Source organism: Lactuca virosa, chromosome 9 (assembly GCF_052849685.1).
Source record: "Lactuca virosa cultivar CGN04683 chromosome 9, Lactuca_virosa_CGN04683_v6, whole genome shotgun sequence".
Classification (NCBI taxonomy): domain Eukaryota; kingdom Viridiplantae; phylum Streptophyta; class Magnoliopsida; order Asterales; family Asteraceae; genus Lactuca; species Lactuca virosa.
Genome location: NC_136434.1, coordinates 67213071 through 67285159, shown reverse-complemented (window position 1 = coordinate 67285159; position 72089 = coordinate 67213071). Strand labels below are relative to the sequence as shown.

The 72089-nt window shown below is 37.9% G+C and overlaps 2 protein-coding genes and 1 long non-coding RNA gene across 4 annotated transcripts; 1 reads left to right on the top strand and 2 right to left on the bottom strand.

The window, feature by feature from the left end:
- Positions 1-23499: 23499 nt before the first annotated feature.
- LOC145139914 (uncharacterized) lies at positions 23500-32289 on the bottom strand. 2 transcript variants are annotated; one of them, XR_013722032.1, is made up of 3 exons: positions 31871-32278; positions 30255-30340; positions 23500-23680 (listed from the first exon to the last, which is right to left on the bottom strand). It is a non-coding gene; the product is annotated as an uncharacterized LOC145139914 (long non-coding RNA). The 2 variants fall into 2 exon arrangements; XR_013722033.1 differs by lacking the exon at positions 30255-30340 and having other exon boundaries at positions 31871-32289.
- PETE1 (plastocyanin 1) lies at positions 29008-29762 on the bottom strand. Its single transcript, XM_079073577.1, has one exon. It carries the CDS (start codon positions 29573-29575, stop codon positions 29072-29074), a length of 504 nt encoding a protein of 167 aa, XP_078929703.1. The 5' UTR covers positions 29576-29762; the 3' UTR covers positions 29008-29071.
- A 14651-nt stretch (positions 32290-46940) lies between the features above and the next one.
- Positions 46941-49129, top strand: CDSP32 (chloroplastic drought-induced stress protein of 32 kD). The gene is made up of 2 exons (XM_079070774.1): positions 46941-47620; positions 48695-49129. The coding sequence occupies exons 1-2, from the start codon at positions 47054-47056 to the stop codon at positions 49037-49039; spliced, it is 912 nt and encodes a 303-aa protein (XP_078926900.1). The 5' UTR covers positions 46941-47053; the 3' UTR covers positions 49040-49129.
- The last annotated feature ends 22960 nt before the right edge of the window (positions 49130-72089 follow it).

Here is a 72089-nt window from a genome sequence, read left to right as displayed (position 1 = left end):
GTTATCGTCACTTTATGTCCCTAAAACAACTATCACAAGGGACCTAGTCTAAGGATTTTCATCGGGGTGGACACTACTGCGAAGGGGTTTCCTTCACAATAAATGTCCTAAAGGCAACCATGAGGGGGATAGAGTACAGCGGTGAACACATCGTTCACAAACACCTACAGGTTATGAGCCTGCCAACGTTCCACTGGACTGTCTAGAAAGAGTATGTGGTCGTCATCCATACTCTGCTAGATGACTAGATCAACAACAACATCGAGGCCTCTCATCATTTTATTTCATCGCACACCAACTGTCTACCCATGTTCTACCTGTTGGGTCAAAAATATGGTTTATACTTTGCTTTTCTAGTTGATTGTAATTTTCTGTAATATTATATGTGTTTACGGTCAGGTTTACGCCCAGGTAGTGTTTACGGCCGTAAACAGGTTTACGACCGTAAACTCTATTTACGGCCTAATGGGTGTTTACGACCGTAAACTCCGTTTACGGCCGTAAACCCAAGGCCGGCCCAGTCGAGTATATATAGGGGTGAGGGGTGTGAGGAATAGATTGATGAACACATAGACTAGGAGAGCTTAAGTGTGTGAAACTCAAGGTGTTCTAGAGAGAGAAAGAGAGAGAAAAAAGAGTGTATGTTAGTGTGTGTGAATCTTGTATACGGATCTTCATTCATAATCAATACATACAAGATTCATCATATTCTTCTTCTCCTTCTCTTCAATTTGATATGACATCATCCGTTTGATTGGGATTCCGCACCATCAAACGGATCTGATTGATACACAAGCAGATTAGGGACTTACAATTGGTATCAGAGCTTGGATTGTATCACTCATTTTTGTCGGATCTGGAGCTTATTTGATCTTATTTTTGAAGGATTCTTGCGTTTTTGGATAGATCGTGGCAAAATAAAGGGGGTTTCTTCTTCGCGTTTTTCCTAAAAACGAGTTTTTGATCGAGTTTTAGAGCAAAAAGGGGCAAAAACGCTGTTTTTTGTCAAGAACAGCGATTTCCGAAGTGTTTACAGTCGGCGGCGGCTGCGGCTAGCGTTTTCCGGAGTTTACGGCCGTAAACGTGTTTACGGTCGGCGGCTTGCGGCTCGGAGTACTCGGCTCGGCGGTTTACGGCTCGAATCGTCTGCGGCTCGGCTCGGAATACGGCTTGGTGGATCGCGGCTTGGAGGACGGATCGGCTCGGCTCGGCAGCATCAGTGGACTTCAGGCGCGCTTCAATAAAGCTTCAATAAAAAGGGACGCGAAGTTTGGCGTGCCGGGGATCGAACCCGGGACTTCTAGGTCATTGCCACAGCGCGCTTAGCCAACTCGACCAACCGATCATTTGTTTCAATCCCTCGAAATTTTAAACTTAACCTCTCCCCGTCGCTTCCATATTTCGCAATTTGTCATTTTTAACCCAAAAATTCAAAAATTTTATTTTTAAAATCCATTTTCAACCAAAAATTTTAGTTTTTAAATTTTGACTTTTATTTTTGACTTTTTACTTAAAGTTTGACCTTTGACTTTAAACTTTGACCTTCTTGTTTGACTTTTAAATTTTCAAATTTAGCTTTTCGGTTTGACTTTTAAGTTTGACTTTTCAAGTTTGACTTTTGAGTTTGACTTTTTAAATTTGACTTTTAAGGTTGACTTTTGAGGTTTATAGTCAAAGGGAATTTTTAAATTTAAGTTTGACTTTTAAGTTCTAGTTGTGCTTTTAATAGTTTTTGAAGTTTACGAGGGAATTGAAGACATGAAAGAGAGTCGTCAGGAGATGTTGAGATAAAATTTCAACATGTTCGATTATATCCCTGGAGAAACCCTGGAAGCTCAGTTGCAGCGTTTTACCACACTCACTACTGAGATGAATATAGCTGGGATCTTCTTGACCAAATCTGAGATAAACAAAAAGCTATTGAATGCACTTCCGAAATCATGGGATATGAACGTGGCTGACATCAAGAAGACAAAAGATCTCAATCGTCTTAGTCTTGCTGCTCTAATTGAAGAACTTGACGCTTTGAATTGTCGAAAAACAATGAGTTCCACAAACCTTCCGGTCAATGAAGTTTCTTGTTCTCAATCATGTGAAGTTTCATGTTCTCAATCATGTGAAGCCACGATTAAACTTCTTCGTGAACATAATGATTTATTAAAAAGAGAAGTTGAGGACCTGAGATATGAAGGTTATCAACTCAGGAAAGGACAGAAACCCCTAAAGGCCCAGTTAGAAACAAAAATAAAGGACTTTAGGAAGCTTCAGGAAGAATTCAGCAACAAGTGTGAAAATTATGACTATATTAAGAGACAACTTGATGCTGTAACCGAAGAACTTGACGCCTTGAAAATTAAGTGTGGAAAAACTGATGTTAGTTTCAAAAATTATACTGCGTCAAGTAAGACAGTCGACTCCTTATTTGAAACCCAATTAAAATTCAAAGATAATCAAAACAAGGGTCTAGGGTATGATAGTGTTCCTCCACCTTTCAATCATAACTACACATCCATCCCTTCGACACAGGAAGAAATTGACAGGGAGGCACATCTTCAATATGGCAAACCAGCTGGTTTTGTATCAGGAGGCATTATTAATGTTGATAATCCTGATGCTCCTGATGTTTATGTTACATGTGCAGGTAAAGTAGTAGAGGATGAGAACAAGGAGAACACCATTGAACAAACCAACATCTCCTTGAACTCTGAATCGGTTGCTTCGAACTCAGTTGCTTCTGATCAACCTGCTGTTCAGAAATACAGGCCACCAATTCCAGTGAAACAGAGTGCCTGTTGTAATTGTGTGTGTGGGAAAAGCAAGAAACAAGGCAAGGATACGCCACCAGGGGCAGGAAGAAACAATTTCCCAGTGAAGAAAAGGACTTGCTTTCACTGTGGAACACCTGGACACATTGCCAGACATTGTCCAAATAGCGCATACGTTCCCTACTATGCACAAGGCTGGCAGAACGCACCAAGAGGGAGATACTTCAAAAGAAACCCCTCAAGGTCACGTTCAAACCATGATGACTGGAACGCGCAGAAGGTCAAGAATCAAACCCACAAGGCCAAGAATCCAACTCCCAAGGGAAATAAGGGAATGCCGGCCAAGAAGCCAAATCCAAGAGATGCTCCCGTGAAGTCAAAATCAAAGTCATCTCAACGGCCGACATCAAGATCAAAAGCAAGTACTGAGCCACCCATCGGATCGGAAAAGAAATGGGTTAAACCCAACTACAAATGGGTTCCAAAGGCTCACTCTCCCAAATCAACTAATGACTCTAATATTTCTTCATCTTCTGTTTGTGATAAACAGGATATGTCATGGGAGAGAGTACCGTGCAAGGATGATAAAGGTCGACCCAGTTTCAAAATGGACTGGGTTCCAAAGACCAACTAATCCCGCTCTGTGTTGGAGCAGCTATGGAGGCATATCATCAGACTTCGGTTTGTTGGTAGTGGCTGTTCCAGGCACATGATAGGAGGCATCTCTCAACTGTACAACATTCAGATCTTTGTTTGAGAGTATGTGTCCTTTGCGGGAAAGGAAGAAAAGAAGGGATCACACATGGGGTTAGTGCTTAATGACATGAAGAATTTTCGGATCTGTTATGAGACTACGCGTGCTGTTCTCAGACCTTCTGGATGCAAATTCAATCAGTGACTTACGGTTTGAGTTTTCTTCTTTATACTCATGAGTTTTTCGTAAGCTGATTCGCTTTAAAGACTAATTTTTTTTGGATAGTTTAAATTTGTGCATTTACTTTCTTTTCTCTCCTATGCACAAATTTAGGGGGAGAAATAAAAACAAAACAAAAAAAATTAGAAAGTTTTAAAAAAAATCCAAAAACATTAGAAAATCAGAAAATCCAAAAATATGGTGGTTAATGAAATGAGTTTGAGTGAGATGTTTTGGGAAGTGATATTATCAAGTGATAACAGGCAATCTGAGTCTGCGTAACGTACCCAAAGTTGAAGGGTCTATGCTCTGGGTTTGATGCGCTGGTAGGCACGAAAGATTCTAAAGGGACTTGATTAGGCAGAGTTGAACTTAAGAGATTCTTAGACTTGACAAATCTTAACCTAGTTACATTTAGCCTGACAATACGACGCTTGGATAGGTTGAGCAGGGAGATATATATATGGGAATCTACTCGTCACATTAAATGAACCCGTACTTGGAACCGTGGACTAACTTTTCCTCGATGTGCGGATTCTGTCCTTAATTCCGGTATTGATGGGGTGACTGGTGAATTCCGATGAATTAGGTCTGTAGAAAATTGTTTTCTTTCTCTATCTATCTGTTAGTCATATGTTACCTCCTCTGCGTGACTCAAAATCCGACCTGGACTGTAACATATGCAATTCTATTTCTCTGCATCTTCTATCTGTGTAATTCTTTCTGTCTGTTAGCCATATACTGTCTCCTTTGCGTGACTCATAATCCGACCTGGTACACAGTATATGCACCATTCTACTTCTCAATCCCTCTAAAACTTCAGCTAGTCATATGTTTCACCCTCTGCGAGATTGGAAGAGATCCGACATGGGTGTATAGCATATGCATTCTAAATCTATCTTCTATCTTAATGATTGTCTGCTCACCCGATGTAAGGAGTATTCTGGAAGTCCCTGATTACTGGAGCATATCAGGAAGCGGGAACCATGTTCTAGTACAATTAACAATTGAATACTTACAGATTGTCTGTAGATCTCGCTGCTCAATTTAGGTGGACAACAATATCTTTGGTCGTCGTCAGCTAAATGGTCCTTAAGGAATATTATCTAGGAACTTAGGATCACATTGTCTTGTCACTTATAGTATGTCCTAATTTTGTCACAATTTCTCGTGTTTAAGTGGACCACAATATCAGCGATTGACCAGATCTATTCATGAAGGGAGAGGTACTGATAAACGGATAAAGGCTGTCTAAAAACTTTGATCCCAAATCACTCTTAAAGTTAAATATCATTTTTATTTTTGTTAAATTTGTTCATAGTTTCTTCTAATTTAAATATTATGGGAGAATTAAAAATTTTAAAAACCCAACAAAAATCAGAAAATTAAAAATCCAAAAATAGTGTTATTTATGTTTTATTTCTTGTTTAAGAAATTCAAAAATCCAAAAATATTTTTGTTTCTGTGCTAAGTTTTCTTTTAGTTTTGTTTTGTCTTGAAAAGTGATTTCAGGTATAGATAAGACTCATGGAGTTTGTGTCGAAGATTTCTGAGCCAAGGCTTCATCCGTGATCATCGAAGAATTCTCATTCGAAGGAGCAAGAAATGAAGATTATTCTTTCGACATTCAATCTTTCAACCCCAGAAGCAAGGTGAAGCTGCACTTGAAGATTAGATGACGGATTGCATTGAAGCCTCCTCAATCAGTCTGCTGCTAACTTGAACATGCTGAAGTGATCCAGAAGATTTGTTCTCTCTGACGTTCTCTGAAGATTCTCAAGCTGAAAGCGCTATCTTTCAAGAATCTTATCAAGAAGCCTCCTCACCCAACGTACGTTCAAAGCCAAATTCTGAAGAAAAGCCCAACTGCTCAAGATGAAGTCATTCATTGAAGATTCATATGTTCGTCTTGAAGTCATGAAGAATTTGAAGATTAAAGTTGAAGCCAAAGCTCCCAATGAAGATTATCAAGAAAGCCAGCTACTTTTTAGGGGGAGCTTGTTGGGTCATTTGAGAAAAGAAAAGAAAGCTATAAACCAAGGGGGAGATTGTTGGGTCAAAAATATGGTTTATACTTTGCTTTTCTAGTTGATTGTAATTTTCTGTAATATTATATGTGTTTACGGTCAGGTTTACGCCCAGGTAGTGTTTACGGCCGTAAACAGGTTTACGACCGTAAACTCTATTTACGGCCTAATGGGTGTTTACGACCGTAAACTCCGTTTACGGCCGTAAACCCAAGGCCGGCCCAGTCGAGTATATATAGGGGTGAGGGGTGTGAGGAATAGATTGATGAACACATAGACTAGGAGAGCTTAAGTGTGTGAAACTCAAGGTGTTCTAGAGAGAGAAAGAGAGAGAAAAAAGAGTGTATGTTAGTGTGTGTGAATCTTGTATACGGATCTTCATTCATAATCAATACATACAAGATTCATCATATTCTTCTTCTCCTTCTCTTCAATTTGATCTGACATCATCCGTTTGATTGGGATTCCGCACCATCAAACGGATCTGATTGATACACAAGCAGATTAGGGACTTACACTACCCAACATATTAGTTGATAAAATATATACATTTATGTACAGCTTAAAACTGTACAAAACATCCATTCAACAACTAGTTCAAATAAACAAATAATATATAAACACATAGCACGTATTTTATAAAGAATACTTCATATCTATGTGTTAGAAGAAAACGAATATACACTCACTTGATAAGACGATGATCGGACAGCACCTCGTCTCTTAAAACAATCGTTTCCGATAAAACCGGGATGCTTTTCTTGAAAACCGGGCTTCTCGCGGGCAGAGTTTCGACTCGAAAACTTTACTTCTCGGGATCTTCGAGGCTTCGGGACTTGCTTCGGGTCTCGGGAATGATACCGGGGCTTCGGGGGTATTTCTTGCACGTAAAACGAGGAAATATGGGAGAGAGAGAGAAAAATTTTGTCAAAAAAGATCGGCAGCCTCGACCTCCTATTTATAGCAGCGAGACCTCGGACTACGCTGGGCGTACCGAGGCCCTACGCTGGGCGTACTTCGGATAAGGTGCCATGTGGCGAGCTTCAGATGGGGCGACGTGGCCTCTTCTGGACAGAGGAAAGCAGCTGTACGCGGGGCGTAACTACTTCCGACGCGGAGCGTACCTCGCTGTCGACATGTACGCTGGGCGTACCTCGCATCCCTAGGCTCCCTTCGGATAAGCTTTGGTATGCGTGCCTCGAACTTCAACAATTCATAACTTTCGCATACGAGCTCCGTTTTTGACGTTCTTTATATCCACGCGTAGGTGAGACTATGATCTACAATTTTCATTTTGACTTCGTCGGCAAATTTTGACTTTATTTTTATTATATTATTTTTAGTAGGCCGGGACAGGAAAACTCCGTTATAAAATCATAACTTCTTCATCCGACGTCTGTTTTCATCTGTCTTTTCACCGTTGGACTACTATCGACGAGATCTTCGATTCTCGTTTAGATTGTTTCGGCCAATTATCACTCGATCTCAATTTCGAGATTTGGGCTGCATACTGCTAAGTCGAAACTTCAAAAGATCATAACTTCCTCATACGAAGTCAGATTTAGACGTTCTTTTTATGCACGCTCTCGGTTTAACGAACTCTACGACTTCCGTTTAGATCACTAAGGCTAAATATCACTCTAACGTAAATTCACTATTTACGTCACGCAGTGTCGCGCCGGTTCTGTCGCGAAACTTCGACAGGTCATAACTTCTTCGTTATAACTCGGATTTCGACATTCTTTATATATTCGGAAACCTCGTCACGACCACTACGCCTTCATGTATCAATATCGGGTTTATCTAACATTTCATTTTGATGCTTATTTTTATCCTTAATTCATTTAAGTCACACAATTAAGCACAAAACACATAATACTCAAATAATACATCTTTATTATTTCAAGACGGGTTACAAAGGTTAACCTAGACTATTACATCATCATTAATGCCTATCCTAGAAACACGGACGTTACAAGAATTATATCAACATGGTCCATTCATTACTATACTTCCAACTATCCATAAGGAACCAATCCTTAGCGAACCTTAGATTGTTATGAATTTCTCCCGTGAACTTCCTAAAATAACACACATGGAAAGTGTTATGAATTCCATTCAGTTCTTCGGGTAGTTATAGCTTGTATGCTTGATTCCCAATCCTCTGAAGAACTTTAAACGGTCCAATAAACCTTGGACTTAACTTTCCCCTTTTACCAAATCTTATAAGTCCCTTCCACGACGAGACTTTAAGCAAAACCGGATCTCCAACTTCAAAAGTCATCGGTCGTCTTTTCTTGTCAGCATAGCTCTTTTGACGATCTTGAGCTGCTAACATTCTCTCCTTAATTATTTTCAACTTTTCAGCAGTTTGATGGACTATCTCCGGTCCCATAAACTGCTTTTCCCCAGCCTCAAGACAACAAGACGGCGTACGCCACTTCTGTCCATACAAAGCTTGATAAGGTGCCATCTTTATGCTCGAGTGGAAACTATTATTGTAGGAAAATTCTACCAAAGGTAAATGTTCATCCCAGTTACCTTGGAATTCCAGGGTACATGCTCTCAGCATATCTTCAAGCGTTTGTATCGTTCTTTCGCTCTGACCATCAGTCTGTGGATGGTAAGCTGTACTTAAACACAACTTGGTACCCAATTCCTCTTGTAGACTTCTCCAAAACCTTGAGGTGAAACGGCTGTCACGATCTGATACAATTGTTAACGGAACACCGTGAAGCCTCACTATTTCCTTCACGTAAGAATTCACAAGCTTATCCATAGACCATTTCTCATTGGCTGCTATGAAGTGCACACTCTTAGTGAAGCGATCAACGACCACCCAAATCATGTCGTGACCATTCTTTGTTCTGGGCAGTTTAGTGACAAAATCCATAGCAATGTCTTCCCATTTACCCATAGGCACAGTTAAAGGTTCTAAACTCCCGTATGGTTTCTGATGTTGTGCCTTGACCCTCGCACATGTGACATACTCCGCCACATACTTCTCAATGTCAAGCTTCATCGTCGGCCACCAGTAATAGGGTTTTAGGTCCCTATACATTTTAGTGCTATCATCGGGATGAATTGAGTACATGGTTTTGTGAGCTTCTTCCATCAGAAGATCTTTTATTCCTCCTGACGTAGGTACCCAAATACGATCTTGGAATACCTTCAGTCCGTGATTGTTTATACCCAACACTAACATTTTGCCCAGACGTTCTTCCTTTCGGTCATTCTTCTCAGAAGCTTCTTCTTGAGCTTTCTTTATACTCTCCACAATTGTCGAGACAACTTCTATTCTCAACGCTCTTGGCCTTTTTCTTTCAAGATTGTCTTTCCGACTGAGAGCATCAGCAACAACATTGGCTTTACCGGGGTGGTAAAGTATCTCACAGTCGTAGTCCTTAAGTAATTCTAGCCAATGTCTTTGCCTCATATTCAATTCTTTCTGATTAAAGAGATATTGGAGACTCTTATGATCAGTGAAAAGTTTGCAATTCGAGCCATAGAGGTAATGCCTCCATATCTTTAGAGCAAATATTACCGCTGCCAACTCCAAATCATGAGTGGGGTAGTTCTTTTCATGCTCTTTCAGCTGTCGAGATGCATATGCTATCACCTTTTCTCTTTGGGTCAACACACAACCCAATCCAACACCAGATGCATCGCTATAGACAGCGAAGTCTTCAACTCCATCGGGTAGAGAAAGAATCGGTGCCTCACATAGCTTCTTCTTTAGCAACTCAAATGCTTCTTTGTGCTTATCACTCCAAGCATAAGTAGCTTCTTTGTGAGTCAAAGCTGTTAATGGAGTAGCGATCGAAGAAAAGCCTTGGATAAACCTTCGGTAATATCCGGCTAATCCTAAAAAAGCTTCGGATCTCCGTGGGACTTTTTGGTTGTTCCCACATCATCACAGCTTCAATTTTGCTGGATCAACCATTATTCCTTCTTGGTTGACCACGTGAACCAAGAATTGGACTTCTCGAATCCAAAAATCACATTTGGAGAACTTAGCATACAGCTTCTCCTTCTTCAAGACTTCTAACACTTCTCGCAAGTGTCTGCCATGCTCCTCTTGGCTTTTCGAATAAATCAGAATGTCATCTATGAACACTATCATAGATTTATCAAGGAACGGATTGCAAACTCTGTTCATTAAATCCATGAATGCTGCTGGAGCATTGGTTAGTCCAAACGACATAACCAAAAACTCGTAGTGTCCATATCGTGTTCTGAATGTAGTCTTCTCGATATCCTGCTCTCTCACCTTCAGCTGATGATATCCTGACCTTAGGTCGATCTTTGAAAAATAACTTGAACCTTGTAGTTGATCGAATAGGTCATCAATCCTCAGCAATGGATATCTATTCTTTATTGTTGCCTTATTCAGCTCTCTGTAATCAATGCACATTCTCATACTCCCATCCTTTTTCTTCACGAATAACACCGGAGCTCCCCAGGGTGATGAACTAGGTCTAATGAAACCTTTGTCCAATAACTCCTGAAGTTGCATCATCAGCTCCTTCATCTCTGTTGGTGCTAATCGGTAAGGTGCTTTTGCTATTGGCGTCGTTCCTGGTAACAAGTCAATACAGAATTCCACTTGTCGATCAGAAGGTAATCCAGGAAGATCTTCGGGAAATACTTCCGGATACCCACACACCACAGGAATGCTCTTCATCTCCTTTTTCTCCTTTTTTGCGTCAATCACGAATGCCAAATATGATGTACATCCTTTGACCAAACACTTTCTGGCTTTCATTAGAGAAATGATTCCAGAATTTACCCTGCGTTTGTCCCCATACACCATAAATGACTCCTTCCCTGGCGGGTTTACTTTTACTATCTTCTTCCGGCACAATATTTCGGCATTATTGGCGCTAAGCCAATCCATTCCCAACACGATGTCGAAACCATTTAGTTCGATAGGCAATAATTCCTCGTGGAACTTATTCCCATTCAAGTCAATTAAGATGTGTTTCATACGATGGCTAACAGGTACAAACTTGCCACTAGCAACTTCGTCTAATAAAACATTATCTAGTCTATCAATAGGAAAAGCTAGTTTTCTACCAAATTCATGCGAAATAAAGGAGTAGTTGGATCCAGAATCAAATAAAATTTGGGCAGGCAATTCGTTTACGAGAAAAGTACCTGAAGCGACATCAACTTCTTCTTTAGCAGCTTCCAGTGTCATCTGAAAGGCTCTCGCCTTCGGCTTTGGTGGAATGTTGGGTTTTGCTGCCTCCTTCTTTTTCGGACAATCTCTCGAGATGTGCCCCTCCTCACCACACCCGTAGCAAACTTTCTTGGTAAGGGTGCATTCGTTGGCATAGTGCCCTGGCTTTCCACATTTGAAGCATGTGGTTTCCCCGTCACATTTCCCATGATTCTTTTTCTTGCATTTGTCGCACCATTTCGCTTCGCCTCCCCCACCTCCTCTCGAACCAGATTTCGAGAATTTATTTTTCTTGTTGGACCCTGAAGGCCCATCAAACTTCCTCTTCTCACCAACCTCTGATCCCTCCAGACCCTTCTCCCTGATCTGGGTCTCAACATTTCTAGCAGCCCAGATGGCGACTTTCAATGTGGTTGCTTGCTTAACCATTGGACCATAGTCCGCTGGTATTCCGAGGGAAAACTTGTTAACCTTAGAGAGTTCTGTTGGAACTAGGTATGAAATAAGCTTCATCTTTTCTATGAAACTTGCAGCGTATTCAGTAACGCTCATTTTTCCCTTCTTCAAATTCTGAAACTCATTATTGATTTCCAGAAGGTCCTGCTCTGAGCAGTATTGCAATTTGAGTTGCACCACAAAGTCTTCCCAAGACATTCTGCTCGCTTCTCCCTTGGGCATAGAGTCAGCTAACAGCTTCCACCAACTCAACACACCATATTTTAACAAAGGGATCGCAAGAGCGGTCTTCTACCTGTTGCTGCATTCGCAACTTTCAAACATTGTCTCCATTTCGGAGATCCAGTCAATAACATGCACCGGCGTCGGGCTTCCGGATAGACATGGTGGCTTAGATGCCATAAAATCCTTGTATTTACATCCTCTTCCAGGTGGGTTGGCTTGACCAACAGTCCCACTGAAGTTTCCTCCTTACGACTGCCCTTCACTTAATTCGGGTTGAACAATCGGCATCGAAGGTTCTTCACGATTCTGTTGAAGCAGACATCTAGTTTCTTCCATTTGACGATCCAACATCGTCTGAATCATCAATTGTACACCAGCCATTGTCATTGGCTCGGGTGCTGCTGCTACAACAGGTATTTGTTCGATTATAGGTGGTTGATTCCTATTTTCTTTCACGTTTCCGGATAGACATGGTGGCTTAGATGCCATAAAATCCTTGTATTTACATCCTCTTCCAGGTGGGTTGGCTTGACCAACAGTCCCACTGAAGTTTCCTCCTTACGACTGCCCTTCACTTAATTCGGGTTGAACAATCGGCATCGAAGGTTCTTCACGATTCTGTTGAAGCAGACATCTAGTTTCTTCCATTTGACGATCCAACATCGTCTGAATCATCAATTGTACACCAGCCATTGTCATTGGCTCGGGTGCTGCTGCTACAACAGGTATTTGTTCGATTATAGGTGGTTGATTCCTATTTTCTTTCACGTTTCCAACTCCGCTTCTTGTTCTTGCCATTCTTGATCTATACACCGAATAAGGTGAATTTTGATCATCAATAAAACACGATAGATAATCAAATCATCCTTATCACTCCGAAACGTTTACATGCTAGTTCTAATACCGTCGTCATACGCTTAGAATTCTAAACACATAAGGTCTCCAGATCCGGTTGGCAACAAACCATAGATCGGAACAAATAATATCATATATGGCAAACGTATAACATTTAGCACATAAAAGCATTTTAGGCAACTTTCCTAAAATAAACTAGTGCTTATGTCTAAAATACAGCAGACACTCACCCCACAATCTTCACTTAGCATTCTAAGTTTAAGTCTAGAAATCCTACAAATTCCTAGTTCGCTTAAACTAATGCTCTGATACCAACTGTGACATCCCCAAAATCACAGCCAGAAAAGACCGATTTAATTTATGCTTTTAAATAAAATCAGAGTAATCATTTGATTAAAAGAGTTGTGGAATTTGTTTCCAAAACAAAATATGATAAGAATTTATCAAATCATTTCATAAAGAAATGTATTTTCATTATATAACAAAACCTCGGGATGTCATGTTCCGATACAGACCAAAAGCATAAACAATACAAAATAGACCTTACAACAGTTACATATAACTACTGGTCTATAATCCAAAAATATCTTGACAATGTCATCCAACTTATGCTCTCGTGCCACTACCTGTAATACAGAGAAAAACTGAGTGTGGTCAGGCTTGGGAGCCTGGTGAGCATATAGGGTTTTCAACCCACAATAAATAATTATATTTAGTTCATCAACCAACAATAACCCGATTACCCATTCCCGTTATCCTCACTTTATGTCCCTAAAACAACTATAAAAAGAGACCTAGTATAAGGATTTTCATCGGGGTGGACATTACTGCGAAGGGGTTTCCTTCACAATAAATGTCCTAAAGGCAACCATGAGGGGGATAGAGTACACCGGTGAACACATCGTTCACAAACACCTACAGGTTATGAGCCTGCTAGCGTTCCACTGGACTATCCAGAAAGTGTCCGTGGTCGTCATCCATACTCTGCTAGATGACTAGATCAACAACAACATCGAGGCCTCTCGTCATTTTATTTCATCACCCACCAACTGTCTACCCATGTTCTACCCAACATATTAGTAGATCAAATATATACATTTATATACAGCTTAAAACCTGTACAGAACATCCATTCAACAACTAGTTCAAATAAACAAATAATATATAAACACATAGCACGTATTTTATAAAGAATACTTCATATCTATGTGTTAGAAGAAAACGAATATACACTCACTTGATAAGACGATGATCGGACAGCACCTCGTCTCTTAAAACAATCGTTTCCGATAAAACCGAGATGATTTTCTTGAAAACGGGGCTTCTAGCGGGCAGAGTTTCGGCTCGGAAACTTTACTTCTCGGGATCTTTGAGGCTTCGGGACTTGCTTAGGGTCTCGGGAATGATACCGGGGCTTCGGGGGTATTTCTTGCACGTAAAACGAGGAAATATGGGAGAGAGAGAAGAATTTTGGAAAAAAAGATCGGCAGCCTCGGCCTCCTATTTATAGCAGCGAGACCTCGGACTACGCTGGGCGTACCGAGGCCCTACGTTGGGCGTACTTCGGATAAGGTGCCAGCTGGCGAGCTTCGGATGGGGCGACGTGGCCTCTTCTGGACCGAGGAAAGCAGCTGTATGCGGGGCGTAACTTCTTCCGACGCGAAGCATACCTCGCTGTCAACATGTACGCTGGGCGTACCTCCTTGTACGCTGGGCGTACCTCGCATCCCTAGGGTCCCTTCGGATAAGCTTTAGTATGCGTGCCTCGAACTTCAAAAATTCATAACTTTCGCATACAAGCTCCGTTTTCGACGTTCTTTATATCCACGCGTAGGTGAGACTGTGATCTACAACTTTCATTTAGACTCCGTCGGCAAATTTTGACTTTATTTTTATTTTATTATTTTTAGTAGGTCGGGACAGGAAAACTCTGTTATAAAATCATAACTTCTTCATCCGACGTCCGTTTTCGTATGTCTTTTCACCGTTGGACTACTATCGACGAGATCTTCGATTCTCGTTTAGATTGTTTCGGCCAATTATCACTCGATCTCAATTTCGAGATTTGGGCTGCATACTGCTAAGTCGAAACTTCGAAAAATCATAACTTCCTCATACGAAGTCAGATTTAGACGTTCTTTTTATGCACGCTCTCGGTTTAACGAACTCTACGACTTCCGTTTATATCACTAAGGCTAAATATCACTCTAACGTAAATTCACTATTTACGTCACGCAGTGTCGCGCCGGTTCTGTCGCGAAACTTCGACAGGTCATAACTTCTTCGTTATAACTCGGATTTCGGCATTCTTTATATATTCGGAAACCTCGTCACGACCACTACGCCTTCATGTATCAATATCGGGTTTATCTAACATTTCATTTTGACGCTTATTTTTATCCTTAATTCATTTAAGTCACACAATTAAGCACAAAACACATAATACTCAAATAATACATCTTTATTATTTCAAGACGGGTTACAAAGGTTAACCTAGACTATTACATCATCATTAATGCCTAGCCTAGAAACACGGGCGTTACAAGAATTATATCAACATGGTCCATTCATTACTATACTTCCAACTATCCATAAACAACCAATCCTTAGTGAACCTTAGATTGTCATTGACAGTTGTTTAACCACTTTAGTCATATTTAGTTCTAGTCCTTTTTCCCTCTTAATGTCCCACGCATTTGGAAAATTAGAACACATGAATATTATAGCATATGAAATCGATCCTCTACCCGAAGCATATGGGATACGATTCATAATGTCTTACATAAAGACATGATACTTGACCAGTCTTTTGCTATAATATTTTCATATATAAAATTTCCAATGTTGAAGCATTTCAACATGGTATTCATTGAATTCCTTGACTAAATTTGATTAAAATCTCAATCTAAGCTTTTAGAATTGAAATGAAGTACAAGTTCCTCTCCCTTAATTATAGCAAAACAGCTTTTCAACCCTGCAACTTTGCGAGTTGAAAACTTTATTTTCTATAATTAACATTGCTAACTTGCAACAATTACCATAATAATTATGCCCTGTGACATCCCCAATTTCTCAGCCAGAAAAGACCGATTTGTTTATGCTTTGTTTTATAAATCAGAGTAATCCTTTAAAGAAAACGGTTGCGGAATTTGTTCCCAAACAAGATATGATAAAACTTTATCAAAACATTTCTCAAAGAGAATGTACTTTTCATTAAATAATAAAATCTCGGGATGTCATGTTCCGATACAGACCAAAAGCATAAACAGTATAAAATAGACCTTACAACAGTTATTTATAACTACTGATCTATAATCCAAAATCCCTCGTCATCGTCCAACTATGCTCTTTTTCCACTACCTGTAATACAGAAAAACTGAGTGAGTCAGGCTTGGGAGCCTGGTGAGCATATAGGGTTTTCAACCCACAATAATATAATTATTATATTTAATCATCAAACAATCAACCCAATTACCCATCCCCATTATCTTCTTTATTTCTTAAGGTTTTACCCTAAGAATCAACTATCCTTCATTCATTCATTCCTAAGGATTGACCTAAGGAGTTGACACAAAATCCATTGCTACATAAGGCGCATCTACCAACTTTATCCTTTAAGCGCCTCGGCCAGGATTACGACATTCACTATTAGGTGCCACTGCCTGGATTACGACATACACTATTAGGCGCCACTGCCTGGATTACGACATACACTATTAGGCGCATCTGCCAACATTATCCTTTAAGCGCATCTGCCAGGATTACGACATTCTCTATTTGGCGCATCTGCCGACCTTATCCTATAAGCGCATCTGCCAGGATTATCCTATAAGCGCATCTGCTAGTATTATGACATTCTCTATTTGGCGCATCTGCCGACCTTATCCTATAAGCGCATCTGCCAGGATTTTCCTATAAGCGCATCTGCTAGTATTATGACATTTACTATTTAGCGCATCTGCTAAGATTATCTATAACATCTTGCATACCACATCACTTATCTACCCATGTTTTACCCGACATATTCGTAGATATAAATTACATATATGGTTTAGTTCATTTAAAAACCTGTATAAAACATTCATTCCACCAACCATCTCAAGTAAACAAACAACGTATAAACACATAGCACGTATTTCATAGCAAATACTTCATATCTATGCGGTAGAAGAAAGTAACTACACACTCACCTGATCAGAAGATGATCGGGCAGCACTATGGCTCTAAGAGTAGTATTTCTTCGGTGAAACTAGAAGATCTTCACACACCGGGCTTCTCGCAAGCAGAGCTTCCGCTCGGAAACTCTTTTCTTCTCAGGATCTTCGGGCTTCGGGACTTGCTTCGGGTCTCGGGATGATACCGGGGCTTCGGGGGGTTAAAATAGGGCTTAGAGAGGGTATCGGGAGTGGGAGAGAAGAGATAGAGCAACCAAAATCGGCTGACCCTCGATTTCTATTTATAGGGTCATTTTTCAGCTCTCACGTCGTGAATTTTAAGTTCTCACGTCGTGAATTCAATAGTCATCAGGTGCGTCATCGCCACTTGCGTCTGTCAGGCTTCAGAAGTCATAAATACTGAGTTCACGTCGTGAACACTGTATTCACGTTGTGAACTCTGACAGTTTTGGGGTTTCGCGCCCCGAACTTCAGAAATTCATAACTTTCGCATAAGAACTCCGTTTTCGACGTTCTTTATATCCACGCGTAGGTGAGATTATGCTCTACAACTCTCGTTTAGACTTCGTCGGCTAATTTTGAATTTATTTTTAATATATTTTATTATATTATTTTTAGTAGGCCGGGACAGGAAAACTCCGTTAGAAATCCATAACTTCTTCGTCTGACGTCCGTTTTCGTATGTATTTTTTACCGTTGGACTACTATCGATGATATCTTCGATTCTCGTTTAGATCGTTTCGGCTAGAAATCAGTCGATCTCATATTCGAACTTCGGGCTGCATACTGCTAATGCTGAAACTTCGAAAAATCATAACTTCCTCATACGAAGTCAGATTTAGACGTTCTTTTTATGCACGCTCTCGGTTTAACGTATTCTACGACTTTCATTTAGATCGAAAAGGCTAAATATCGCTCTAACGTAAATTCACTATTTACGTCGCGCTGTGTCGTGTCGGTTCTGTCGCGAAACTTCGACAGGTCATAACTTCTTCGTTATAACTCGGATTTCGGCGTTCTTTATATGTACGGAATCCTTGTAACATATACTATAACTTAGTTAAGATTAATCCTTCTAAATAATCTTCCATCAAAAAGTCATTTTTGATGCTTGTCGTCTCTAAATTGACTAGCCCGGATCTACGGGTGTTACATGCCCCCACTAGCATACCAATTATTTTGTTGCTTGCATAACATTTATGCTTCCACTAGCTGTGACATAAATCCAGAAATTAGCTGGACTTCTAAAAATCAATACTTTATTGACTTTCTTACAAAAGTCAAATTTTTGACACGAGATGCTTCGATAAGCCTTTACCTAAGCTCACACACCTTTTAATAGAAAGCTCATATGTGTGTCTAAACAATTTTAGAACTTACAGCAATAAGTCTCAAATGTTTAAACCTTTTGCCATTTCTTAATATTCGAACTATGAAGAGGGATTTCGTAGTCATAATCGAAATTGAGAATGCAAATATCACAACTGCTAACTCTTTAAAATCTACTTAGTGAAAGCGTTTCCTCACAATCATTTTCATGAATTGGAGAGAAACCTTATGACACTTAGATTTTACGGTGTATGTGTTCATATCCATGTGAATTTTTCATAACCATAATCACAAGACAAGGTTCGTGACAAATCCAAACTCATATGGACTGAACTTGTTCAATCTTAATTTCTTGCCACCAGGTAGCACAAGGGCCTGCCATTGCTTCCAGGTTGTTATGCAAAAAATTGAGAACTCATAGAACTCACATGCATAGTCAACTTTAACTGGAATGGCCACATAAACAAGAATATGTCAACACGATAGGTTACAAACCTCAAGTCGTGTGCTAGTGATTAACAATAAGTTTACTCTTGATTAGTTCTTGAAACTTTTCAAGACCTTTAAGACTCCCATTGACCTCTTGACATATAAGTTTCTTTTTGTCAAGAAACATTACTTGAAAAACAAATATTCAAGAGTTAGTGCGGTTTCTTATCAAGACAAACACTTCACACAATTGGTCTTAGTTGGTCTTTGTTTTATCCAAAACATCACAACTTACCAATTTCAAATGTACAAGAGTAGAAAACATTTTACTCTACATTTGCTAATATGCCACTCAATATACAATCTTGGAATATGACTCTAAGATTTGATTTGGAACGAAGTATGATTCATCTTAATTGATTTAACCATTTCAACAATTTCTGATTCCCCCTCTTAGCCTAACAAATGCACTAAGGCGTCCTTAGAGGATCAAATTATGATATGGTTTTCATAATCATTAAGATGATCATAAAACACGATACTCAAGTACTCTCCTATCTTTTCAGATTGGAGAAACTTTTATCTTTCTGCCGACTTTGATTATTCTTCTTCGTTCTGCTATACATTGAGACTTTTTCAATGACTCAGAATTATACTTAATCTTGTAAGCATAACCATATTTACCAATTTTAGTAAACCATAACGAATAGTCTTATCGTTCTTTGTGGTGGACCTGACCAGCGCACAACCAAGTGTACCCGATCCCCTAGTCCTTCACATGACTTACATATACATGTGAACAAGGAATTAGTCTTAATTTCCCAAAGATGAAAGTTCTCATTCATCACATAATACAAGTTGCATGATTCCAAGTTTCTATCCAACTGAAACTTGGGTGATAATAATATTTCCTTGTTTGGTAAATTTAGACACTATCACAAACAAAAGAATCAAATCCATGTTGCTAAAAAAATACAAACATCAATTTTCCACAAATGCCATTGTAAGGAGATATAAGATAAGATAAAATCAAAAATTTTATTTATTTATATAATTGCGGAAAAACTTTTCCTTACAACGCAATTACAAATGAAAACTATATTATTACAATTTTCTAAGCAATTTATCATAACACCTAAGCAACAGCTCATAAATCTGGTCATCGAACCATGCGATTGAAATCCATCTCTTCGCGATCAGACTCAGTATGCTTTTTCTTTAAGCTTCCTTTCTTTTCTTCGATCCTACAAAACATCAAAATGTAATCTTATCACATCATGTATTAAGAATCTACAAATAGGAACTTAATAGAGTTAGATAGTGGTTTTACCTGAAGTAGAGTCAAACCTTTTTGACTTTACCTTCTCTTAGATCTTTCAGGTATTCAGGGTAGGTTCGCTTCCAATGTCCCTTCAAATGGCAGTAGAAACAAGTGGATTCTTTGGCATTTGCACATGGAACTATCTCAGAACTGGCTTTTCTCTTATGGTTAAATCTTTTGACCATAGCCAATTACCTTCCCATAGGAGAAGGGATCTTTTCTGGACTATCTATGCCATTGCCTATGTCCATGGAAGCTTGGGAAGTAGATCTTCCAATCAAATTTGCTTGATCATTGCGCCAAATCATTGTTGATTCAACAGCAATAAGCAAATAGGTAAGATCAATAAGGGTCATGTCGCGGTCTGTCATATAGTAGTCTTTAACAAACTGACTATACGACTCGGGAAGTGACTGAAGAACCAAGTCAACAGCCAACTTCCTTGAGAAAACGACACCCAACATTCCCAGCTTGTCAATGTGTAACTTCATATCCAAGACATGTGCACACATAGACCTTCCATCTTGGTGTTTACTAGCCAATAGGGCTTGAGTGACCTTGAACTTTTCAAGTCTTCGAACTTTTGGGTCAGGGAGAATAATTAGAGGAGATGGAGGAAGTGAAGTATGATATTGTGGAATATCATCTTCATTTGGAAAGCTTTTTCCAAAAGATTTGGGAAGACCATAGTTGTTTGAACTAGACATCTACAAGGGAGAAATTCAAGTTAGTTGATTTAAGTCCTTAATATAACACCCAAAACGAAATATTAAGGCTAGGACCCAACACAATATTTTACAATTGCGAAAAGGGATGCCGTAATCCAATTGTAAAATATTTGAAGGTAGGTAAATGACGATTTACCAATTTCCACCATGAAAAACGAAATAAATTATTAAGTTTTAATTGGTTTGAAATTCCTAGATCTTTGAGATTCATTGAACTTCTCAAAGGCATGTTTAAATCTCGATTGTGCCCTTCAAGTTTGTGAGTGGGATGCCGAGGATCACAAACAAGGTGTGAATAACCATGCAAATTAGCTTGGTACACCCAATGTTACAAATCACCTAATCAAGGTGCCGGTTAACCACACACGCTCCATTGATCTATGATTAACATCAGGCTACCCTTTGCCACGCACTGCCAGTCCCAGATTAGTGTGTCGGTTAACCACACACGCTCAACTAACAACTTAACAGGGTGCAAAGTGCAATTTCATGGATTAGCACCATTTTCATATTTTTCCTAAAGTAACTAAGATTGGGAATTTAATAAAAGTTTAGTTACTTTATATTTATTTTTATCATTATACTTTTAATGAGGGAGAATTAATTTCCTATCCTACCCGTTCGGCTAACGACCCTCCACCAATCAAGAAAGCGGTGGGTGAGAGTGGACACCCATTAAACTGCCATTATATAGGCAGTAACCTTATAACCCCCTTATAGACCGGCTTCGTGAATGAGGCCTACTAACGATAAGACTGACTTGTCTTATACATATATATATATATATATATATATATATATATATATATATATAAGTATTAACTTTTAATATTATAAAGTATAAGGGTTAAATTTTAAACTTTTAAAATTCTAAGGTTTGGAATTTAAATGTTTCAAAAGTGAGACTTTACAAATTCCAAAACTTGAGGGCAAGTTTTGAAACTTGTCAAAACTTTTCATATCCATAACTTATGAGTTTAATGTGTGTTTTATAAAAAGACTCTTGATAATCCATAACTTGAGGATAAATTATGGAGTTCATTAAAAACATTTATGAAAAGACTTTTCATGTTCCATAACTTGAGGACAAATTATGGAACTCATTAAAGAATATTTAGATCAATTCTAACAAGGAAAAATTATCATACAATATTCTATTTATCTAATTTAACTCATGTAGCAAGGCAATTCATATCAAATAATAGAAATAATCAACCTATTATCTTAATACTTGACAATTGTCCTTTCAATTCCATAACATATGAGTTTAAGGTCATTCTAATGTATGAGACTTTTCATTTTCCATAACTTGAGGACAAGTTATGGAGGTCATTAAAATTCATTTAGATCAATTTTCTAACAACTAAAATTATCACATAATTCATGATCTAACTAAACTCATAATCAAGATAATTTCAAGTCAATAATTTGAAAGCAATTTTGTTTATCATATAAAAACAATAATTATTTTAAAACTTTGACAATTATCTTATGGTTGGATTAGTACAAGCACTACCATATCATAAAAAACATTTCCAATGATCCAAAACAGTTTGTGGTAGTGTTCCCAATCCAAACCAGGCCAAGAAACTTGAAATTCTGCACACAGGGGCACCAACTCGGCGAGTACATGAACTGGACTTGTCGAGTTGGTCCATTACTAGGTGGACTTGTCAATTCAGCCAGTGGAATCGGTGAGTTCACCAGTCAAAATGCAGAAATTCGACTTTTTCAGCTTTGAAAAACAAGTAAGCATCAAATATAATAGAAAACAATCCTAGGCTCTGATACCACTGTTGATATTTGAGCACTATAACACTCCTATGGTGCACATGCAACCCTAAATGCTTTGGATCTATGTTTTCTCTAATTATACATGCATATTATCTATTTTCCAAAGCATTGTCCTAACTAGCATACATTTGAACAATTGAATGATACATCTAGTTAGATGACTTACCTCTTAGAAGGACTTGTAGTTCTTGAACTTTGAAAGCTTGAGCACCTCAAGTGTGATGCCTCTATTGGTTCACAAACACCAAAATGCAAAAGGAGGATTGAGAGAATAGGTTACTTATCTCAAAGAGATGGGGCAACCAATTTTGGTCCATGAGGGGTTCTATTTATAGTGTTGCACATGCTAGGGTTACACTTTGTAAACCCTAATGCTCCATGACTTTCCACATTCTTATGCTCCATGGGTTTAACCTCCATGGATTAACTTATTGGTTTATCCCATCTAAATAATCATGGATCATTAGCCCACACTACAAGAATTATTGATTTACATAATCAATCACCATATATTTAATTAGTCTCTTTTGATCACAAAATTAATAAATTAATTCTTGATCAATACTAATTAAATAATATGATTTCTCAATTAATATATTATACTTATAATATATTAATAAATCATAAATAACCTTATTCTCAAAAGTCCATCCTATCAAATTGCACTGGTGAAGGCAGCCTAAAAAGGACCCTGCTACAATCAGGTCAAGTACATACCAGTTATAGTTATGGGCTTAGACACCAAATCCAACATATGAAACTAGAATTTTCCTCCGAGAGATTATTCTCTAGAAGCACAAATCACATGATCACACTTCCCTCCGAGAGGCTATTCATGATCATATATACTATCATGAAACAACTAGAACTTCCCTCTAAGAGGATATTCGTAATCATCTATACTGTCACGACACAACTAGAACTTCCCTCCGAGAGGCTATTCTCTAGTTGGACCGATAATCCTAACTACACTTCCCTACGAGAGGCTATTTGTTACACCCCCGACCATCAACAGAAACATCTAGGTATACGACGTCATCATGGATCACAGTCATTTGCATACATTGAACATGTTTAAAATCATAACATAAAGTACAACTTCTATTAATTGATAAAAATAAATTACATCATATATGGTGTATCATTACATAATAATTCGAAGTATAGTGTGTGCCTTAAAAGATAGGCATCAAAAATATAGTACGGTGATAAATAAAAAAATTTCCATGAGTGTCCCGAGTGTGTGTACTTCCCGCTTCTTAAGTTCATGAGAATACATGTTGTAACGTCCCAAAGAGTATGATCCAAAAATTTCATTTTTAATTTAATTAAAACAGTATTCCAAAATCATTATCCATACATCTCAAATACAAATAAGTGTATCAAACATCATATCAATCAGAGTAACATCACAAAAGCGGAACCCACGTGGTGTGTGCGATGCAGTCATCCCAAGCTTTTCCCCTTAGAACCAGAAGTACCTGAAACATAAAATGAAAACCGTAAGCACAAAGCTTAGTGAGTTCCTCAAGATAACGCATACCAAACATATAACACATAACGGGCCCTGTCCAAAGAGTATAACGGGCCCCACCCTAACTCGCATAACGGGCCCCGCCCAAAAAGTATAACGGGCCCCGCCCTAACTCGCATAACAGGCCCCGCCCTAACTCGCATAACGGGCCCCGCCCACATACAATTCATACTACATAACATGTAATTGTATACAGAATAATCATCGGGCTCTGCCGAGTAAGCATACAAGCACATACACATACCAATGTCACACAGACAATGAGTAATCTAGCATAACAAATTATGGGTTGGCATTGGTGCCTTCGACCCGCTAAACATGGTGAGGAAACTCACCTCTGAATCTGAGCGATAGCTGAATAGGTCAGCTCTACCCGTCACCTAAACAGTAACCAATCCTTAGATACAACTCAAAATGCCTCAATACCCCCCCCCCCTTCGGTCAAACTTGGTCAAAGACAAAAGTCAAAGTTAAGGTCAACAGTCCATGTTGACCCAACACGCCGTGTTAACTTGCAAACACGCCGTGTTTCGCCATCATCCAAATAGTCGGGAAAACCCCAGCCAACACGCTGTGTTGACTTGCAAACACGCTGTGGTTGCTTGAGTTCTAACAACTTAATACATTAAGCTGTTTTCTTCGACTCCAAGAGCTCCAAAGCTCAGATCTAGACCAAAATGAGATTTAGAGGGGTAAAGTTTCCAACTTTATCCATTGGGACTACCAAAAGGTCCAAAACCCAAACCATAAAGATTGATGATGCAAGGGCTTAACCAATAAGCACTTAATCCTTAAAGTCCGAAGTCCATCCTTTCCAGAAGAGATTCTAACACCCAAACCATCTCAAAGGTTGGTGCTTTTTAGACATACATGTCCAATGGATGTCTTGAACCCATATTAGGTCAAAAATTTATGACCTAATCTCTATGCATGGCTTCAAAACTTGATTATAGACCAGATCCAAGACACTACTAGATCACCTTGACTTGGAGATCCATAAAGTTGAAAATTTTATGAGATCTAACCATTCCAATATTCAAGAACAAGAAACTAAAGGGACACAACTTAAGATCTAACAACATGGAATGATAAAAATTGAGTCTTGGACACTTACAAAGGTCCAGAAGAGTGCCAAACTGAAGAATGAGGGCTTGCTTGCTGGATCTTTGCTTCCTACCTCCACCTTCTTCCTTCTTTAGCTTCAAATACACCAAACTAGCTCAAAAATGGGAGGGAACGATGATTAGGGTTGCAAAGGATGATTTGGGGGAATGGAGGCTGATAAAGAGACCAACTCTTGGGGACTTAAGGAGATTATATAGGGTGCAACACCGTAAAAATTAGGGTTTTATCCACCAGCCGCCAACACGCCGTGGAACGACACCATCACGCCGTGTTGGTCCAATAAACTTTGCGGCCCAAAGGCTTATCGTCACGCCGTGGTGAGGCTTCACTACGCCGTGGCCAAAGAGACATCCTGAACAATTTGGAATTAAATTCATACCTAGAATCGAGTGTTACAAATCTCCCCCACTTGAATCAGACTTTGTCCTCGAAGTCCGCCGCCCCAAATAACTCTGGGTAGTGCTCTCTTATCTCGTCCTCAGGCTCCCAAGTCCAGTCTGATCCCTTGCGATGCTGCCACTGCACCTTCACCAACTCGATTACCTTGTTCATCAAGAGTTTCACCTTCCTATCCAAAATTGTCATCGGTCTCTCAATATAATTCAGGCGGTCATCCACCTGAATATCCTCCAATGAAATAGGTTCTTATTTAGGGTTTATAGCCCAATTATTAATTGAGGATTTATTGATTATTTAGTGCGGAGACTTTCAGGATCAGCAGTCCGAGCATTTATCTGATTTTCAGCTGTTTGAGGTGAGTCTCCTCACTGTGCTTGACGCTTCGAAGGCACCAATGCCGGCCCATGATTTATTATGATTAGGATGCTAGTTGTCTGTGTGACTCTTGCATGTGTAATATGTGATATGTATATCGGGAGGGGGGGGGAGGGGTCCGATGCTAGGCGGGGCCTGATGAGAGTATTGTATGCTATTTGTTTCAGTGATTCTTGTATATGTTTTATATGTATATATGTATACCGGGGCGGGCCTGATGACAAGCAGGGCCTGATGAATGTGATGAGGCGGGACCCATCTCATATTATTAAGAGATCTATTCCGGGCGGGGCCCGATGGTATGTATGGTATGGGGTATTTTGGGGAATTCACTAAGCTTCGTGCTTATGGTTTTCTGTTTATGTTTCAGGTACTTTCGGATCGAAATGGAAGGGCTCAGGTTGATCGCATCGCACACACCACGTTGTTCCGCATTTTGTTGACTTGATGAACTTGGATGTTTATTGACATACTATGATTTTCTTGTATGGTTTTTATAAACACGTTTTGGTTGATGGTTTTATTATAATTAAAATGAAATTTTTGGTATTAAGTTTTGGGAGGTTTCACAATTCACAAGACACTATACTATACAGAAGAACAAATCAAGAACATTGAGTTTGACTTTCTTTACTTCCTTATAAACTTGCAAACAAATCATCCAAATAAAAATGATCATTTAGTGTGGGAGAGAAATTAGCCAAGCATGGTTAGGACTAGGGAAGCCAGTTAGAGGACTTAGAGGAGGATAATGCGTTATCAAGATTCAAGACAACAAAATGGAAATTTCCAATGAGATAGGCGAGCAAGACCGACGATCTACTAGCACGGTTATTAGTTTTATTAGGGGTTGATCTTTTTGGTCATTGTTATAAAAAGCTAAAACGTTTGCTATAACTTATATTAGAAATACACACACACACACACACACACACACACACACATATATATATATATATATATATATATATATATATATATATATATATATCTATCTTAAATTGTTGATAAATTATAGAATTTATGCTAAGTTTTTGATTTTTTTGATTTCTTTGATTTTTTTCACAAAAATTATTTCAAGATTACGACTAAATGTTATATTGCTTTACCATACAAAAAGGCTTAGCGGCACAACTTGTTACCCGTTTGCCTTCTCATTCGTTGTAAGATGATAACTAAGATATATTAACTTAAAAAAATAGGGTAAATGTCACTGTAGCCCTACAATGTTTTGGGTTTTAGTCGATTCAGTCCCTTAACTTAATTTCTTGCTTTTTAAGGGATTAAAGTCTATAGCAACCTGTCTATTTAGCCATCCTAACCTATTGTAGCCGGATTCACATGCCATGTCAACTAAAATTGCCAAAATGCTGAAATTTTAGGGCTAAATATATAACATGTGTTATTATCTTCCCCAAATTTCCTTGTGAATAGAATGTAAGCAGCATGCTTGAATCAACTCATAACCAAAAGTGAAGTTTTCAATCTTCAACTCATTTCAATAATCAAATCCAGAAACAAAACCAAAGTCGTTACCCAGCTCCGCCTTGACGCCGTCGCTCCTCTGTTTGTTGACCAGGTTCCGGTGTATTCCAGTATCTTGAATCCCCTTTTCAAAACTCAATCCCTGAAATTCTTCGATATCTCCATGAATTCGTTGGTAGGTGAGATCCCCGAAGATGTGTTTGGTAACCTCATCGGACTTGTTCATCTTGATATAATGTAGAACAACTTCAATGACTCCATTCCCGACCAACTTTTCCGATTAACAAAGTTACGTTATTTGGATATGAGCACGAATTCGCTTGAAGGTGGACTAGGACCTGAACAGGTTTCTCTTCGGACTTGACAACATTAAAGATGAGTGTGAATCGTTTCCAGGGTATGATTGTTCAATCGCTTTTCAAACTTGAATCTCTTTGTATTCTCGATCTAAGCAATAACAATCTCACTGGTGGTTTAAGTTCTGAAGTTGGAAACCTTTGAAATCTTGAATCCTTAACCAGTCGATTGAATATTACCACTTCGACTAATATTTTTTTCTTTTACTTCCGATTCACACTTCAATCTGCAATTGATTTCACCGACTTCACTTCGACTCTATTTAACCAAAAGAACTCCAAGTTTGACTTTTCAATTCTATGATTTGACCATTCTTTGGTAACTCACTAACCATTCATCTATACTTCGATATCACCACACATAAAACTTCGATCTTGAACTTGTGATTATCGAAACGATTTCAATCCATATTGCTACCGAAACATCAATAAACACCAATTTTGAATTTTACATTGACTGTTCTTCAATTGTTCGATAACCAACTCAGTGACGCATCAGAACCAATTTGACTATTTCGATACTCGACACGTCAAGTGCTTTCGATAATTTTCAAAGTAAGTTCCATAAACACCAAAATTCATCTCCATCTTCAACTGTTCTAAGTGACGTTGATTTTACTATGTGAGTCCATGTTGGTGATGATTTGGCAATTTTAGTTGACGCGACATGTGAAACCGGCTACAATCAGTTAGGATGGCAAAATAGACAAGTTGTTATGAACTTTAATCCCTTAAAAAGCAAGAAATTAAGTTAATGGACCGAATCAACCAAAACCCAAAACATTGTAGAGTTACAATGACATTTACCCAAAAAAATATTGGTATATTTTGAATTATTTATAAAAATCTTTAATAATAACACATAAAAATATATTTTATGATAATACCAACACCATAACTATATATCTATTTCTAAATTTGGAGACGCCTTAAAATCAGAAGCCTTATTCGACCGCATCACTTGCACACCCTAGGGCCCCGGCGTTGAGAATGCACATTCACAAGACTACTTAAATTTCTACCTCCTTGGTAACTATGAACGATGCAGGGTGAAAACGGAAACTATTTTGATGACAGTTTGATAATAATGCAACTTTTCATATTGGTCAAAAAAAAAAAAAAAAAAAAAAAAAAAAAAAAAAAAAATCACAGAAATTAACCAAAACAAGTGGTCTTATATTACAAGCTACGAAATTGCTATTTGCTACCGGACTAACTTTCCAGCCCTATCATACATGGGCTGAAGAGCAAACCCATCAGTAATTTTGTATTCCTAAACTATGGTTATATTTTGTTTTTAGTAATGATTTTAATGTATTTTGTTATCTATGTGAATTTAGGTGTAGAATGCCAAAATGGGCAGAACATTTGGGGAAAATTAAAGATTATTTAAGGAGCCTGAAAGTTTTTTATTGGTAAAAGATTACTGTTATTTTTCTTTTCTCATTTTCTCTAATATGCCGTCATTTATCTCAAATACATTTCAACATCATTTATACAATCCGGACAGCAAATAAAAGTATAAAACAGTAACTTTGCCAAATATTTTCAAAGTTTAATTATTTAGAAAATAGAAAATGAATAAACCAAACTCTCATTTAATTAACAGTAACTTTGCCAACCATCCCAGCACCTTGGTGTGGTGCACAATAGAAACTGTAAGTCCCTTTCTCAGTCAATGTCACTGCATACGTGTCTCCTCCTGCATTCAACAAATCCTCTTCACTCATTGAAATCTTGGACACGTCAACGCCAGCTGGAACCTCGTCTTCATCAAACACAACGTTGTGTGGGAACCCTGCGTTGTTCTTGAACACAATCTTCTCGCCAGATGCAACACTGAAGGTGGATGGTTCGAAAACCAATCCACCGTCACTGCTTCCTAGCAAGACTTCTGCTGCCAGCGAGTTGCTGGCCAGCAACGCGCTGGCAGAAACAGCGATAGCTGTGGCCACCGCTTGCTTCAATGAAGCTCTCACTGAGAGCTTTGGGGTGGTGGATGCTACCTTGACGGTAGCAGTAGTGGCCCTTGAACCGGCTGCGGCGGTCTTGAGGCCGGTGAATGATGGGATGGAGATGGTGGAAGATGTTATGGTTGCCATTGGGAATGAAAATGAAATGAAGTATTGGTGTTTGGAGAAGAAGGATGTGGGATTTTAAAGTGATGAGGCTGATCTTTTGTGTGGTTTTTGTTTGTTGAGGTGGTGATGGGTGCAAAATGAGTTATCTTATCGTGAATGTGTGAATGCTATCCACTCATTTGATGTGGTGGTCTTTGATTGGTTGGAAAGTATGGGAAAATCCCGGAGTGATAAAAAATCTTTGTAGAATATATATTTTTTTTTTTACATTTACAAAAATTTGGAACAAGAGATGAATGTGAACATAGACTCCATAGACTCCACGTGCTTCCATATTTTATCCTTTATTCTTAGATACATAAAAATTGCAAAAAGTATGTCCCAAATCATACATTATATTTAAAAATATGTCTCATTTTATTATATTTATAAAAATATGTTTGATCTTTTACATCCATTTAATTTTTCACTCCATATATTCAACTTTCTTCCTAGCTTTTTATTTCCTTTTATGGACCAAAATTAGACTAATGTCTTTGTGAGACATGGTTTTAGGAACCATATTATGAACTTATGTAAGCTTGAATATTATGTAAAGCATGTAAAAATAATCGATCACGCTCATACTTTTTAAAATATATATATCTACTACGTAAAATATTTGCAGAATCAAAAAATAAATAATGGGTCCGAAATTTACCTCAATTTCCATGTCTACATGTCCGCCGATTATGAACAAATGCTACCAAATGCATTGAGATTCTTAAATAAATAAGCACTCAAAATCTGAAATACCAATTGTACTTCATTACAAAACGATCACCTCGAGTGTACTACACAAACCATTTGTACTACTTCTAGATGTACACATCATCTTTTTATTTATGATTTTAATATGAAATAATTGGTAAAATATAGGCAAATCACCTATATTCTACAATCAATTTCTATAATTGTTAGATAAAACTAATTCTACAACGATTCAAATTTTCCGGCCAATCTCCGGCGATGTAATTTTTCCGACGACTTTGAATGAGAAGTTGGTTAAGAAACGACGTCGTGATAGAAATTATCATAAATAGCGGTTTCAATACAAGTGATAATCACATGATGGGTATCGCAAAATAACATGAAATTCATGATTCTAATTTTTGTAACGTAGAAAATTTCCGTAAATTGTTCAAGAAATCCTTTAAGTTTGCTGATAACGTTTATGTCCAATACGTTGAATACTTGAATTTGTATTTTTTATGAATCGGGAACACTCGTAATATTCTCAATTAAGAAAATTTATCCATATAAGTCGCTACATATAACATCAATTTCTCACTTTCTACTGTTGTTATACCATTTTGCCCTTTATTCATTCAACCGGAATGAATTTTCTGTTCATGAATTTTCGTATATCACCATACCTTCAACATCTTTACTTCGAACTTCTTGATTGGTTGTTGAATTTTAGTCATCCATTTTTAAGTTTTATTATGTCGGTTGATTAGATTAGGAATAAGATAGTTTGGTGTTTAAAAAAAAATCAATCACAACATAAGTAAAAACAACTTCAATAAAAACCTTAACCTCACGTTCCTTTATTTATATAGTGGACTCCCAATAACAAATGTAGAAGGTTTTCAGATGCACTAATTTCAAGGTATGTGGTGTACGTAATCCTTGGGTAGGGAGTGTGTCGAAGTAAATTTCATTTTATTCCAGCTAAATAATTTTTCTTTCTTTAACAAGAAAACATGAAATATTGTAAATATTTCAAATGGATAAATGAGGACAAAGCTACACATATTCGTTTCTTGAAATGCACATAGAGAAGAAGGATATGCAATTTGAAATGAAGGAAACACAAACAAAATAAGAAACGGGTAGCGTGGACTGGGGATGAATTTTTTTTTTTTTTTTTTTTTTTGTTATGTTACTTAGGGTTGTCATTTTGACATTGTTGGTTGTAGTTTTTCTTTGTTTGTGAAATTGCATGTATTGGCTTTGCCTTAATTAGTTTATTAATCAAATTGAAGTTGACTTATTCAAAGTTTGGTTTAGTGATTAATCTTTGACTAATTACTATAATTGTTGTTTTCATATTGGTGATCAATATTTGGTTTGTGAAACTACATATATACTGCCTTCGCCTTACTATGAAACATCAAACATGTATGAAAGTTATAACAAATAGCCAACACTAAGATAATTAACTAATATTGCAATTAATTCTCAACCATAATTTCTTTCAGATAAGAAAAAATCTGTCAGGAAAAAAGATAACGAAATTTTTATTAGCTACTAATCAAGTGTTTGGTTGCTTACAAGCAAACAGTTGAAAGCGAGCTCAATTGCAACAAGCTTTTCTTCATTGAGAATCAAAACAGCCCCATTCGTTGTTAAACACACATTCAATGAACGTGTAGATCCGTTGGATGTGAAATGCCATGAAACTATAGATCCACAAGCATTAGATGTTAAATTTAATTTCTACTTTCTCCGATTTCTGCTATGGATCTGAGAATAACATACCTACTCTTCAAGAGGGCAATTGAATCGCGCAGAGAAGGAGTTGTACGTAAAGGTCGCCGGTTGTTGATACACTCGGTCTCTCGCCTTCTCGAGCAATTATTCATTTGTGGTTTCTTCGTCCGGGGAAACAGCAATCACCACCGCCGCTTCTAGGTTAGACTCCGGCTGGAAAATTCTCATGTTAACTACAGACAGTGGCGGATGTAGCTAGTAAGAAGTGGGTCCATGCACCCCACTTGTAAGTGGGTCCCACCTATTATATTACCAAAAAGACCTTTAAACAATTCGTTTTTTACTAAGAAAGCCCCTCCATGGCACCCACTCTTACAAGAAAAGTCCCTCTTTAACTTTTTTTTTGCTGAAAAAAACTAAGAATATCCTAAAATTTCTTAATATTATATTTTTATATGTTTTTTATATATAATGGACCCCCGTTAACTTCGTTCCTGCATCCGCCACTGACTACAGAGACCATTGCCATAGCAGCAGATACGTAAATAATCAAACAAATAAATTCACAATGAAGTAACACATTCTTCGAGTATTCCAACCGCAAATGAAGCAATGTATATGATTACCTGGAAGACGGAGTGGGCGGATGGCAGGAAGCGAGGAAGGAGGTTGCCGAAGACGAAGGAATATGATGAGATGCCGGAGAGGATTCCGAACGTCGATTCCGGAGAGGCGGAGAGGATTCTGAACGCCAAAATGCCCGCCGTTCCTCACCTTACGTTTTTTCAAGTCAAGATGATCGAATGTTTTTGAGTTTGTAATTTTTGCAGTTAAACTATGAAGTCAGATGCTTTAACGCACCGTTAAAAAAACAAAATAAAATAAATAAAATAAAACAAAACAAAAAAGAAAAACCTGTGATGCTTTTTGAGATTGTATGGTTACCCCACCCAACTTTTTAGGTTAAATTACCGTGATAGTAATCTATGTCTTTAGTCCTAATAACTTTTTTCTTTTTCTTTAATTTGGAGCGTTTTCTATTTCATATTTTTGTTCTACGTTTAGTCTATGTTGTTCTAAAAATACTGATTTATTGGGACCAAGTGTGCAACAAAAATTTAAAGTATAGATGGTCCGAGTTAAAAAAATATAAAATAGAGACAATCGAAATTGAAAAAAAAAATATTAGGGACTAACACATAGATTGTCTTAAACAACAGGGACCATCCGTTAATTTACCCCAACTTTTATACAAAAACAAATATCTCACTTCATTTAGACCTACCACATCGGTCTTTCAAAAAGAAATTACAATGCCATTTGGATTTCTTCTTTCTATATTGCAAGACTTGCAAGTGTTGTAAGTGATTTTATATTATTATTTTAATTGAACAATCATATTTAAATACTATAACTAATTAAATGTGTGTTACGTAAGATAGGCTTACAAATTTCTATTTCCAAATACTAATGACTTATCCTTAGTTGACATTATTTTGTCAGATCTTAAATATGCATCGGTGTAGATGCTCTTATATAAGGCTGTCAAATCGGGCAGTCGTGTCGTGTTTTTGTCTGACACAACACGACACGATAAGGTTTTGTGTAACACAAACACGACATGACACGATGTCGTGTTTTTTTCATTAACACGAAAACAAACCAATTAAAACACGACAACACGACACGACACGACAAAAATAATATTACATAACTATTAGTTTATTTCATTCATACTTAAAGATATATAATACGACAAAAAAGACAAACACGAAAAACACGACAACCACATATTTATACAACTCAATCCAATACAATTATTTGTATCCATTAACCATTCAACTCAAATCTATTTTTATTTTAAAAATATAATTTATCGTTATTTTTATTTTACTTAAAACTTCTAGAAATACTACTAAAAATATTAAAGTAATATTTTATTTTGAAACAAATAAATTATTTATTTTAAGCACTAAATTAAATAAAAATAGAAGAGTTGGTATGGAATTTGATTTATGCTAATATTATACTCTATTTATGGAGAAAAAATCTCGAGTTTCAGTATTTTTTATTTTTATTTTTTTGACTAAGATAAGATTGGATTTTTAATGATAATAATTTTTATCCAAAAAAAAATACATATCCACCCACTGAAGGATAAACACATGGTGTAAAAAAAGTTGGTGACCCTTTGTGAACTTGGATCGTAGGTGTGGCCTAGGCCATATGTATTTATGAATAATAATAATAATAATAATAATAATAATAAAATGTGGACGAGTGACTCGTCCAAAACTACCAATAGGGGTAGCCTTATGCATTTAAATTCGCGCGCTTTGTTTTAAAGGGCATTGTACAAGTATTTTACAGTTATATGTAACATCCAAAATTTTAAACCAAATTTTCATTTTTAAAACCATAGAAAAAAAAGTTTTCGTAAAAACCATCCCAAGGAAAGTCATAATTTCAAATACAATTCCACATCAAATTATCAGTGTCCCAAAATGTCCAAACAAAATCTCCCGACAAATGTGTACAATCAAGCCTACACCTTCCCGTGATCCTCAGAAGTATCTAAAACACATTTAATCAACAACTGTAAGTACAAATCTTAGTAAGTTCCCCAAGATATCCCATACAGCACAACACATAAAACAACTAAGGGTTATCAGCAACCCTGGACTCTAACCGAAGTCTCAGTGGGTAAAACAGCACATGTGGGTTATCAGCAACCCTGGAGACTACCTGAAGTCTCAATCACACATAAACAACACAAACATAATAAGAACATCTGGACCCAGCTGGTCATTACATATATACAGCTATTCTACCACACAGGTAAGAGTAAGTGAGGAGACTCACCTGACACTGATGACTGATAGAAGTAACACTCGAACTGCCGGAACTAGACTCCGCCTAATTAAATACACCAATTAACCTTAATTAATAATTAAGGTATTTTCACACTCTACTAAGGCCCAAGACAATTCTAGCCCACACACTTAGAGTAAAACACCATTTTACCCCTCACAAACCCCACCCATTCACTTAATACCCACTTGGTCTAAATTCATAAAAGTCAACTTGGGTCAGTACTCTCGGCGTAGGGCTCATCACCAGAAACGGGCTCACATAAGGCTACGCAGGGTGTAGCCAAGCGTACGTTACGTACGTACGTTGTTCTCACATTCTTCATGCAAACGTCTTAATCCATAAAGACATCCATTCCAAACACAGATCTGGCCCCTAAAGAATATATTGATCCATAAAGTCTTTGACTTTATGCCCTTGCATGGCTAGAAAGAGCTACAACTCAAAACCCATAACTTTGACTTCATAAAAACCCCCACAAATCTTGCATGAAAGAAAAGAAGTGACCAAGATAGCGTTTTTATGACTCAAGACACCTTAGAATGTCTAAAAGGACAGCTTAATAGCTCTGGAGTTGTAACACCCCGACTCCCAAGTATATTTTAAAAGCTTTTTATTCATTTTATTGAAGGAACTCAACGAGTTGGAGGCCCTAACTCATCGTGTCGAACCTAGTCATCCCGCATGGTTTTTGACTCATACTCGACGAGTCGGAGGACCCCGACTCGACGAGTAGAGGTTGTTTATGGAAACCCTAATTTTTAGGGTTTGCACCCTATTTAAAGGACCTTAAGTCCTTTCCTCCAGCCCCCTTACCGCCTTTTGTCGGCCAGAAGAAACCCTAATTAGTCTAAATCTTGTTCTTGATTGTTTGAGAGGCTAAAGTGTGCTTTTGGTGCTTTTGATTGAAGAAGCTTGGAGTTTTAGAAGCTTGGAAAAAGAAGAAGAGGGTAGATCCAATATCTACATTGTCTTGGCTTGCATTTAAAGGTAAAGAGCCTTTACCTTGGTCTTCCATTTGTTAGATCCCTTCTTAAGTGAGAATATGGGCATTTTGGTGCAAAAATGGAGTTACTTTCGGATTTGAGCTTGTCACAAGGGCATAGTTTCAGATCTGGACTCCTCTAGGCCTTATGGACATAAAGCCTCAAGATTTATGAGGCTTTGGCTCTCCTTCATGTCCAAAACCTTCTTCTAAGGCTAGTTATGAGTGTTTTAGCTTAATGGATTGAAGGGACTCGACGAGTTGCATGGTTAACTTGACGAGTCCGATGAAGATTGGCCGTTGTTAGTTTCTGCATGGACTTGGCGAGTTAGTGAGACGACTCGACGAGTCAGTTAGGGTTTTTCCCGACTTTTGGACATGCATGGGTTGACGAGTTGTCTGGAAACTCGGCGAGTCAACTAGGGTTTTCACGATTTCTCGAGTTCTAGAAGGACTCGACGAGTCAGTGAGCTGCACTCGACGAGTTGGGTCAACATGGACTGTTGACCTTGACCGTTGACTTTGACTTTGACCAAGGGTTGACCAGTTTGACTTCTGGAGGTATTTTGGTAAATTGGGAATTTATGGAAGTGGTTCTATGGTGAATATAGGGGGTGGAGTTTGTGGCTGTGATTTGAGAGTTTGAACTTATCACTACAGTTTGACATTTATGAGGTGAGTTATCCTCACTATACTAAGGGGTCTAAGGCACCAAGGCCGACCCATTGGATTGATATCCTAGTAGTTATTGATATGCTGAGTATGAGTTAGATATTCATGTTAGTTCGATATGCTAGTCTGGTAGATCTGTAGGACTACCTGTGATGCTATATGATTATCTGTACGAACATTATTTGTTACACGTCAACATGTTATGTGGGTAGGGTTGAGGTTGCACTGCTCCGTGCGGTGACCAACAAATCCTGGAGTATGCCAGATATGAGTTGAGGGCCAGGGAGGGCATGTCAGACTCATAGTGAGGACTCCTAGGCATTCCAGATGCAAGATGAGGGCCAGGAGAGCATACCAGACTCGCACTGAGGGCTAATCATTTTGTTACAGTCCTAGGACTGAGGGAGCAAGCTAGATATGAGTTGTGGGCCTGTAAGGCAAGCCAGACTCATACTGTGGGCTCAGGGGTAATCCAGTCTGTAGAGTTGTGGACCCATTACATGTTGTTATTATGTGTACTATTTGTTATGTATCTGTATTTTGGGGGAACTCACTAAGCTTCAGGCTTATAGTTTCAGTTTTGGTTTCAGGTACTTCGGATGATCGCGGGAAGGCGAAGGTGTGATCGTACAGCTCCTCACATTTTATGATTTTGATTTCTGGGATACTCTGACATAAAACTATTTTGAAAACACTTTGTAATAATTAATGGTTTTTAACTGTCTGAAAAAGTTTAAAATTGGCTTGATTTTTATGGGTGTTACAGGAGTACTACATACTCACAAAGATCCAAGGTTTGGGACAAAAGGACCAAAATACAAGACTAAGAAAGATCTATTAAGACAAGCTCCAAGATTCAACCTTTATACCTTGAACAGGTGTACAAGAAGATGGAGTTTTTGGATCTATAAGCTAGAATGTACCACCTCCACTTGATAGATCTTCCTTCTAAAACCAAGCATACAAGAATCACTTTCCAAGCTTCAACGTTCTTCTTTACACATCAGGGTTCGATTTTAGGGTTTGGGGAAAATGAAGGTTGATCATGAGAAGGTCCAAGAGTGTTTATGTTGCTTAAATAGTGTTCACACCCAAGGAATTCGGGTTTGGAAACAACACGAGTACGCCCTATGTACGCCCAACGTACTCACATTTTGACCCGTCCCAAAATTGTTTAACTTACACCCGGCGTATCCCTAGTACGCCCAACGTACGGACTTGATATGCAAAAGTTAAAGAAATACAAGGGCTGAAAATGAAAAATACTTGCAACGGGTGTTACATTATATTTGAATAAATTTTCGATTTATGTATTTAAATTTGTACATCTTATTTTAAATTTTAGACAAAACTACATATATGGTCCATATAGTATGTATTTTTTTCGAAAAATGATCAAAACAACAAAGTTTTTGGATTGGTGATTCTTTTGAGCTAGTTTGCTTGTGGTTTTGGTCCCTCAGAAAACAGAAAAATACTAAAATGTCCCTTGACAAATTTTTTATGTTTTCTTTATTTAATTTAAAGTTTTATTAATAATAAATATGGTCTCTCTCTCTCTCTCCCTCTCTCCCCTTCAGAAAATAACACAGTGGATTTTTAAATTTCTACAACACTTGATGCATTTGTGGGTTGTACCTTGTGTTCAACAATACAAACGCACAAGAACAAAAATGAAGATTTTTAACCTAATTTTCCTTCTGTTATGCTTTGTTTTTGTTTTTGCTCATGGGTTTTTAAGGAATCTTACCATTTTATCGTTCGATGAAGGGTACTCACACTTATTTAGGGATAACAATCTAATCATTTTAAAAGTTGGAAAATTTGTGCACTTATCTCTGGATAAAAAAGAACATGTTCATCCATATACTAAAAATACTAAATCCCCTTTCATTTATATACATATAATTATCTTATGTTATTTTTGTTTGATGTGTTTGCAAGTTCTGGATTTGAGTCACAAGATCTCTACCTCATGGATTCTTCAATGCCTCCATTAAGCTTCCTGCTGATTATACAGTCGGTGGTGTTGTTCCTTTTATATCCCCCCAAAATTCACTCTCATATTCCATCTTTCATTTATTCATCTTCAAATTCCATTTCATCCACCTACCACCGTTGATCCGACCATCATCCATGGAAGACCTAGTCAAGGATATCCTCACAAAGCCAATCTAGTTAACCAACCAAGTCATCGAGCCCGCCGATGGAAAAGCTCATGTATTTGTTGCTGCACTAAACTCGAATCAAATATGAAAAACCTCATCAGACTCCTCCAAAAACTAGCGCGTACAAGTAACGATCTCTATGAACGCCCACCACCAGAAATCACCTCACTTCGCCACTTATATTTTTAAATGTCGTCATTGGTATCGACATCAATTTCACCATCACATCTAAGGCAAACGACGAAGACAATGATTTTTGCAGAACGCTATATATTCAAATGGATGGCGCTCCTCATTCCACCTATCGTCGTTCTGATCGAACTCCCACCATTGTTATTATGTGGTCGATTATGTTTGCTTCTATTTTCTCCCATTGGTGGATTTGTATCGCTTAATGCGGTTAATGATGAGAATTATGCAAAACATATAAATCATATGTGTGCATGCAACCCTAAAAATTGATCTATGTTTTTCTAATTGAACATACAAATTTGAACAACAAAATAGAAACCCTAGAACACTAGTATATATAATCAAAATACACAATTAGGGTTAGAAGAATCATACCTTAATTGTTATATAGTAATAACAATAAAAACCTTGTGTTGTTGAAGCCTTGAGAGCAAGCGTCAGAAATGTCACGCCTCTAATGGTTCACCCCCAACACTAGCAAACAAGGAGCTTGAAGAGAGAGGATGGAGAGAAAGAAAATGAAGAGAGAGGATGGAGAGAAAGAAAATTCGGCCTAACCCTATGATAAATGGCATGGCCGAAAATCCTTAGTATAAGGGTCCTTATATAATGTAACAAAGAAATCCTATATAACCATAAAAGGAATAATACCAAATGTTACACGTGATGCATCATTGCTAAGGATGCTTCCAGTTACGTTTAAAGGAGTAGCAAAAGATTGGTTGAAATCACTTGCACCTAGAGCTATCATTATTTGGGCAAGACCCAACTTGAATACTATCTTGCACAGAGCAATGGAATTAAAGGGAGTTAGATCTACTATCATGCACCTATGTGCTTCTTTGTTGAATTGGATGATTGAATTCATAGTTATATAAATGACCCTTATATTGTTCTTTCTTATTCATAAATCGTCAGATTAAAATGTCTCTACACTCGTTTTTTTACACAACCCACCTTATGTTAAAAGGATATAATGAAAATATGTATGTTTTAGAAAAACAATCTAGAAACAAATATGCACTATCAAACTTGAACCGACCCACAAAATGACAACTTTCCTGACCCGTAGCAAAGCAAGGGCACCCTTCTAGTTTGTATTTAAAGAAAGTTATGATATTTTATTTAGAGAAAAATACTAAATTGTCTAATTTTATTAGACTTTTTATAAAATTTAGGAAAATATTAAAGAATTTTCATTTTAATATTTTATAAAGCCTCCTCATATAAATATAATTTATCATTGTTTTCAATCATATATGCTTTTGGAAAAAAAAAACATTACTTGAAAGAATGTGTTTTTTTTCCTTAACATACAATGCATGCTTTTATTGACAAAACACTACACACATACAAAACTAAAAACAATAACCATGTCGGATCTTTTTTCCAAAAATATAAAAGTTTATAAAACTTTCACATATATAGTTATTAAAAATAAAAGATGACGAAATATTATGTTATAGGAAGTTTTATAATATTTGTTATTTGTTTTATTTTGAACTTTTGACAAATATTACATTTAAATTATATATATATATATATATATATATATATATATATATATATTATTTTGTATATTTAATTAAATAATTAATTAATCAAAAAGTAATAAATATTTAATATCAAAAAATAGCCAAGGTATAAAATGAAATGTTATTAAAATTGGGGACCAAAATAGCAAAATTTATAATATATTTAAAAAAGTTAAAGATTACTAAGTCGTTGGAATAACTTATTAAAAAAACCCATTACTTAAATAGTCGCTATTGAAAAACTTATTCAAATAATAATAAAAAATCAATAGGCAAATCCTTGTAGTTTTAATTTAATTGGAACTATCAATTGTAAAGCACATGTGCTACTAAGTTGACTCTTAAAGCAAGATATAAATTGTTTAGTTAGAGTTTATAACTCAAATTAGGTTTAGTAAGGGAGTAACAACGTTAGGAAATATAAACCAAATGACCAAGTTCAGGAGAAATTTAATTCTAAACAAATCATGATTTGTTTAGAAAATTGTATAAATGGTAAAGTTGACAATATATGCTTTAATTATGTTAGAAAATTGTATAAGAATACAAAAAGTCACCAAATTGTAGCATAAAGCATAAAACAAGTAATTTAATTCCTACTTAACTTACCTTCATGTGTAACAAGTACGTTGGAAGGTTGAAATCCTAAACACCCCGTTCCCGAGTTCAACTTAACGAAAGAAAAGAAAGGGAATGGATGGAAATGAGAAGAAAATAAAAGAAATTAATGTTACCGAGTTTCATTAAAAGAAGTGGAAGGAAATGGAATGATCACTTTCCCTCCTAACTTTCCTTCCGATTTAGGAGGATTTGGAAAGAAAGAAACTAAATGATTAATTTTCATTCCACTTCTCTTCAATTTGGGAACACAAAAGAAAATTTTATTTTTCTTTTCTTTCTCTTCTTTTTCTCTCATGAATTTCTTTTCTTTTGTTAAACTCGGAAACTAGGCGAAAAAGATTGGAACAAAAAGGATTACATGCAAGAACCTTGAAAAATAAGGTTAAATGAGACAAAACATGAAAAATCATGCCAGTCATGTTCTATGTGTTATTTTATGGTATAAATTTTATTGGGACATGTTAAATTATTTATTAGTGGTAAAGTATTGTAAAATGTTAAATTCTTGTATTTAAATTTACAAAAATAGCAAGAAATAGCAACGTAGGTTGTTATACTCAGAAAAATGAACAAAGTGTATTGCTATAGTGTGTAATCATTGGATAAACAAAGATATAGTCGCAGTAAACTTAAAAATGGATTATATTGTATGAAATACTTTAGAAAATATTATATAGAATGTTAAAAGGGGTAAACAAGTTAATAATGAAAAGAATATTAACAAATGTAAAGAATGTTAGCATATAGAGAATATTAGCATGTGTAAAGAGAGTTAACATTGAATAAAATATTAATAGGTATAATGAATGTTAAGATTGAGGTAATATTAACAAGTACAAAAAAGTTTAACATTCTAGAGAATATAAGAAATATAAATAGCATTAATATTCTAAAGAATATTAACTAGTGGTGACCACCCTAATTTAAGACTATGGAAATGGAGCTTATAATCATCAAAATTTTGAATTTAAAATTCAAATGTACAGTTGGGATTATAAATAACACAATTCAAAAAGAATCAAGTCATTTGGACTTGAAATGAGGAAGTTATGATAATTTGAAAATGACATAATACTTATATAAAATGATAAATGTATGCAATATTTGGTGTTCATGGCCTTTTAATTTTATATACAAAACTGGTATATAGTAGCCTTCTAAATGAAAGTTATAGTAAACATAACAAAAATCCATTGTTAAAGGAATCAGACAAGTCTGAATTTATACAAGGAAGTTAGAATGTTTGAAGATAGGGAAAGAATTTTCATGAGATGAGAAAAAAAGAAAAGTTTTTCAAGTTATAGAAATGTTCAAAAAATCACTAAATACCATACTTTGGAGCTTAAAAGGACGACTTTCTTATTTTCAAATTTAAATTTTAATATAACAATGGAAAGATCTTGACATAAAGAACACAATGTAAAAAAATCAAGTCAATCAAGATGCTTATAAAAAATTATAGACGTTTAAAATTAACCATGTGTCCATTTTTAATGTTATCAAAGTTTAACATATCTAATTTTAATATATCAATGGGAAGATCTTGACTTAAAGAACACAATGTAAAACGAATAAGGTCAATCAAAATGATTATAAAAAATAATGAATGTTTAAAATTAACCACATCCATTTTTAATGTTATCAAAGTTGACTATATCCAACTTTTGTTGACCAAAAGGTTTAAATAAAATTTTCTAGATTTTATTTTTCATTTTCCCATCTAACCTTCTAGAGAATTAAGTGTGGGTGATCAATATGAGATTAGTGTATGTAAACACAAACAATAGAAGAATGAAAGGGAGATTAAAGAATTTACGTCATCAAGCTTGAGATTTAAAGGTACGAACTCATCGTCTTCCTTTCTATGGTAAAAATATACAAGTTTAGTCATATTTCATGAACACTAATTTTCGTAAGGGTCTTGCATGTATGAATTAAAACGTATAAATAATAGTGTGAGTATTTTTAACCATGGAAGAAGTTGAGATTACATAATTAAAACTCAACTTCGTGATTAATTTAAATTTTTTGGGTGAAGTCATAAACCTTAATTTTTAGGTTTGGATTATATGGTTTAATTTAGTTTAGATAATAATAATACAAGTTGATTAAACATGTTATTCACAAGAAATAACATGTATTATACAATATTAGATAGGTGAATACTCATGAACTAGATTGAAAAATATGTAGAGATAATGTCATAGTAGCACAATGAAGTTTCGTGTTTGGTCCGATTTGACCATTTATGTGTTTTTTTCACAATAGGTCATCTAATTCGTACTGTACATGTCAATTAAGCTATTATCGTTAGTTTTTAACCATTCCTCCGCTATGGTTAAAAATTTATTCCTAGTTAGTCCTTTACCTACTATGAATTAAATTACACGACTAAAACAGCCATATTTCTGAAACTTTGGGGACCAAAGGTTAAAATTGTCATCATCATCTTCCCCATTTTGAAACACGAAGCATGCCATTGGATTCCATAAACACCAAACCAAACTCATCCCATGGAATTTTCAGATCAAAACATTCGCTTTTAACCAAAATCATCCCAAAGAAACCGTTCAATTTCTTTCACTACCAAAAGTGTCACATTTATTTCACACTATTTTCTTACTTGAACCCGATCAAATCCTAGAAAATCCTACCCACAAATTTCGAGAGATACCAGTCATTTATGTGAGGTGCCACATCTTGAGGAACTACGGGAAAGTGAAGGATCATGTAACACCTCAAATTTTAAACCAAATTTTTCATTTTTAATTTACCCAAAATATTGTTCATAAACCAAACCATCAGAAAATCACAAGTACCAAGTACAAATCATCACTATAAATATCAGAGTATATCAAAAATCCACATAAAACATCCTCAACAGGCGAATGTGTACAATCATGTATTCGCCTTCCCGCGATCCTCACAAGTACCTGAAACACATTAAAATCAACACTGTAAGCACGAAGCTTAGCGAGTTCCCCAAAATATCACATACATCACAACACAAATAAATAGCTATAGGTTATCAACAACCCTGGAGACTACCCGAAGTTTCAATGGACTAACAGCACGCCCGATGGGTTATCAACAACCCTGGATACTACCCGAATTCTCAAAGATATACAACATAACAACAGAAGTCACAAAGATAACATGCATACCACATATATAACAATTATGACCCAGTTGTTCACGTATACAATATACCACATGAGTAGATATAGTGAGAAGACTTACCTCGCACAGATGACTGATAAATCTCACACCCGGACTGCCGAAACTAGACTTCACCTAATAATTACAACAATTAACCCTGATTAATAATTAGGGTCATCAACCCGACTCACAAATCCAAAATCCTCAACAAAGTCCCTAAGAGGCGAAAAGACCATTTCACCCCTCCAGACCCAAAACTCACAAAGTTTGACCAAAAGTCAAAAGTCAACAGGTCTGGTTCATACGAGGGGCATACTCTCCTTACGCTGGGCGTACTCTGTCAGAAAAGAAAAGTCGGGGCCAGGCCTAGCGATGCAGGGCATAACCAAGGGTACGCTCAGTGTACTCTGACTGATCCCAAAACTCACCCTCTAACGTCTTAAACGTTAAGACATGAAACCCAAACATAGATCTGACCTCCTAAGGATGTCTTAATCCATAAATAGAGCTCAATAGAGCTCAAATAGAGCTCAAACCTCAAAGCCCTAACTTTTGCAACACTCAAAGCCACTTCACTCATGCATGGACCAAAGAAAACGATCAAGCAAACATTTTTATGAATCAAGACACTCTAAAACATCTAAAAGGATAGCCAATATGCTCTGGAGTACCCTATACTCACAAAGGTCCAAGATTTGGGACAAAATCTCATAAATACCCATCTAAAGAGATCTAGAGAGAACATCAGCAAGGTATGGACTTTATACCTTCAAAAGATGCACACGGTGAAGTAGGAGTTGGATCCAAATACTAGAATGCACCACCTTTTTCTTCAAGAGCTTCCTTCTCTACCAAAAATGCTCAAGAGTCACCAACAAGCTTCAAAATCACACTCACAAGGCTAGGGTTCGATATTTAGGGTTTAGAGGGAATGGAGGTTGTCTAAGGAATGTCCAAGGGAGGTATAAGGTTTTTTAAATAGGGTTCACAACTCAAAAATTAGGGTTTAACACATGCACGCGTACGCTCGGCATACCTACTTATACGCTTCGCGTATGCCGCCTCCACCCCAGTCCTCGGTAAGGCTTACACCTAGCGTACATGGCTAGTATGCCCCTCGTAAGCCGGAAATCCTCAATACTTGAATTAATAAAATAAATAGATTGGCACCGCGGGATTTGGGATGTTACAGATCAAATTGTCGAGAACCTGCTACCCAATTTCGACTTCGATCATACAGTCGGAAGGAGGTTGAATTTGGTTTCAGGTATACGAACTGTCATAGTAATGGTGGTAGACGCCATCGATTTCGACGGATCATTTCCTAGAAAAAGTCGCAAAGTTAGTTTTTAACACAATCGACTTTCATTCTAGATCTTGGAAAGAAGAGTAATCATGTAATTTACCTAGAATTGTGTTAGTCGCTACGAAAATCGATCTACTCCCTTCATCTTTATCCCAAAGTCGATTCGATCGTGGGTTAGAACTAGGGAAAGAGAAGGAGGAGCTAACAAATTAACCAAAGTTCATCTTGTAAGTGTTGTTAAGAATTAGGGATTAAAGAATCTTGCAGATGATATGGTGTCGTTAGTTGGACCAAATTTGCTTTAAAGATTACATATTCTTTCTCGACTATCAATTGTTATTAGTTTCACCAAATCGCAAATTTGCTTTAAAAATTAAATCGTGTTCTTTCTTTGCATCAATCTTATTCCTGTAATCAATCTCATTTTTGCTCTTGGAACTCTATTCATTCATGGACATTGATCGATCATATTATGAATTTCTCTAATTTTTTTGATGACAATGGAACTCGTTTTCATTTTAAGTTATCAAAATTAAGTGCGATAGCTATTCACTATGTTTTCGAAACTAATTAATTTAAGTTTATTTCACTTGCAATTAGTAAGTTATCAAAATTAAAAGCGAAAGTTTAATTTGATCTGAAAATTCTATGTGATAAGTTTGGTTTCGTGTTTGTGGAATCCAATGGTATGCTTGTGTTTTAAAATGGGGAGGATGATGTCAATGTTAACCTTTTGTCCCTAAAGTTTCAGAAATATGACAGTTTTGGTTGTGTAATTTAAATTATAGCAGGTAAAGGACCAGCTACAAATAAATTTTGTAATCGTAGGGGCTATTTATGTAATTTAGAATAATTTGTTAACAGAGGAACGGTTAAAAACTAACAATAATATCTTAATTGACATGTACCCTAAAAATTAGATGACCTATTGCGTAAAAAAACATAAATGGTTAAATCGGATCAAACTCAAATCTTGATTGTGCTACAGTAACATTATCTCAAATAAATAAGCTAGATAACGGGATTTCTTGATGTTTTCATAGTTTGTTAAAAATAATATTGGTACAAGTTGCTTACACCATTAATGAGTTATGGAGTTATTTGATAAGTTGATATTATGGAATATTTCCTTATCCAAAGATAGTCATTTTTGTTAAAATAACCAAATGACCAGGTTATTTGCTAAAAGAAATATTGTTTAAAACTTGAATGGTTAGAAGCTCAAAATTAAGGCCAATTATTATTCTAAAATATTGGCATCCTCAAATTAAATAATTAGATTTTTTATCAACACTAATATATAAAATCAAAGAAGAAAACCAAAAAAAATCAAAATGAATGGTGGACAATGGTGGATGAGCTTCAAACTAAACGAGTGGTTACCATCATTCCTTGCTTGATTTCAACACCTCATTCCACCTCTTTTTCAACCCATCTCCTCTTCTTCCTTTCCCACCGCCTCCCACCTCCACCACAGTCATCACATACAACGACCTTCCGTTTCTCCGTCCAACAATGGCAGCCTTCACAAACCTTATAATCAAACCCCCTCAAAATCTATACTCCACAACCAAACTCAATACTTTCTCTTGGGGTTACAACCCTAAACTCCAATCGTTCTTCCCCACCAAAACCAAAATTTCCCTACAACCACTATCCACGATAAAAGCCGCTGCTACCACATCCAACGTAGAAAAAGGCAGCGCCGGTGGTGGAGCTGCCAAAACCAAGGAAGAAGACAAAGTACGGCACGTCCACACAGTGGAGGAGTTCGAGACGGCGTTACGTGATGCCAAACAGAAGCTAGTCGTGGTTGAATATGCAGCAAGTCACAGCAAGGAGAGCAGCAAGATGTATCCGTTCATGGTGAATTTAAGCAAGACATGCAGCGACGTGGTGTTTCTGCTGGTGATGGGTGATGAATCCGATGAGACGAGAGAGCTTTGCCGGAGAGAGAAGATAGAAAAGGTGCCTCATTTTAGCTTCTACAAGAACATGGAGAAGATCCATGAAGAAGAAGGGATTGGGCCTGATATGTTGATGGGTGATGTTTTGTACTATGGTGACAGTCACTCCGGCGTGGTAAGATTTTCGATCACCCTCTTTAAAGCATAACTTTTTTTCCTTTTAGAATTATATAAACTGCTTTGATTCTATGTACTCAAAGGAAACTTAATACTAATTAACTTGACATATAAATAGATGAAAATATATAAATACTAATAAAACGTTTAAAGTCTTCATTAACAAAGACTCAATAAAATAAGTTCTGACCAAAACTTCAAAATTATCGATATTATAGCGAGGTTAACAGGAATCAAAATTAAAATTATAGTGTTCCAGTCTTAATTTGTCATTAAATTTTCAGGCCTAAGATAGTATATCACTCATGAACTCTTAACTAAAACATAAAAAGTTAATTTAGAATAAGATAACAAAAGGAAAAGGTAGATAACATAGAGAATATCTCCTATATCCGCAGATATTGTTTTCAAAAGAGTTAGTTTTGCCATTCAGAAAGGACTAGCGGCGCAGCTTGTTGTCCGTTTGCCTTTCATCGATATGAATTGAACTTTATTTAGTTAACTTATAATATTAAAAAAAAAAAATACTTAAGATTTAAGAGTCATGTGATATCAATATCCAATATCACAAATAATATGTAACCATTTTTATGAGATTTTCAAGTATCTGAAGGGATTCAGATGTGGATTTTTTCAACATCGTATGGTGATATTTTTGTAATGTGAAGGTCTCGTGTCATGACCCTGTACAAAGGATTTAGGAGCTCTTGGTTAGGTAGCCCTTTAATTTTTCAATTAAGAGATAGGTTCTTAATTTTTCAAATTCATTTGATAGCATCTTAACTTTTGTCTATTAGTTGTTCAACGGTTTTTTAATTACCTTAGTTTTTCCATAGAAACTTTTTTAACTCACCCTTATTAGTTTGAAACTATAAAAGATCATTTTTATTATTTTTCTAAATTTATTATTTTTAGTTTTTAATTATTTCTACATACTTCTAAATGTGAACTTTTTATGGATGTATATATATGTGGCATATAATAATTATTTTACACATTTGCATGAAGTTGCTAAGAGTTAAATAAACGTGGAGAAATATTCATATGTTTTAATTGTGTGTATTGTACTTAGGTACAACTCCATAACAGAGAAGATGTTGAGAAGCTAATAGCCGATCACAAGGCAGATCAAAAGCTAATTGTCCTCGACGTTGGCCTAAAACATTGTGGCCCTTGCGTGAAGGTATACCCTACGGTGTTAAAGTTATCAAAACAAATGGATAATGCAGTTTTTGCAAGAATGAATGGAGATGAGAACGATAGTTGTATGCAGTTCTTGAAAGATATGGAGGTTGTTGAGGTCCCAACCTTTTTGTTTATTAGAGATGGAGAGATATGTGGGAGGTATGTTGGGTCAGGGAGAGGGGAGCTTATTGGAGAAATTCTTAGATACCAAGGAGTTCGGGTCACGTACTAATTACCCCCTCCTTATGGTGAAGATTGTTAATTTAAACAGATTTTAGATGATTGTATGCTATAATATATTTAATTACATAATATTTATGAACCCTATAAGTAAAAATATAAAGATATTGTGTTTGAAAGAAAACACAGCTCAAGACGTGTTAAAATGAAGACTCTCGACCTGAATGTAAAAAAGGACCTCATTCACCATGAAAGGTTCATCAGGGTTAATGTAGAAAAAAAAAATGATATATATCGTGTTTTGTTTATTTTATAGTTGAATGTTTTGCATCGGAAGTCAAACTTAACAAATGAACGAAGAATGATTTTCACAGTGTTGATGATGGTTTTCTAAAGTCAAAAACATTTTTTAAAGTGGGTTTAAAAATAAAAATAAAAATAATTCAAGTAATACCCAATATTTTAAAACTGTACAAAAGTTAGACAACTCTCAAACTTTAAACAATTTAAAGTTTAATGGATAAACATATCATCTTTGGATTTTCTAATATGTGTCCTTAGGACATACATAAGAACTATTAGTTATGAGAAATATTACCATAATTAAATGTGAAATGTATTAATTATGAAAAATATTTTCTATAATTAATGAATTTCACATTTAACTATGGTAATATTCTTCATAATTAATAGTTCAATCAATGTTTCTTATGTGTGTCTTTAGCACACATGTTAGAAAATCTCTTTTACTTACTATACAACTTCATTAATTTTCATACAATGCATTAAACTCAATGTAATATATATATATATATATATATATATATATATATATATATATATATATATATATATTAATAGTTAAAAGCTAGGTTTCTTTTTTCCTATTGAAGAGTTTAATGGTCATTGCACTCCATATTTATTGAATGACAACATGACATCCCATAATGATAGAGTTTAATCCATTAAATGTCAATTAGACATGTCACCTCATTCAACTCTCCTATTGAACTATGCATTGTGGATACTCTAAAATAGGATCCCATATATGTTATATCTTGGTATATCATTTCGACGTCAAGCTATCTTCCTAATCTTGCTACTAATACATGTACCCACAAATAGGGGTGTAGCATTTGGATCGGACCGGACCGACTTTTGGACCAGACTGGTTTGGAGAATTTTGTGTACCTTGGACCAGACTAGTTTGAGGCTTATTGGGTCCCAAGTTGGGGTCCGGGTCCGAGTTTTCTGGTTCTTGTACCCGTTGAACCGGTACAAATTTAGGTGCATATGGTATAACTCATTATAACGAATACGTTTTGTTGTTTGATACGGTACAACTCAATAAAAATATAATTGTTTGTTTGATTGTTTTAAATAAAAAAAATTATTACTTTTACTATTTGTTTCAACTTTGAATCAAATTAACTAATGACATTATCTATAATACTATAACTTGCAAAACTATTTTTTCAAATAAAAGCAACTAACATATAAATCAAGTTCACCAACAAAAGCTAATAATCTTAACACAGACATACAAAAGTAATGACCGTAACACCAAAAATCATAGTTTAGACTTTAAAATCAATCCAACAAACAAACATCATAATATAATCTTCCATTGGCCTATTGCCTATATTTTTGTCATCTAAATCTAATATTTTTAAAGCTTGTGCAATCTCTACATAAACACAAAATGGTAATGTTGTTAGTGTTTAATAAAAAGTAATAATTGTATCAAAATAGAACAAAGATTGTAAAACCAAAAAGTACATAAAATCGTTCATCTTGTTGTAGGCACCCCAATACTTATCATATTTCGTCTTCATGTCCTTTACATTTTCTAGAAACATTGGTTTGATTGACCAATTTCTTAGATGTATGTCTTGAATTTTACCAAAGGTTTTGATGTAGTCGAAACAATATATATTTTTGTCTTGAATTTTTCATAGAACTCCACCATATCTATTACCATTTCGAAGTCAGAATTTTCCAGTACTCTACCGATATCCCTTTCATATGATTATCTGTAAAAGATGCATAAAATTCAAAACTATAGTCTAAAAATAGCTGAAAATTGTCATTTTTAATACTCAGCTTTGAAGGATTGTAATTCATTGAATATAACACCAAAACGATAAATTATAGTCTAAAATCATGTACAAACTCTAAGTTACACGTTGGAAAAAAAACTATATGTCAATCTGACTTAAAACAAATAAGATATGCTTGTTTAAAGATTTTCACATAATACAAAAGTTTAAAATTATAGTTAAGCTGAAATATTTCAGCTTTGATATCCCAACTTTGAAGGATTATAATTCATTGAATATAACACCAAAAATGATAAAATTATAGTATAAAGTCATATACAAACTCTAAGTTACACTTTGGAAAAAACCGCATGTCAATCCAACTTAAAACGAATGAGATATGTTTGTTTAAAGATTTTCACAGAATACAAAATTTTAAAATTATAGCTGAAAAGCTGAAATATTTCAGCTTTGATATTTCAACTTTGAATGATTGTAATTTATTGAATATAACACCAAAAATGACGAAATTATAGTCTAAACTCATATACAAACTCTAAATTACACATTGGAAAAACCGTATGTCAATCCGACTTAAACAAATGAGATATGTTTGTTTAAAGATATTTTTTTAAATAATCCAGTCCAAAACCGGTTTTTACCCGAAATCGGTCGGACCGAACCGATTTTGATCAATTCCTAGAACCGTGAACCGGCCCGCGGGTCCAAAAAAGGGTCTAGTTCCTGGCTCGGTCCACGGTTCAGTCCAATCCACGGGTCCAAATGCTCACTCCTATTTGCAATCATGGAGCATAAAAACAAAATAACAATATGTAAGCTAAATTAAGCTTACTGACTAATTATAATATAATTTTGGCATGACACAACTTTAAATTATCATAATTAATAAAACTCCAAGACAACAACATAAGGTTGGATGGTGTACTCTTCACCTTTATTTTTATTTTGTCACCTTATTTTCCCCTTAGTCTCTCATCACTCTTCAAAACCCTTAAAATGATCAACCCTTACTTCGTCACACTTCTTATATTATTTTCTAATAAGTATGAAACATTCGTATATTGTATGTACAAGTTGCTAAAGCATAAAAAGAAAAAGAAAAAAAGAGAGAATATAGTGAAATGTCACTACATAGTGACATTTGGCTCAAACATTTCGCCAAGGGTCTGTTGTTCCATCATATGGTGAAATGTCTATCTCACCCAAGGTTATAAATAGCGTGAGACGTGGCGTGGCGGCAAGGCCAAGCCTCAAGCTTAACGAGCTATGGCGAGCCATGGCATTTTTAAGGTGTGATGTAAGGCGGCAATTTTGTATTAATTTATAACTATATTACCACATAAATTAATATAAATTTATATTAAATATAACTACTTTTTAGAAGTGTTATATCAATAGCTAATAACAAAAAGTTAACAAAAAACACAATACTTGTATCCCCGATTAGAAAAGACATAACAAAGTGCAAAAAATCGTGTCTCAAACGAAAAAAACACGCACCATAACACACCATGGCACGCCATATCACGCCTTGTCATACGCCACGCCTAACAGCAACGTGATGAGGCTTTTCGTAACGGCGATGCCATGCCTCACGCCATGGCACGCCTTGGCGCGCGCCATGGTGCGCCTTTTAGAACACTGATCTCACCCCACCGATCCATGCGGTAGGGGTATATCCTTGAGCCAAACTATATTGAAATTAAAAAGAACTTGGTTAAAATGACTATTTGCTTCATGAATGTTCTCAGGTAATCTGTATACAACCATTTTTAAAAATGGACCAACTATGTAACGACCCAGATTTCTATACAACTATTTTATGGGAAATGTCAGAGTTTTACATACAATGCAGAATTCTAAACAAATTTAAACCTTCTACTTCCCAAGAATAATCACGGGTGTACAATAAAATCTTTACATACATACAATAAACAACAAGGAATACAATAATATTATCCTACTATCTAAGTCTTCCTTGTGCTCCTGTCTTCTCTTCTGGTACAACGGCTGCTAACACTTGAACCTGCAAAACATAAAACCAATGCAACATCAGACACAAAGTGTCTAGTGAGTTATTTTGTTGACTTTTATTATCTTTCTCTCATTCTCTTTCACATAATAACATCCACTGCTATTCTTTCTTTCTTTCATCCACCTCTTTTTCTGTCATCTATTCTTCTTTATTCTTTTTTTTCTACTCTTACTCTTAACCTCTTAACAAGATATTCTCATAATCTTCTCTTAGCCTCTTAACATTCTCTTCTCATACTATATACATACTCTGACTCTGTCTTTGTCTCTATCTATTCTCTTATCCTCTTAACAGGCTCTTCTCATACTCTGTACATACTCTGACCCTGTCTCTGTTTCTATCTCGCCTCTTAGCCTATTAACAGTCTCTTCTCACACTTTACTCCAAGGGAACAACATCACACTTTCATTACTGGGCACTCTCACCCAGTCTTACTCCTCTCACTTATGACCCCTAGTAGATCCTTAGTCTTTCTTTTTACTCTTTAATCCTTCATAGATTCCTTACACTTAATCCATCACTGATTACATATAAGCTCTTACAAAAAACTTTCTTATCTTGTTCCTCACAAGCAACCTTTTTCTATCTTCTCTAATCATACATAATCTTTAATTCTCACAGGAATCATCTATCTCATTCCCAAAGGAATCATACTCTCGTCCCCGAATGAACATCTATCTCATTATTGAAGGAATCATACTCTCATTCCTGAAGGAATCATTCTCTTGTCTCCGAAGGACCCTCTATCACATTCCCGAAGGAACCTCTGTCTCATTCCTAAAGGAATCATTCTCTTGTCCACGAAGGAACCTCTATCACATTCCCGGAAGAATCATAATCTTGTCCCCGAAGGAACATCTATCTCATTCCCGAAGGAATCATATTTTCTTCCCCGAAGGAACATCTATCTCATTCCCTAAGGAATCATAGTCTCGTCCCCAGAGGAACATCTATCTCATTCCCGAAGGAATCATACTCCCCTAAGGAACATCTATCTTATTCCTGAAGCAACCATACTCTCATACCCGAAGGAACGTCTATCTCATTATCTCATTAAGAGATCTTCTACGACATACTTAGTACTTAATTCATTAAGTACTTAATCCATGTTTATGCCTAGTAACACTTTGGTATTCTACGCAATACCATCCATGTCTAGACCTAAATACATACATTTATGATTATACTTCGTATAATCAATATCTATCTATATCTACAATCTTTTAGGTATCCACATATACCTTTTCTCATTATCTACTCGTGTAAGGGATTATAAGTCATATAAATCCTTTCTTTTTCTATCTACTCTCAAGGTTATAGTTCATAATACTCTTTTTCTTTCTCTATTCATCTTTATATACTTTGGTTATGCATACATGCTTAGATACATGATCTTAAATGTATAACCACAAGTATATGATCTTAATTAGGATTATAATGCATATATTCCTCTTCTTTCTTGCTCTTTGTCATGCTCTGATACATGACTCTCACTTACAAACATACATTAATATATATATATATATATATATATATATATATATATATATATATATATATATATGAACATAAAGAGGGGGTGAGAGAATTATAACTCATACTGTTAGTTAGTTAAGACTAACTGTCCTACTTTAGCTCCTTTCTTCAATTGATGCATTTTATATCCATCTTTTTTGCTTTTAGGCCTATTCATACCCATATGCAAGTTGTTAACACTTGTATTAGCCTATTAATAGATTAAAGCCTCTTAAGGTAAAGATGACCACTTAATGGATCCCTAATATATCTTTCCATTCTCTATCTCTTAATCTCAATCAATTAATGAATTAAGCATCCCACCATGCCTAATTCATTACAATTTATCAATATAATGCATCAATTCTTAACCACATTAGTTAGGGTTTCAAACCCTAACTTCTCATACATTGATTCCACCATGGAAATCACTTTCTAAGCTTGGTTAAAGCCTCTAAAAATTATCACTAGCATCATACTCAATCTATAGGCTAATCAAGCCAATCAATCTAATCAATTCAACAAAACACCATTAAGCCCTAAATAGCTTAATTAAGGAGAAGATGAATACCTCATATGTTTTCCACCTTCAATCCAAGAAACAAACACCTAATATCGCCTCCCTTCGTCAGAATCATTGGAGTACAACTCCAATGGCTTGGGGGTGTAAAATTATGAGAATAAAGGGCTTAACAGCCTTTAATCTGTCTCGTAACCGCGCCACAGCTGCCTATTCACCGTTCCACGGTGACCTTTTGACCCGATGTCATTGGTTTCATAAATGATTGCCACGTCGTGGCACTCTTCTTGCCACGCCGAGGTACTCTATCCCTACTAGCAACATACTTTGGCCACCGTGTCGTGGCACCAATAATCCCACACCGCATAGAAACGTTCGCTGCTATTCTTTTTTACGAAGAACCATCACCGCATTGTGGCACTCAGCCCACCACACCATGATTCCGGCTTGACAACGACCCTTGGTTGATTTCATTCCAATCTTTGGGACATTTTTGTCCCATCTTCTATCCTTCATATCTTCTCTGTTCCTTAATTGTTTTCTATGATCTTTATATCCTCACGAAGTTAGGAACATGCTCTACACATCTGTTAAGTCACTTCTTAATGACTTAATACAGGTCTTAATCTATTAAGTCACAAAGTTGGACCAAAAAACATAAAATACTTATTTTACCCTTTTGACCAATAATGCATCTTCCCTTGCCTTCTTTCTCTTCAACTTACTCATCTAACCTCTTATAAGTGACTTAAACTATTATTGGTCATTATTATGAAGTCACAACTTCATAATCTCATCTTTTTCTCATAAATAACCAAATTGCCCTTCTAGTCAATATTTGAGTAAAAGTCAACTTACTCTAAATTTCAGGTTCTTACAAACTATGAATGCATACCCATACATGATTTTGAACGCGCCCCCATAAGATAAATTGTAACGTCCCAAAAACCACGGTAAAATTTTTCATTTTTAAAATAGAATAAACATCCATTTTTATTAAAGTTACATTCAACTCAAACCACTTGTTCGTAAACCATAATTCAAAAGCAGAGTTATAAGAAGACAATGTGTAATCTCAAATCATAAAATAGTTTTTATGTGTGTATAGTCTCGCCTTCGCAATCCGATAAGAACCTATAAAATATTTAATGCACAACTATAAGCACGAAGCTTAGAGAGTTCACCAACATACCACATACCACACACACACACACACACACACATATATATATATATATATATATATATATATGTGTGTGTGTGTGTGTGTGTCTATATATATATATATATATATATATATATATATATATATATAGCAGCATGTAACTGTATCGGGTAAGAATTCCAAAACTATTCAGAAAGGTTGCCAAAACCCTGATTGAATCAATCCAAATACCAACCCAGCCGACGCGACCTTCCAAAAACCGAACTTTGGGTAGCCACTATTATTCCTAAAAAATTGAACAATGTTCCCCCAATATCCGAACTTCAAATAACTAAGGACAGCTACCAACTCATACGCACTAGGAACAACAATTCCACAACCAAGCAATCGAGAGAATACCTACACATAGACCAAAATATATACTTCACGGAACTTAACGAAGGGTTGACGCATCAATTTCACCTTCAGTTGATACAGATTGAAACCTTCGAATATCCTCAACTGATGATGAAGAACGAAATAACCAACGATCAGAATTAGATTGAAAGCTAAACCCGTCGATCCCACACATACTGAACAAACCCCACACGAAAATACTCTTACCGAACTCTAAGACCGATTAACAATTACCCTATCTCAACCAAATATAACTAACTCATATCATGGGCTAACCATGATCGCTAAATATGATGCACAACTCAAGTGGCTCTACGCTCCTCTATCAAGATCCTTGGCGCTTCTGAAAGGAACTGTGACAACCCGAAACTTTTTCCGTTATCCTTACTCAATTCCGTTAATCAAATTTGGGTTTTTATTTATTTCCATTCACATTGTACTATTTTTGGTCTAACGGAATATTCTAAACTCAGTTCGATCGAATTTTCGTATTCGAAAACGAGGTTTTCTAAGTCAAAGCATAGCATTTGGGCCAAATAACTCTTCGAGAGGAGTTTACGGCCGCAAACTTGGTTTACGACTGTAAACTCTCTTTACGACCGTAAACCCTAATTACGGCCGTAAACCCTCCACCCCACCCCTTGACCGTAAACTCACCCCTATATAAGGGATGAGTGGCTTTCATTTCTCACTTTACACACTCCAGAAGCTTTCTCTCTCTACTCTCTCTCTCTCTCTCTCTCTCTACAAACTTCGATTTTGCTCAAAGATCCTCAAGAATGTAAGTGATTCTTCACCTTGATTGTGTTTCTATCTCACTCCTAGTGGTAAATCCATGCTCCTATCTCATGAATCTCATCTTTTTCTAGATTTTCTCTCTCACCAAGAACACCAAGAACACACACTAGTGTTTTTGGACTCTAACCACCCTTCCAAGCTTCCATTACGTAAGTACTCTACCCTTAGCTTGTTGGATACAAGAATCTCTTGCTGAACATCAAGAAATCATGACCAAAAGAGTGTTTACGGTCAAAGGCAATCTCCCTTGACCGTAAACTCTATTTATAGGGTGCAAAGTTGCCACAACACCCTCCTAAGATTAGAAACGAGGCTTAGAACACTTCCAGAAGGCTAGAAAGGGCCATGAAACATCGAAAATCGCACTTTTTGCCAAAGTGTTGACGGCCGTAAACCTATGGGCCATAAACCCATGGGCCGTAAACCCATGGACCGTAAACAGCTGGACCATAAACCCAGGGACCGTAAACACCTGGACCGTAAGCTCCTGATTACGGCCACAAACTCCCCTCTTCAAACACATGTGATTCTAACACTTAGTTTTAAGTGTTTCCTAGTCCCTAAGGTGGTTTCCTTCCATAACAAATGGTGTTATGTCCTCACCTAATGTATATATGTACTTTTACATGCTAAATAGGATCCGTTTGTGTCCGAGGCTCTATTTGACACTCAGCAACTCCTAGCAACTTACACTCGAGTCCCACGTCAAACAGTGAGTTCATACCCCCTACGCTTTTTCCGAGTTTTTCATGTTTTCAGGGGGGAATACAAGCAAAAGTACAAGGAAACTTGTGCTCAAGTAATATTATTTTGTTTAAAATAATTATATGTTCAGTATGCTTTTAACTCAGAAAACCGTTTTACCAATCGATTAAGAAATCAACTCGTAGAAACAGTTTTCAAAACTAAAGCAAGGAACTTGTAAATCTTTTCATAGAATGTGATATTTTCTAAAGGATTTATACAAAACATAAACAGAATTTTCGATGCTATTACTTGTAAGTTTGTTATTTTAGGATTGGAGACACGTCCTTGGTAACACTCCATCAGATTCGTGAGTATAGGACTAGCCCTTATAACCAGAATCTCTTGTAGGGAGAGCGTGACTATTGTGTATAGATCTATACGGGACTGACTATCCCGCACCTCGCTGCTAGCTACAGTGGGACCGTCAGGTCTACGGGTGACAAAGTCATAAAAGATACTGGCCCCGTTTCATGCCATATCCAGTTTAATGTATGGTTATAAAACTCGCAACCTAGATAACAGAGACTTACTTTTGTAATAATGAAACAAGTGAACTAACCTCAAAGTAATAACCGATTTGATTACTAGAGGGTATTGATAATACCCTTAGGATCTAGTTCACTACCTACTTCTTTATTAGTTTTATTTATGTAATAAGGCTAATACGTCTCACAGAGAGTAAACAGGGTTTTTCAAGGAAATTACATCTAACGATACAAGTATGGTAGATACTTATACACCTCATTTCAGAATCGATAACCAACTATCAACTTTTAAGGAAAATATAGGATTTTCCTGGGATAACTAAATCTTTCGTAAACAGGCTGTTTAACTAATGGATAATCGAACTTCTTTCATAAGAAAATATAGGATTTTCTTGGGAAATACTTTTCAAAGGATTAAAGAAACATTTCTTTCACCTGATCTAAACGCTTATGAACTCACCAGCTTTATGCTGATATTTTAAAATTGCTTGTATTCTCAGGGCATCAATAGACAGGTACTCCTGCCAACTTTTGGAGAAGACAGAACATTCTGAAGTCACGTCTTTTACTTTTGCTATATATACTGTTATGTATAAACCATGTTTTCAACAATGTAAATATTCTTATTATAATGTAATGGTTGTGTTTACTACGCTTACTATGATACAATTGTTGTGATACTACACATGACGTCCTCCGCCCCGGAACGTTTCCGCCATCGGTTTCGGGGTGTGACAGATTGGTATCAGAGCTATTGTTTATAGTGAACTAAGTATACCGAACCTTACATGGTATACAACTGTAAACACTAAGGGGCTGAAGTGCTCTGAACTAAAAGTATACTTTTAAAATACAAGTATTTTCTCAAAAAGTATATACGTACTAGAATCAATATCATAAGTAGAACAAAACAAAAGTATTTTGGGTGTTGAACACTACGGTTAAACCTGGGCAATTATGTAATCATGTCTAGGGTCAATATAGCCTGATCAACTATATTTATTCGAGACATGACCAACATGTGCTTGGGAGTGACTTTGGTGTGGCAACAGGCCTAAAACTTACCCAGTATCCATTCAACAAGTTATCGAAAGAACAAAACATGCAACTTAAAATACTGTAGGAGTATTTTAGCCAGAGCCGAATACATTGTAGAAATTCATTCCTAGTGTTGCTACCTATTCGTTTCTTAGCGATAACTTACTTGCATTAGTAACCTTTCTTTGCTTATCGCTTGGTAGAACACTTTATTTTCAGGACGAGATATATTTTGTTTCATATATCTTGAGGACTTACCATCCTATTCTTCCTAATTATTTTAGAACGAGATGCCTCCCCGAAAAAGACCCATCAGAAGAAATGACGACACTCCACCACCACCACCACCCCCTCAGTTCGATCCCGTTATGTTCCAAGCAGCTGTTACTGCTGTTGTGGCTGCCGCGATGTCACAGATGAATCCTGGTGGATCTGGTGGTCAGGGAGGTGGTACGCATCCCCAAAATCATCAAGGTGGTCAGGGACACTAGAAGGAGTGTTCCTATAAGGACTTCATGGGCGCGAAACCCACATCTTTCGACGGCAAAGGAGGAGTTATTGCCCTGACTCAATGGATCGAGAAAATTGAGTCCATTTTCGAAAGCTGTTCCTGTTCTGAGGTCAACAAAGTAAAATTCGCCGCTTGCACTTTCGCCAACAGGGCACTGACCTGGTAGAATGGTCGGGTCAAATCCCTAACACTACCAGTGGCAAATGCTATGGGTTGGGAAAGTTTAAAGGAACTCTTGATAGCCGAGTACTGCCCACGAGGCAAGATGCAGAAACTAGAGCACGAACTCTGGAACCTGAGGATGAAAGAATCCGACATTGCTGCCTACACTTCTAGGTTTGAAGACCTAGCGCTTCTTTGCCCGGGAATGGTCACCCCGGAAAGAAAGAAGATAGAGAGATACATTTGGGGACTGACACAACCCACCAAGGGAAATGTCTTGGCTGCAAGGCCAAACACCTTTGACAGCGCTAAGTGTCTGGCGCAAACTCTCATAGATCACGGAGTTGATCTGAATAAAGTGGCAACCGCTCCTGAGCCGGCTAAAGGGAGTGGTGAGAAAAGAAAGTTTTGGAAGCAGCGAAAGGGCCAGTCTTCTCAGGAGCCCTCGAAGAAACAGCAAACGGTGGCAGTCCATGCTGCTACTACTCCTGCCGCTGCTCCTGCCACTCAAGCACCTACCAGTGGATATACTGGTACCCTCCCTTGGTGCAGCAAATGCAACTATCATCATCGTATCCCTGGTCCATGTCGTGAGATGATCTGCAACAACTGTGGCAAGAAGGGTCACATGGCTCAAAGCTGCAGAACACCAGTCCAACCAACCGATCAGGCCTCTGGAACAGGTGTCGGTAAAGCCTGTTATGGCTGTGGAGAAGTCGGGAATTTCAAGAGAAACTGCCCCAAGGCAACAACAACTGGCAACACCGGGAGAGTACTATCTATGGGGCAAGAGGAGGCTGTGGCTGACCCCACCGTTGTTTCGGGTACGTTCCTCCTCGATAACTCTTATGCATGCATTCTTTTCGATTCTGGTGTGGAGAGAAGTTTTGTTAGCCATGCATTCAAACATTTTCTTAGGCATAAACCTCAACCATTAACTGAAACATTTACCGTCGAGATGACTAACGGTGAGAAAGAGAGCACTAATGATATATATGTAGGCTGTACTCTTACCCTAAACGGTCATTCTTTTCCCATCGACCTTATGCTAGTCTCCATAAAAAGCTTCGATGTCATCATCGGCATGGATTGGTTGAGCCCCAATCATGCTGATATCCTGTGTTACGAAAAAGCTATCCGCCTCAATCTCTCCTCTGATGAAACTCTCATGATTTACGGCGATAAACTCAATTCGAACCTCCGTATCATTTCTTGCATCCAAGCCCAGAAACTCCTGCGAAAGGAGTGTTATGCATTCCTAGCCCTCGTCATTAACGAGAAGCAGGAAGTTAAAGACCTCGAGAGCATCCCCGAAGTCTGCAACTTTCCCGATGTTTTTCCCGAAGATCTCCCGGGAATCCCTCCCGAACGCCAAGTCGAGTTTCGTATCGACTTAGTCCCCGCAGCTACCCCGTAGCTAAATCCCCATACCGACTAGCGCCGGCAGAAAAGCAGGAGTTATCCAGTCAACTCAATGAGCTGCTCAGCAAAGGGTTCGTCAGACCGAGTTCCTCACCCTGGGGAGCCCCGATCTTGTTCGTGAAAAAGAAGGATGGATCCTTTCGGATGTGCATTGACTACCGAGAGCTGAACAAGCTCACAGTAAAAAACCGTTACCCTCTTCCTCGAATCGACGACCTCTTCGATCAACTTCAAGGAGCCAGCTACTTTTCCAAAATAGACCTAAGATCAGGGTACCATCAGCTGCGAGTCCATGAGAGTGATGTTCCTAAAACAGCCTTTCGGACTCGGTATGGTCACTACGAATTTGTAGTGATGCCCTTCGGTCTAACCAACGTACCGGCGGTATTCATGGACCTGATGAATCGGGTGTGCCGTTCATTCCTGGACAAGTTCGTAATCGTGTTCATCGACGATATACTTGTCTACTCCAGAAGTGAGGAAAATCATCGACAACACTTGAGATCGGTGCTGGAAACCCTAAGGACGGAGAAGCTATACGCGAAATTCTCCAAGTGCGAATTCTGGATTCTCAAAGTAACCTTCCTAGGTCACGTGGTAAGCGAGGAAGGCATACACGTGGACCCCTCCAAAATCAAAGCGGTAGAGAACTGGTCAGCACCGAAGACACCCACAGAAATCCGTCAATTCTTGGGTCTCGCTGGCTACTATCGCAGGTTTATCCAGAATTTCTCCAGAATTGCCAAACCCTTAACCACTCTAACTCAGAAAGGTGTACCCTTTTGTTGGAGTGAGAAGCAAGACACTACGTTCCAAACGTTGAAGCGGGCCCTATGCAGCGCACCTATCTTGTCCCTGCCTGAAGGGACGGAGGACTTCGTTGTCTACTGTGATGCATCCAATCAGGGCCTAGGTTGTGTGCTCATGCAACGGGGAAGAGTCATTGCTTATGCCTCAAGACAACTAAAAGCACACGAAGTCAACTACACAACGCACGACCTGGAATTGGGAGCAGTGGTCTTCGCATTGAAGATATGGAGACATTATCTCTACGGAACCAAGTGCACTATCTTCACTGACCATAAAAGCCTGCAGCATATTTTCGACCAGAAGGAACTAAACATGAGACAACGGCGATGGGTTGAGCTACTCAGCGATTACGAGTGCGAAATCCGCTACCATCCCGGCAAGGCCAATGTGGTGGCAGATGCCCTCAGCCGGAAGGAGTACTCAGGTCATAGAGTGAAGGCACTAACCATGACTATCCAATCCCATTTATCCGCGCAAATCAAGGAGGCTCAGTTGGAAGCCTTGAAACCAGAGAACATGTCGGGTGAATCCTTGAGAGGAATGGAAAAGAACCTAGAAATCAAGGGAGACAGATTCTATTATTTCATGGACCGAATCTGGACCCCAAAGTTCGGTGGTTACAGAGAAGTTGTAATGAACGAAGCTCACAAGACTAGATACTCCATTCATCCAGGCTCGGACAAGATGTACCTCGATCTCAAGAAGCTATATTGGTGGCCAAACATGAAAGCAGAGATCGCTACCTTCGTGGGCAAGTGCCTGACTTGCGCCAAGGTGAAGGTCGAATATCAGAAACCCTCAGGTATACTCCACCAGCCGGAGATACCTGAGTAGAAGTGGGAGATAATTACTATGGATTTTATCACCAAATTACCTAAGTCTCCGAGTAGGAACGACGCCATTTGGGTAATTGTCGACCGATTAACTAAATCCGCCCACTTCCTGCCAATCAAGGAAAACTTCAAAATGGAGAGACTCACGAGAATCTACATCCGAGAGATAGTTCGACTGCATGGTGTGCATGTGTCCATTATCTCCGATCGAGATAGCAGGTTCACTTCGAGGTTCTGGCAGTCACTACAAAAGGCTCTTGGAACTAAGCTGGATATGAGCACAGCTTACCATCCTCAAACAGATGGGCAGAGTGAGAGAACCATCCAGACCTTGGAAGACATGTTGAGAGCATGTGTTATTGACTTCGGTGAGTCGTGGGACACTCATTTTCCCTTGGTCGAGTTTTCCTGCAACAACAGTTACCACACCAGCATCAAGGTTGCGCCTTTCGAAGCCCTCTATGGTCGCAAGTGCAGATCCCCTCTGTGCTGGGTTGAGGTGGGTGACACGCAGATAGCCAAGGGGCAAGTCCCTGACAATACTCTCACTGGTCCAGAAATCATCCGCGAAACCACTGAAAAGATCGTACAAATCCGAGAACGACTTAAGGCCTCACGTGATAGACAAAAGAGCTACGCCGATAAACAACGAAAACCCTTGGAGTTCCAGGTTGGAGACCGTGTTCTGTTGAAGGTCTCGCCCTGGAAAGGCATGATACGCTTCGGAAAGCGTGGAAAGCTAAATCCAAGATACATAGGACCCTTCGAGATCCTCGCTAGGATCGATCCCATAGCCTACAAACTTCGTTTACCGCAAGAACTTAGCAACATTCATCCTGTCTTCCACGTTTCGAATCTTAAGGAATGCGTATCTGAAGAAACCCATACGATTCCTCTCGATGAGATTGAGATCAACGAGAACCTGAACTTTGTGGAAGAACCAGTCGAAATCATGGATAGAGAGATCAAACGAACGAAACAAAGTCGCATCCCGATAGTGAAGGTTCGCTGGAATGCCAAGCGGGGTCCCAAATTCACTTGGGAATGCGAAGATCAAATGAAACAGAAGTATCTGCATCTCTTTTCTAATCCATGATTTGTATTCTATGTTCAAATTTCGCGACGAAATTCCCTCTAACGGGGGGATGATGTGACAACCCAAAACTTTTTCCGTTATCCTTACTCAATTCCGTTAATCAAATTTGGGTTTTTATTTATTTCCATTCATATTGTACTATTTTTTGTCTAACGGAATATTCTAAACTCAGTTCGATCGAGTTTTGTATTCGAAAACGAGGTTTTCTAAGTCAAAGCATAGCATTCGGGCCAAATAACTCTTCGAGAGGAGTTTACGGCCGCAAACTTGGTTTACGACCGTAAACTCTGTTTACGACCGTAAACCCTAATTACGGCCGTAAACCCTCCACCCCACCCCTTGACCGTAAACTCACCCCTATATAAGGGATGAGTGGCTTTCATTTCTCACTTTACACACTCCAGAAGCTTTCTCTCTCTACTCTCTCTCTCTCTCTCTCTCTACAAACTTCGATTTTGCTCAAAGATCCTCAAGAATGTAAGTGATTCTTCACCTTGATTGTGTTTCTATCTCACTCCTAGTGGTAAATCCATGCTCCTATCTCATGAATCTCATCTTTTTCTAGATTTTCTCTCTCACCAAGAACACCAAGAACACACACTAGTGTTTTTGGACTCTAACCACCCTTTCAAGCTTCCATTACGTAAGTACTCTACCCTTAGCTTGTTGGATACAAGAATCTCTTGCTGAACATCAAGAAATCATGACCAAAAGAGTGTTTACGGTCAAAGGCAATCTCCCTTGACCGTAAACTCTATTTATAGGGTGCAAAGTTGCCACAACACCCTCCTAAGATTAGAAACGAGGCTTAGAACACTTCCAGAAGGCTAGAAAGGGCCATGAAACATCGAAAATCGCACTTTTTGCCAAAGTGTTTACGGCCGTAAACCCATGGACCGTAAACACCTGGACTGTAAACCCAGGGACCGTAAACACCTGGACCGTAAACCCAGGGACCGTAAGCTCCTGATTACGGCCGCAAACTCCCCTCTTCAAACACATGTGATTCTAACACTTAGTTTTAAGTGTTTCCTAGTCCCTAAGGTGGTTTCCTTCCATAACAAATGGTGTTATGTTCTCACCTAATGTATATATGTACTTTTACATGCTAAATAGGATCCGTTTGTGTCTGAGGCTCTATTTGACACTCAACAACTCCTAGCAACTTACACTCGAGTCCCACGTCAAACAGTGAGTTCATACCCCCTACGCTTTTTCCGAGTTTTTCATGTTTTCAGGGGGGGAATACAAGCAAAAGTACAAGGAAACTTGTGCTCAAGTAATATTATTTTGTTTAAAATAATTATATGTTCAGTATGCTTTTAACTGAGAAAACCGTTTTACCAATCGATTAAGAAATCACCTTGTAGAAACTGTTTTCAAAACTAAAGCAAGGAACTTGTAAATCTTTTCATAGAATGTGATATTTTCTAAAGGATTTATACAAAACATAAACAGGATTTTCGATGCTATTACTTGTAAGTTTGTTATTTTAGGATTGGAGACACGTCCTTGGTAACACTCCATCGGATTCGTGAGTGTAGGACTAGCCCTTATAACCAGAATCTCTTGTAGGGAGAGCGTGACTATTGTGTATAGATCTATACGGGGCTGACTATCCCGCACCTCGCTGCTAGCTACAGTGGGACCGTCAGGTCTACGGGTGACAAAGTCATAAAAGATACTAGCCCCGTTTCGTGCCATATCCAGTTTAATGTATGGTTATAAAACTCGCAACCTAGATAACAGAGACTTACTTTTGTAATAATGAAACAAGTGAACTAACCTTAAAGTAGTAACCGATTTGATTACTAGAGGGTATTGATAATACCCTTAGGATCTAGTTCACTACCTACTTCTTTATTAGTTTTATTTATGTAATAAGGCTAATACGTCTCACAGAGAGTAAACAGGGTTTTTCAAGGAAATTACATCTAACGATACAAGTATGGTAGATACTTGTACACCTCATTTCAGAATCGATAACCAACTATCAACTTTTAAGGAAAATATAGGATTTTCCTGGGATAACTAAATCTTTCGTAAACAGGCTGTTTAACTAATGGATAATCGAACTTCTTTCATAAGAAAATATAGGATTTTCTTGGGAAATACTTTTCAAAGGATTAAAGAAACATTTCTTTCACCTGATCTAAACGCTTATGAACTCACCAGCTTTATGCTGATATTTTAAAATTGCTTGTATTCTCAGGTCATCAATACACAGGTACTCCTGCCAACTTTTGGAGAAGACAGAACATTCTGAAGTCACGTCTTTTACTTTTGCTATATATACTGTTATGTATAAACCATGTTTTCAACAATGTAAATATTCTTATTATAATGTAATGGTTGTGTTTACTACGCTTACTATGATACAATTGTTGTGATACTACACATGACGTCCTCCGCCCCGGAACGTTTCCGCCATCGGTTTCGGGGTGTGACAGATTGGTATCAGAGCTATTGTTTATAGTGAACTAAGTATACCGAACCTTACATGGTATACAACTGTAAACACTAAGGGGCTGAAGTGCTCTGAACTAAAAGTATACTTTTAAAATACAAGTATTTTCTCAAAAAGTATATACGTACTAGAATCAATATCATAAGTAGAACAAAACAAAAGTATTTTGGGTGTTGAACACTGCGGTTAAACCTGGGCAGTTATGTAATCATGTCTAGGGTCAATATAGCCTGATCAACTATATTTATTCGAGACATGACCAACATGTGCTTGGGAGTGACTTTGGTGTGGCAACAGGCCTAAAACTTACCCAGTATCCATTCAACAAGTTATCGAAAGAACAAAACATGCAACTTAAAATACTGTAGGAGTATTTTAGCCAGAGCCGAATACATTGTAGAAATTCATTCCTAGTGTTGCTACCTATTCGTTTCTTAGCGATAACTTACTTGCATTAGTAACCTTTCTTTGCTTATCGCTTGGTAGAACACTTTATTTTCAGGACGAGATATATTTTGTTTCATATATCTTGAGGACTTACCATCCTATTCTTCCTGATTATTTTAGAACGAGATGCCTCCCCGAAAAAGACCCATCAGAAGAAATAACGACACTCCACCACCACCACCGCCCCCTCAGTTCGATCCCGTTATGTTCCCAGCAGGTGTTACTGCTGTTGTGGCTGCCGCGATGTCACAGATGAATCCTGGTGGATCTGGTGGTCAGGGAGGTGGTACGCATCCCCAAAATCATCAAGGTGGTCAGGGACACTAGAAGGAGTGTTCCTATAAGGACTTCATGGGCGCGAAACCCACATCTTTCGACGGCAAAGGAGGAGTTATTGCCCTGACTCAATGGATCGAGAAAATTGAGTCCATTTTCGAAATCTGTTCCTGTTCTGAGGTCAACAAAGTAAAATTCGCCGCTTGCACTTTCGCCAACAGGGCACTGACCTGGTGGAATGGTCGGGTCAAATCCCTAACACTACCAGTGGCAAATGCTATGGGTTGGGAAAGTTTAAAGGAACTCTTGATAGCCGAGTACTGCCCACGAGGCGAGATGCAGAAACTAGAGCACGAACTCTGGAACCTGAGGATGAAAGAATCCGACATTGCTGCCTACACTTCTAGGTTTGAAGACCTAGCGCTTCTTTGCCCGGGAATGGTCACCCCGGAAAGCAAGAAGATAGAGAGATACATTTGGGGACTGACACAACCCACCAAGGGAAATGTCTTGGCTGCAAGGCCAAACACCTTTGACAGCGCTAAGTGTCTGGCGCAAACTCTCATAGATCACGGAGTTGATCTGAATAAAGTGGCAACCGCTCCTGAGCCGGCTAAAGGGAGTGGTGAGAAAAGAAAGTTTTGGAAGCAGCGAAAGGGCCAGTCTTCTCAGGAGCCCTCGAAGAAACAGCAAACGGTGGCAGTCCACGCTGCTACTACTCCTGCCGCTGCTCCTGCCACTCAAGCACCTACCAGTGGATATACTGGTACCCTCCCTTGGTGCAGCAAATGCAACTATCATCATCGTATCCCTGGTCCATGTCGTGAGATGATCTGCAACAACTGTGGCAAGAAGGGTCACATGGCTCAAAGCTGCAGAACACCAGTCCAACCAACCGATCAGGACTCTAGAACAGGTGTCGGTAAAGCCTGTTATGGCTGTGGAGAAGTCGGGAATTTCAAGAGAAACTGCCCCAAGGCAACAACAACTGGCAACACCGGGAGAGTACTATCTATGGGGCAAGAGGAGGCTGTGGCTGACCCCACCGTTGTTTTGGGTACGTTCCTCCTCGATAACTCTTATGCATGCATTCTTTTCGATTCTGGTGTGGAGAGAAGTTTTGTTAGCCATACATTCAAACATTTTCTTAGGCATAAACCTCAACCATTAACTGAAACATTTACCGTCGAGATGACTAACGGTGAGAAAGAGAGCACTAATGATATATATGTAGGCTGTACTCTTACCCTAAACGGTCATTATTTTCCCATCGACCTTATGCCAGTCTCCATAAAAAGCTTCGATGTCATCATCGGCATGGATTGGTTGAGCCCCAATCATGCTGATATCCTGTGTTACGAAAAAGCTATCCGCCTCAATCTCTCCTCTGATGAAACTCTCATGATTTACGGCGATAAACTCAATTCGAACCTCCGTATCATTTCTTGCATCCAAGCCCAGAAACTCCTGCGAAAGGAGTGTTATGCATTCCTAGCCCTCGTCATTAACGAGAAGCAGGAAGTTAAAGACCTCGAGAGCATCCCCGAAGTCTGCAACTTTCCCGATGTTTTTCCCGAAGATCTCCCGGGAATCCCTCCCGAACGCCAAGTCGAGTTTCGTATCGACTTAGTCCCCGGAGCTACCCCGTAGCTAAATCCCCATACCGACTAGCGCCGGCAGAAAAGCAGCAGTTATCCAGTCAGCTCAATGAGCTGCTCAGCAAAGGGTTCATCAGACCGAGTTCCTCACCCTGGGGAGCCCCGATCTTGTTCGTGAAAAAGAAGGATGGATCCTTTCGGATGTGCATTGACTACCGAGAGCTGAACAAGCTCACAGTAAAAAACCGTTACCCTCTTCCTCGAATCGACGACCTCTTCGATCAACTTCAAGGAGCCAGCTACTTTTCCAAAATAGACCTAAGATCAGGGTACCATCAGCTGCGAGTCCATGAGAGTGATGTTCCTAAAACAGCCTTTCGGACTCGGTATGGTCACTACGAATTTGTAGTGATGCCCTTCGGTCTAACCAACGTACCGGCGGTATTCATGGACCTGATGAATCGGGTGTGCCGTTCATTCCTGGACAAGTTCGTAATCGTGTTCATCGACGATATACTTGTCTACTCCAGAAGTGAGGAAAATCATCGACAACACTTGAGATCGGTGCTGGAAACCCTAAGGACGGAGAAGCTATACGCGAAATTCTCCAAGTGCGAATTCTGGATTCTCAAAGTAACCTTCCTAGGTCACGTGGTAAGCGAGGAAGGCATACACGTGGACCCCTCCAAAATCAAAGCGGTAGAGAACTGGTCAGCACCGAAGACACCCACAGAAATCCGTCAATTCTTGGGTCTCGCTGGCTACTATCGCAGGTTTATCCAGAATTTCTCCAGAATTGCCAAACCCTTAACCACTCTAACTCAGAAAGGCGTACCCTTTTGTTGGAGTGAGAAGCAAGACACTACGTTCCAAACGTTGAAGCGGGCCCTATGCAGCGCACCTATCTTGTCCCTGCCTGAAGGGACGGAGGACTTCGTTGTCTACTGTGATGCATCCAATCAGGGCCTAGGTTGTGTGCTCATGCAACGGGGAAGAGTCATTGCTTATGCCTCAAGACAACTAAAAGCACACGAAGTCAACTACACAACGCACGACCTGGAATTGGGAGCAGTGGTCTTCGCATTGAAGATATGGAGACATTATCTCTACGGAACCAAGTGCACTATCTTCACTGACCATAAAAGCCTGCAGCATATTTTCGACCAGAAGGAACTAAACATGAGACAACGGCGATGGGTTGAGCTACTCAGCGATTACGAGTGCGAAATCCGCTACCATCCCGGCAAGGCCAATGTGGTGGCAGATGCCCTCAGCCGGAAGGAGTACTCAGGTCATAGAGTGAAGGCACTAACCATGACTATCCAATCCCATTTATCCGCGCAAATCAAGGAGGCTCAGTTGGAAGCCTTGAAACCAGAGAACATGTCGGGTGAATCCTTGAGAGGAATGGAAAAGAACCTAGAAATCAAGGGAGACAGATTCTATTATTTCATGGACCGAATCTGGACCCCAAAGTTCGGTGGTTACAGAGAAGTTGTAATGAACGAAGCTCACAAGACTAGATACTCCATTCATCCAGGCTCGGACAAGATGTACCTCGATCTCAAGAAGCTATATTGGTGGCCAAACATGAAAGCAGAGATCGCTACCTTCGTGGGCAAGTGCCTGACTTGCGCCAAGGTGAAGGTCGAATATCAGAAACCCTCAGGTATACTCCACCAGCCGGAGATACCTGAGTGGAAGTGGGAGATAATTACTATGGATTTTATCACCAAATTACCTAAGTCTCCGAGTAGGAACGACGCCATTTGGGTAATTGTCGACCGATTAACTAAATCCGCCCACTTCCTGCCAATCAAGGAAAACTTCAAAATGGAGAGACTCATGAGAATCTACATCCGAGAGATAGTTCGACTGCATGGTGTGCCTGTGTCCATTATCTCCGATCGAGATAGCAGGTTCACTTCGAGGTTCTGGCAGTCACTACAAAAGGCTCTTGGAACTAAGCTGGATATGAGCACAGCTTACCATCCTCAAACAGATGGGCAGAGTGAGAGAACCATCCAGACCTTGGAAGACATGTTGAGAGCATGTGTTATTGACTTCGGTGAGTCGTGGGACACTCATTTTCCCTTGGTCGAGTTTTCCTGCAACAACAGTTACCACACCAGCATCAAGGTTGCGCCTTTCGAAGCCCTCTATGGTCGCAAGTGCAGATCCCCTCTGTGCTGGGTTGAGGTGGGTGACACGCTGATAGCCAAGGGGCGAGTCCCTGACAATACTCTCACTGGTCCAGAAATCATCCACGAAACCACTGAAAAGATCGTACAAATCCGAGAACGACTTAAGGCCTCACGTGATAGACAAAAGAGCTACGCCGATAAACAACGAAAACCCTTGGAGTTCCAGGTTGGAGACCGTGTTCTGTTGAAGGTCTCGCCCTGGAAAGGCATGATACGCTTCGGAAAGCGTGGAAAGCTAAATCCAAGATACATAGGACCCTTCGAGATCCTCGCTAGGATCGATCCCATAGCCTACAAACTTCGTTTACCGCAAGAACTTAGCAACATTCATCCTGTCTTCCACGTTTCGAATCTTAAGGAATGTGTATCTGAAGAAACCCATACGATTCCTCTCGATGAGATTGAGATCAACGAGAACCTGAAATTTGTGGAAGAACCAGTCGAAATCATGGATAGAGAGATCAAACGAACGAAACAAAGTCGCATCCCGATAGTGAAGGTTCGCTGGAATGCCAAG

What these genes read in the sequence shown, in the direction of transcription:
- PETE1 (XM_079073577.1), bottom strand. Translation starts at nt 29,575, where the DNA reads ATGGCAACCATAACATCTTCCACCATCTCCATCCCATCATTCACCGGC.
- CDSP32 (XM_079070774.1), top strand. Translation starts at nt 47,054, where the DNA reads ATGGCAGCCTTCACAAACCTTATAATCAAACCCCCTCAAAATCTATAC. An exon ending in GTGACAGTCACTCCGGCGTG is followed by an intron (nt 47,621 to 48,694) that starts GTAAGATTTTCG and finishes TATTGTACTTAG; the next exon opens with GTACAACTCCATAACAGAGA.